At 36.8% G+C, this 60948-nt stretch overlaps 7 protein-coding genes across 7 annotated transcripts; 2 read left to right on the top strand and 5 right to left on the bottom strand.

Annotated features, from left to right (window-relative positions):
• Positions 1-1080: 1080 nt before the first annotated feature.
• Positions 1081-3033, bottom strand: LOC113763038 (pentatricopeptide repeat-containing protein At4g25270, chloroplastic). The gene has a single exon (XM_027306723.1). The coding sequence runs from the start codon at positions 2924-2926 to the stop codon at positions 1343-1345; it is 1584 nt and encodes a 527-aa protein (XP_027162524.1). The 5' UTR covers positions 2927-3033; the 3' UTR covers positions 1081-1342.
• A 2128-nt stretch (positions 3034-5161) lies between these two features.
• On the bottom strand, positions 5162-9674 carry LOC113762432 (probable UMP-CMP kinase 2). Its single transcript, XM_027305886.1, has 9 exons — positions 9245-9674; positions 9069-9128; positions 8413-8467; positions 8020-8137; positions 7774-7930; positions 7457-7537; positions 7222-7329; positions 6310-6374; positions 5162-5631 (listed from the first exon to the last, which is right to left on the bottom strand). The coding sequence occupies exons 1-8, from the start codon at positions 9308-9310 to the stop codon at positions 6312-6314; spliced, it is 708 nt and encodes a 235-aa protein (XP_027161687.1). The 5' UTR covers positions 9311-9674; the 3' UTR covers positions 5162-5631; positions 6310-6311.
• An 886-nt stretch (positions 9675-10560) lies between these two features.
• On the bottom strand, positions 10561-21808 carry LOC113754875 (probable serine/threonine protein kinase IRE). The gene is made up of 17 exons (XM_027299088.1): positions 21447-21808; positions 21089-21158; positions 20785-20961; positions 19306-20625; positions 17426-17598; positions 16912-17161; positions 15496-15588; positions 15253-15393; positions 15066-15158; positions 13787-13994; positions 13599-13684; positions 12878-12966; positions 11897-11948; positions 11752-11808; positions 11495-11665; positions 11193-11273; positions 10561-11013 (listed from the first exon to the last, which is right to left on the bottom strand). Exons 1-17 carry the CDS (start codon positions 21806-21808, stop codon positions 10933-10935), a joined length of 3504 nt encoding a protein of 1167 aa, XP_027154889.1. The 3' UTR covers positions 10561-10932.
• A 2526-nt stretch (positions 21809-24334) lies between these two features.
• Positions 24335-33680, top strand: LOC113764056 (mitochondrial intermediate peptidase, mitochondrial). The gene is made up of 17 exons (XM_027308091.1): positions 24335-24632; positions 24740-24821; positions 24979-25031; positions 25120-25174; positions 25722-25860; positions 25947-26001; positions 27070-27292; positions 27491-27582; positions 28432-28555; positions 28651-28776; positions 29838-29993; positions 30606-30722; positions 31563-31682; positions 31773-31840; positions 32164-32299; positions 32393-32558; positions 32824-33680. Exons 1-17 carry the CDS (start codon positions 24457-24459, stop codon positions 33066-33068), a joined length of 2133 nt encoding a protein of 710 aa, XP_027163892.1. The 5' UTR covers positions 24335-24456; the 3' UTR covers positions 33069-33680.
• A 301-nt stretch (positions 33681-33981) lies between these two features.
• On the bottom strand, positions 33982-38705 carry LOC113760999. Its single transcript, XM_027303786.1, has 14 exons — positions 38192-38705; positions 37816-37949; positions 37546-37701; positions 37348-37459; positions 36892-37219; positions 36195-36408; positions 35961-36050; positions 35583-35838; positions 35319-35431; positions 34985-35083; positions 34855-34902; positions 34600-34710; positions 34416-34506; positions 33982-34305 (listed from the first exon to the last, which is right to left on the bottom strand). The coding sequence occupies exons 1-14, from the start codon at positions 38493-38495 to the stop codon at positions 34202-34204; spliced, it is 2160 nt and encodes a 719-aa protein (XP_027159587.1). The 5' UTR covers positions 38496-38705; the 3' UTR covers positions 33982-34201.
• A 1102-nt stretch (positions 38706-39807) lies between these two features.
• Positions 39808-41570, top strand: LOC113761466 (protein LOW PSII ACCUMULATION 2, chloroplastic). The gene is made up of 2 exons (XM_027304466.1): positions 39808-40338; positions 41076-41570. The coding sequence occupies exons 1-2, from the start codon at positions 39825-39827 to the stop codon at positions 41219-41221; spliced, it is 660 nt and encodes a 219-aa protein (XP_027160267.1). The 5' UTR covers positions 39808-39824; the 3' UTR covers positions 41222-41570.
• Positions 41571-50419: 8849 nt separating this feature from the next.
• Positions 50420-52008, bottom strand: LOC113760900 (protein EXORDIUM-like 3). Its single transcript, XM_027303651.1, has one exon. The coding sequence runs from the start codon at positions 51730-51732 to the stop codon at positions 50692-50694; it is 1041 nt and encodes a 346-aa protein (XP_027159452.1). The 5' UTR covers positions 51733-52008; the 3' UTR covers positions 50420-50691.
• Positions 52009-60948: the final 8940 nt, after the last annotated feature.

Below are 60948 nucleotides of genomic sequence, written 5' to 3'. Positions count from 1 at the left end.
GCGCTTGTGTACCCCGCTCCTCAAGGATACACAAGATGATAGAAGGAGTCGAACCTGATCACACAGTATCAGGACCTGATTAGGCAACTCCAGCACCAGCCGAGCCAACCCCGAGGAGCACGATACGATAATGATCCATCGGGAGATATTTTTGTTTAGGTTTAGGTGTAGTTCAGTCGATGAGATGATGAATTATTGAGGAATGTCACGCCGACGATGGATGCGATGATTAAACTACTTAATAAAATAAAATGATAACGAAAGATTTTATGGGCCGACAAAGGTGTGTTATAGGCTTTGCCAGACCTCAGTGTGTGGTCTGGTCTGATCTGATCTCCGGGGAAGAGGAAGGGGAAGGCAACCACCCTTTGATATTTTTTTTGGGAATAATAATTGCATGCAATTGGAGAACCAGTAGTAGTTTAATTGTAGGGTCTCAGCCAGTTGGGAGTATTATTTATTTATTTATTCATTCCTTGACAAATGCCTTTCTAAGCATTGCGGATTTTAAATTTAATTTAGGTGGGTGAGTCATGAGTGAGAGTTTAGTCCCTTAAATATCCTCTAAATTTAACAGATGGAGGTCAGTAGTATACGTGTACCTGCTCCTGCTTGCACCTCAGTCTCTAATTTCTCTCCAAATCCAAATGTATGGGTGGCTCAGGCTGCTCGAAGCTCTGCCCCGTGCTTCATAAAGCAACAGCCCCATGCAATTGACCGCTTGAATTGATTTAGTTTGAATTTTGATGGAATAAAGATTAACTGTCAAAAACAAATATGAATTGAGTGACAAAATTAATTAATGTAATTTAATTTGCTTTTGCAAATTATTGTCTTGATATTCACATTCATTTCATTTGTGTTAGTCTTTACCGATAGTGTCTGCATTATTATAGAGCTTCGTGATTGAATGTCAAAGGCACGCATCCTTCTTGCTCCTAAGCAATCTGTCTGTCGGCGTATTGGCTACTTAAAAAAATATATAGACGCCGCGGACGACCAAGGCTTCAACAATCACGAAACCTACGGCCCACTAATGTATTCTTTTAGCTGCTAAATTTTGAAAGATGATGCCTGTCTTTTTTTTCCCCCATCCACACCAGTTCCCATTGTTCCCACGTGCTTCTTTTGCTGCGTCCTCCAGGAGACTATTCTAGCACGATATTGTATGTGTTGAGAGCCATACAAGATTTGTTGCTCCTGCTGACTTGAGAAGAAATGCATTCGTTGATCCAACTATAATGACCAGCACCATGCAAAGATATACTTTACTAGAAAGGAATTGAACCTCCCACTAATCTGTGGTGTTCCTAAAAATTTCAGAAGAACATATTCAGCTGGTCTACAAATTCAATCCTCTTTCTAACATCATTGCTTTAACTTTTTGAACATCATCAAACCGTCCTGCACTCACATAAATCTTCATCAAAAGCTCAAAATTATGCTCATTATCTGGCTCCAACTCAAACAATGCTGTCGCAGCAATCTCAGCCAAGTCAACGCTTCCATGAAGGTAGCAACCATAGAGCAATGCTCCCCAAACAGTTGGACCGGCCTCAGTATCCATTCTATTCACGATAAAGTCATAAGCTTCATCAATGAGTCCCGCCCTTCCATAAAGATTAACCATGCATGCATAGTGCTCCATAATTGGCCTGACTCCGTAGTCATTCCTCATCATCCTAAAAAGCCTCTGTCCGTCTTCTACCAAACCCATATGAGCACAAGCGGACAACAAAGACACAAATGTGATAGCGTCTGGTGAGGCATTAGCTTCTACCATTTGCTCAAAGTAAAATAAAGCTTCGGCATCTCTACTATGAGCAGAAATTATTGAGTTCCAAGAAATTAAATCCTTCTCAGGCATGTGTTCAAACAACCACCGCGCTTCCTCCAGCTTATTGCAATTGGAGTAAAAAGCAATCAAAGAGTTGGCTGTAGATAAATCCCATTCGATTCCATGACGAAGAACCCATCCGTGAATTTGAGTTCCAAGTCTCCAGGATGACACGCTTGAAATAAGTGCTGACAAAGTAACCGAGTCGAGTTCAAGCCCCTCGCGCACCATCGACACAAATATATCAAGTGCCTCCATTATAAGCTCATGTCGAACGTATCCACTTAGCATTGAATTCCAGGAAACTAAGTCCTTATCCACGATTCTGTCGAAGACTTTTCGAGCCTTAACAATGTCGCCACATTTAGCATACATATCGACTAGTGCATTAAGGGCAAAGCCATCATTCCCAAACCCATAACGGATTACATGGCGATGAACTTCCTCGCCAACTTGGATCAACCCAATGCCTCCGCAAGCTTTCAGCACGCGAGGAAACGTGTGCCGATCAGGCTCCAAGCCCTCTTCAACCATCTGAAAGTACAATGCCAGTGCATCTTCGTGCAAACCCTTTTCGGCATAGCCGGCTATCAGTGAATTCCATGGAAAAGCCGATTCATGACGCTTAGGCATTTGATCGAACAGGTGGTGAGCTTCGTCCAAGTGCCCGTTGAGAGCACATAATCTGATGAGCTTTGACGAAATGCCCGCATTTTTGCGCAGAAGTTTATCAGGTATAAGTCGGCGGATTCGAAGAGCATGATCAAAGGCATGTAAGTCAAAGCAAGTTTCCAAAAGCGAAGCGAAGATATGGGTATCATTAACTTCAATGCCCTTGTCTATTGAGGATTCTATTTCGTTAATGACAAACTCGAGGGCTTGGAGTTTCGTACGGGGGTAGTTCTTGGCTAAAAGTGGAGTGGGATTTGGTGCTGGGAATCGGAGTTTGGTTCTTGCTCGAGGAGGATAATTTTGTCTTAGCTTCTGTTTCTTACTGGTTTTCTTATTTGACGAGGAAGAGAGCGGGCGACATGCAGAGAGTTTGTAAAGAGACGGTTGTTGGAGGAGGATTATGCCGATTTCCAGCATAACGAGAACTAAGACGAGTCCAAATTCGGAGAGTGATCGCTAGAAATTGCTCCAGAGAGCTGACCACGTAATAATGAGTGGTATACGTTTTTCTGCTTAACAGTAGTATCTTTTCGGCACAAAGTTTTCATTTCAACGGAAGTCGTCTGCTAAATGATTCAATTCCGGGGAACCACCGGCTCTTAGCGGCATTGTGGCACCAATTGCACGGAAGCAAACTATTGCACGTGACTTTTCTTTGTCCATCTTTCTTTTCCAACAATTTTATTTGATCAACGTAACGTGTCCTGCTCTCCTCCTCCTTCCTAACCACGGCCCCTTTATCTTCCCCCCCCCCCCCCCCCCTCCTTTCCGTATAAATGCCTTGTACACCAATGTTCACGGGAGCAGGAAATCAAAGAAGACTGCTGCTACATCCTGATGGTAATAAAGGTATCAACTGTTCGATCGCATAATCAATCGCATAATCAAGTAGGACTGGTGGGGGATTCTCTCCAAGTGATGTCCCGAAGTTCTAGAGTTCTAGTGACTAATTGTAAGCAATAGTGGCATCAATTTGTAGTAGTATGGGTTGAATTCATTTGTTTCTAAGTAACATATGTGGAACCGGCGACTTATTGATTCAATTGTGCGATTGTGTTACACTAACGTTCAGTCATTAGTTAATGACTTTGTGCAGCAAGACGGATTTACAAGTATATAAATCCTTAATGAGGTGTATTTTTTTCAATACTTATAACGTTTTGGATTTAGGCAAACAAGAAGGCTTGACAGACTTGTGTTTGGATTACATTTTTCTAGATTTTTTGTAAAAAAATTACTGTGACTATTTGATATATATGAAATAAAAAGGTGATTGAAAAATGTATAAATTGTTGTCCAAACATGGCTAAATTTGCAGCCCACCTCACCTGTGAGCAATCAATAAACAACGCGTACCTTTGCTTGTATGGTTGAATACGAATTTCACTGAAATACTAATCCTGTCAGGTGATCCCAATTACTTCTATGAAATTTAACTAATTAACTATTAAGCTGTGATTAGAGGTGGCAAATCAACCCACTTAACTAGATTTACCCATACCCGCCCATGAATAGATAGGTATGGGTATCTTAAATTTTTGTATATGGGTATAAATGGGTTACCCAATAATACCCATTTATTAAATGGGTATTATTGGGTAACCCATCAAACCCAATTAACCCATTTAAAATTCTCTTCCCCCCAAGTCTCTTCTTTTCCCCTACCTTTTTTTTTTTTTTAAATTTTCATTTTGTCATGATGTTAACATTATTATTATTATTATTATTTGTTGGTTTTATCTTATTATTTTATTTTTTCTTAGTTTGTTAACTTGCTCATTTTTTAGCATTACCAATTTATGATAAATTTTAGCCTATTTTCTTATCTTTATAAAATGAAATTTTAAATTTATATATGAAAAAAATGTTAGGGGTTCAAAATTTTTGGATTAAGTTTTTATATTAATTTTTATAGTACTTAATTCAAATTTTTATATTCGTATTATTCAATTATTAAATAATAGGTAATTTTGTGACATAGAGTATAAATGAAAAAAATTGGTAATTAAGTTTATTGAACATTATAAGTAAATATTTAAAACTAATGATCGGTACAAAGAGTGGTATAAATTGATAACTTAGTTTGCAAAAATGAATTTAAATGAGTTTGCAAAAAGTTAAAATAAATGAGTTATAAATGGGTAATTGGGTTACCCAATTCATTTTTTGACTTACCCATTTATACCCATCTAATTAAATGGGTATAAATGAGTTGACTCACTTATACCCATTACCCATCTTACCCAACCCAAACCCGCCCAAGTCACCCATTTTGACACCTCTAGCTGTGATTTTAGGGGAGGGGAAGCGCAGGAAAGGAGGGGAGGGAACAGGGCATTGGTTGGGTTGTGCAATAGTGGTGGAGGAGGAGGTAGACGTTGTTGATGGTGCCCTTTTTTTTTTGTTAATTACATGTCTCTCCTATGAAATTTGGTCAAAATACAGATTTACCCCTGAAACCTGATTTTTCTTTAAATAAAAACTATGTCAATCAGAATACGGCATTGTTATCCTTGAAAACCTGCAATAGTGGGTCAAATTTGCTTTTTTCCTATTGGTTGGTTAAAATGATCTCAAATGCTCATTTTAGGGAGTTGAGTGATCCTTTTACCCCAAAAAAAAAAAATAGTTATCAACTCATGCCATTTTGAATAATTTAATAATCTTTTTGACCATTTATTCATGAAGATATTCACCAATCAAAAGGCATCCTCCTTCAGAAAACTACAATATACTACCCTTGAGACAATCTGCCAGATTTTGCATAGCACAACCGAAATCCCAGCACTCAGATACAGTCTTCAGAGAAGGTGATTGATCTGACATAGCGTTACAGTATCTCTCTCTCTCTCTACATTCACTGGGACGCCTCGTGATCAAGCGAGATCGAAGATGGGCAAAAGAATAATAAGGAATTTTCTTTTTAACTGGCATTAGGAGGTCAGTAAGTATCTTATCCGGATTCCCAGCTTGGGGAAAACAATTTTTTACCAGTCTGCAGGCCCCTTAACAGAGTAGTAAGTATCAACTGAGTGATATCTTCCTGCCAGGCTAATCTGTCCAGCTCGATCGACTTTTGTTCCTCTGGTGTTTCGTCAGAAAAGGTTTATTACCGTAATGACCTGTAAATGTGTTTCCTTAGATTTTGTTGAAAACCTAATAGAAAGTAAGTAAAACAATCAGACGGCACTTGTAAGTCATAAACTACAATTTTGGAAGCTCTTCCTTCTTATTTGCTTGTTTTCTTTAATTTTTTTCAAGGGACTAATGATTGGGGAACATTGGAGGGCATCATCTTCCCTCAAAATTCAACTGGATTGCAAAGTGATCATTTTTAAAACAAGGCAAGTTGTGCTGGATATTGGCAAGGCGTACTTAAGTTTCTATATTGCACTCCATCTGCATTTCAGCAGAGTTAAATATTCACATGATTTATCAAACTGGTTGTCATATAAAATCCCAGCAAATGGCTAGCATCTTCTGTTAAACAACAAGCTGGTAATCTCTCCATCCCCCTCCCCCCCTCTCTGGGCCAAGTCAAACATCTCTCTCTCTCTCTCTCACCCATGTGAAACATATTTATCTCACCAGGCCATTACATGATAAAATCATGGGAAGAACAATACAACGAGCCACACAAATGAGTACGTAGCAGAACACAAGCATAGGAATAGGCACAATATTGAAAGGTATAATATTTGGCAGAATATATCATATTCCCCAAGTTTTAAATATGAAAATTAGTGACTCACTTAGGAATATAAATGCTCAAATCACACAGTAAAACATTTAAAACATACCGTTAGGCAGCAAAAATTGGGCGGACTCGTTCAAATATCTCATCTTCTGTTCCAGTACCATCAATCTGCAAGTCAGTAGTATCAATGACACATCTTATTACTTTCACTACGCAAAATGGAATCTACAAAAAGAGACATAATCAGAACAAGATGAAGCCTACAAAATAAGTGTTTTACAACATTGCTACAATTACAGAATACCTAAACTCCAGGAATTAAAAGGCAGCATCCAGCAACTAAGAGATCAACCAGGGAGGATTGAACAGGCATAGCTGCCAACATGGACAGTTTTTTTTGCAGAAGTTTTGGAAGACAACCAAATGCAAAGCAGTATAGAGAAGTTCTGCCTAGGACCAGACCAGACCAACCCAAACATGGGATCCGTTTTCTCGGGCATACTCAAGGTCACTACTAAAGTGTCTGTAAACATCTTATATCTCCATCTTATTCATCCAAAATCTTTTCTTTCAGTATAACATAAAACAGAAGAAAAATAAGATTTAAAAGCATAAGCAGCATTAAGTAGTTTGACAATCGAAAAATCGAAAGGGAAATGTCATCCAAAGCTTTTCTTTCTTGTTCGGCTTCTTGAGGTGCATGGCACAACTCAAGTACCATTCGATAGGAAGCAATACTTCAAATAATTAAATAACATGCATAGTGTATTAAATGCATAATCAACATATAAAACTCAGACCAACAAAAGATCAGATACATTAAAAGATTTTGGTGCAGGACCACTTTGTGCCAGTAAAACAATGTATCATCCAGGACCTATCACAAAAAAGAAGGTATAACAGAGTATTAACCTATTAACTACTGAAAAACATGTCACATTTCAAGTTGCACTGTAAGCCAGATCCAAAAAGCAGCCCTACTTGCAAACAAATATACTCCCTCCAGTGGCAGTACCTTGTAAAGTTTTCCTTTCTTGGCATAATAGTTGACCACTGGAAGACTTAAAGCTCTAAAAATCTTTAACCGTTCCTTGACCGTGTTTGCATTATCATCGACTCGCCCCTAGATTAAAAGATGATAGTTTTGTTAATTATCTTTAAATAAGGAAGGAAAGTGTAAACAGTAGCATTCACCTGGAAGAAAAAAGAAAAGAAAAAATCCAAAAGAAATAGAAAAATGAAAAATGCACCTGCCTACGGTTCAGCACTCGTTTAACCATCTCTTCTGGGGGGCAATCAAAGAAAAGCACAATATTGGGTTCGGCACCAATCTGCATTTGTGGTTCACTCTTTAGTTGAATGAAAGACCAATCCCTACGAATATTCCCAATTCCAACAATTTTTCTCCAATGGATGTATGTCCAAATAAACCAACAGGAAGTTTAAATAGTCATCTCCATGGTCAGGAAAGAGCCAGCTAGAGCATTACTAGTCCAATTAATGGAATTTGAATAGTGGGAAATATAGCTTTATAAATCACTGTCACATATAAAGAAGATACACTCACAATTCTTTCGTATGTCAAACGGTTCTCTTCAGTTCGTGGGAAACCATCAATGAGAAATTTATGACTCTCACTTGATTCAATTGCCTTTTGTATTAGCTTGACAGTTACTTCAGAAGGAACAATCTTTCCATCCTTGATGGTGTTCAAAATCATAGCACTGAAACAAGACCGCATCATCAGAAGTACCTTCACATTTGTATGGTGTGCTTATTTGCAAATAATGTTGATGGAAATTGCTGCATTTACCCATTTTCACTATTAGAAGAAATTTCTTGCCTCAACAGATCTCCTGCACTCAGGTGGGTGAACCCAAAGTTTTCAACAATTCTTGCACATTGAGTTCCTTTTCCACTACCTGGGCCTCCTGTTAACATGAAATTTCAAGCCAATGTTGATCTCCATCTGGTATTTAATGCTTATCAGGCAATTTCAAACAGCATGTTCTGACCACAACTCACTGAATCCGTAACTGACAATATATGTGTTTATGATCGAAATAAAATATTTACATCTAGAAAGCAAAAGACAGACAAGTTTTATGCTTTGGCAACAAACATGAACAGTAAAGATGTTGCAACAAGTCACATGGCAGAACAACGAAGTAATAATTCAGTCACCCAAAATGACGGAGATGATTACCCAAGACAAAAGTTATAAACGGGGTTATTCCTCTTGGGAAGGTTCCATCTTCTTCCTACAACCACACAAGAAAACAACATGACATTATGAAAGTTTCACCAAATAATGAAAAAAACTAAAAAGTTCTATCTGCTGATCTTAATAGTCCCCAACATTGGGATAATGTGAACAAGGTTTTGCACCTTGAATGAACAAGATTCTTGCAAGTAAAAAACAATTTACTAACTAGAGTACTTGAGCCAACAGTACTCCCATAATTGGAGGATAAACTGACATATAACCTCTACAGCAATTCGCGCTTTCTTCACCATTCGATCTTGTCATTATTTCATTTACCGAATCATAATAACTCCCAAATGTAAAACATTTCCTGATTTTAAGATACTATTAGTTACAAAAAAACAGCTGTCGCATTCCAAAGGCAGTAGAATAGCTCCGCTAATCACTAAAAGAAAATTGGCAAAATGAATAAATCATGCTACAACTTCTTGTAGATGCGAAGGATTCAGCCAATACGCAGCCTATTCTAACAAAGCATTTGACTAGAGCATCAGCAACGGCAACAGACAAACCGCAATATCAGAAAATCAGTCAAAAGCAGCAGTCATCCTTAAATATTTTTAAATGCAAAGCAAACGAAGAATTGGAATCTATACCGGTTTCTGAATCTCAGAACTCATCGTTCTCCAAATCCTTAGTCCGTAAGCTCCCTGTATCTAGATGTAAAAAAGAAACGCTATCACCATAACCTCAGATGCATTATTCTAATGAATTCTCATATTTGAGCAGCGAATTTGAAAGCGGAAAATCAGATCAGATGAGTGGAGAATACCTGGCTGACGAGTGAGCGTTTGGAGGAAGAAAATAGAGGTGGTAACCAAGTCGTGCGCCTCCACATCTCTGAAATTATTCGCTCACGAACTATGCAGAGAAAGTAAGAAACAAATACTATTGCGAGGCTGCAATTCGGGGAATTCTAATATTCTTGGCGTCGGAGGGAACTTGGGTCGAACTGCGCTTATGGATGGACAAAAGCTAATAACAAATTCTTTTCGTGGAGAATCAGGCCAATGTGTACTTTTCGAGTTTACTATACTATTATTATTATGCTCCCCATTCAACGGAAGATCCATTATGCCTGCCTTTCTCGTTCAAGCCTAAAATTACAGGAATCTCCCTTAGACAATCACCTACGCGTGGGTGGACTGGAGAGACGAACAACGGAACCAGCCAAGGCAAGACAAGGTGGAGAGGTGCAAGGGTTCAAGTGTTCCTCCCCACTCACGTTTGCCCCGATTCCCCCTATTCATGAACCGTGGTCCTGGTTCAAGTGATCTTATTTACTAGTATATTTTTCTAGTCCAAATACAGTGTGTGATTAACCCAATACAAAAATGGATATTTATCTGATGAGTGCCCACGGCCCCGAGCATACATTAAAACTAGTGATTAAGGCACACTTCTTTTTTTTTTTTTTTTTTTTTTGTCGATACAGAGGTGTCCGGTCAATCCTTACGGGCCGACTAATCCCTAGTGATGAAGGCACACTTCATGTGTGTGCATTTTGAGAAACATATGATGCTTTACGAAATTTGTAAAACCATTTTGCCCTTAATTCAAGTAAAACCATTTTGCCTAAGGGTAAAATTGATAATTCAAAAAATGACATATTTCGTTAACACCAAAATCTGCTCAGGCTTTATATGTAGAAAGATACTTAAATTTTACTGACAAAACTATATAAATAGGCACTTATATTTATTGTTTTGAATTAGTTTCACCAAAATCTGCCCTTAAGATTCAACTAGTATTTGGCATCAGAGCTGTTCTAAAGTTTCATTAGCTATATTTGCGTAATCAATTGCTTACTCCATTTCAAAGATGTTATAGGTTTGAAGCGAATACCATTTCCTCCATTTCTCCGTAAGCAACACTAAATTACAAAAATAGTAGTGAAAGAAGGGTGAGAGAGCAATTTTTCTTGCATCAATTTATCGGTAGAGGTGAATAATTTTCCTGTATCTCTACCAAGGATTTATTGTTTTAAGGGAACAAAAAAAAAAAGAAAAGAAAACGCAGAAGCTGATGGAAAGAGGTAGATAAAAGCATCTTTACACCAAAAAAAAGCTACAGAAAAGAAGCGGAGACTAAACAAAACTTCGCTGCCACAGAGAAAAGGGAATACAAACAGCGAGAAAGAGAGAAAGAAAAGGGATTGATGCTCTTTGGTTAGGGCGAACCATCTTTAGAGCATTCGGCGTCCTTCTTTTGGTGTTGAATGTCCAGGAGTACGGAATTAAAGACCAAAACTGCCAAGTACTCTCCTGCTTCAGTACCTGTGGGACGTGGAATTTTTGCCAAAAGATGAACTGATTTTTGTTACCTGGGGGTCCTTGTGGTGGCCAGCAGTTCAGAGATCTTCAAATCAGGATCAACCTGGTTGTCATCCAATCTGATACTGGCAGCAAGAAGGGAATTCAGAGCAAAAATTCGATCTGCCACCGTCTTTTGTCACGGAGTCTATGTTTTGTCAGCTTCAATTGATTCTTTGGCACTCTTTATAAGCAAATCATAATTGATAGAAGCCAACTGAGACAAGTTCTGGCGTCGACATAATAAAAAACGTGTGAATTGCTTCTCAAAGTTCAGACAGGAATGTTTTACCTCCATAAAATGAGATCATTACACATTCATCATTCAATAGTCAATTGCCATCCTTCCATTAGCGCTAGCTCCTTTTTTTCTCAAATTTATGAAGCATATAGGCTTGTTCGACTCACCTTGAATGAGAAATTACTGAATGAATACTTCACATCAGCGGATGGAGCACTAAAATCAGCCAAGTTGCCACATTCATCACCCTGCTTCAAAGAAACAGAAACTAAGATGTCAGAAACAATGACATTAATAGTCGCATTAAACAAGTCGCTAGTAAACAAAAATTTTTCTTTCGTTTTACAAAACTTTTGCTTTTCATTTTTTATTACCCAAAAAACACAATGTACTTGACAAAAAAAACTGGGACCGGCATTTCCTAGTTTGTGGATATATCCTGAAGACAAATCAGAAATCAAACTCATACATCTTCATCTTGTAAGTTGCTGTTTGAACTGCTGCTGCAGGAAGTGCTGCCAGTATCGAACATGTCATCAAAATCACTACCACCATGCACACTTTCATCCTCGGGATTCCAAATATAACGGCTCATAAAATAACTAGTGTCATGGGGTTCAGCTGACGGTACAAATGCAGCCTATATTGACAGTTGGAAGTTCCTGTGAGTGTTCAAGTTTGTCGGTATAGAAATTATTCCTGCTGGAGAGAGAGAGAGAGAGAGACCTTCTGCCTAGCCAGTGTGTCCCAGTTGATATCCTTAAAAAACGGATGTGCTTTTACCTGGAAAACAGAAAAAGATCACAGTCAAGTCCATGTTTAGTCATCAAACACTGGCATATTGACAACAAAAGTTTACGAGAGCAGCTACCTCTTTAGAACCTGTTGCACCTAATCTCTGAACCGGGCTTTCAATTAGCAATCTGGAAGAAAATTTAATGTTATAATTTACAAATATACATGGAAGCGTCTACTTTGCCTAGAATTTGAGTTAGAGAACTTATGGTTCACCAGACTGCCATAAGTGAATTCATCAAAGAATTGTGATTGATTGTGCTATTGTAATATGCATTAGAGAGCAAGCAGGAGAGAGAGAGAGAGCATGGGGAAGATGGGAGGGGGAGGAGGGAGAGAACAAGCAAACTAGCTACCTCGTTAGAAGTTTTGTAGCACAGAAATGCCAGTTTTAATTAAGATACATGGTAGAGCAAACATAAACACTTTGAAAATCTTTCTTTACTCGCTTAAGAACTGTTTAGATGTACATCTTGAGAACTTGGTATTACAATCTGAATAATTGCCATGACATGTACAAAAGAGTAATCATATTTTGTGCAAGTACATAAGATAGAAATAAATAGTGACTTTCCATGATCAATATGCCAAACAAATAGGCTGTGCCTCTTAATTGATCAAGCATTAAGCATCTTTCCATGTTATGACAGTTAACAGGGAAAGTTTAAATTAGTTGCGAGCAAGTTGTCCATGTGCAAAACAAGGGCAATTGTTGTATATTGCCCTGCTTTTCCTTGAACAATGGATAAGACATGCTAATAAGCATCTCTTTTATCAGGATATGAGTTCCTGTGGTACGGTGAGCAATAAACAGTTCCACTACAATAAAATCTGAATTACAATCAACCAAAATTCAGAATCCACATTCTCTGAAGGCAGATTTTGGCTGATCAAAAGTTCACAGGTTCTATATCTACTGGGCATCATCAAACCACAGGCCATGATTCGTGTTCTATGGACTTTCTAAGTAATGATAACAGTCATTTCATTATCAGACGGACGGAGGATTCCTGATACTGAATAACCCAAAAAAGTAAATGTGTAATAAAATACTTACTTGTCAATCAAGTCATGTGCTTCATAACTCATTTCCTCTGGTACCTTGGGCCAGGGAATGTCTCTGTTCATGATATTGTTGAAAATTTGCTGCAACAGGGCAAGAGACGCGTATTACCCCTAAAATCAGTTGTCGCAATTGCATAATTGGTGAAATTTCAGAAGACTTTATCTACAATCAAATAAACAAGCAGCTGCTTTTCCTTAGCTGACTAAGCAGCATGAAAGTTCATCTCAAATCTTTTGCCTTTAGATATTTGATGTGAAAACTGACTTCAAGGACTTTGGAGATACAAACCAATAAAAACACACTGATAAAAAGCGCCCCAATATAGCTCGTGAAAAGGAACCTGCTAGTGCTCGTCACCAGCTAGTTTCTTTAACCTTTTGCATATGTAAGGTCAAATGACTTGACACGTAACCAAAGTTTGTTGAGGTTGTCAAAAATTTTAACACCTGCCTACACTGCTTACAATGTGAAAAATAAATTTCACAGAAGATCAAAGCTAATAAAAGCTCAAAGGAAAGAATTTCATCCTTCATCCTCGAAAAATTAACCAAAAACACAGTATTCAACTTTAAAGGTGAAATAAAAAACTTTGTTAAAGGTTGGATAACATATACCAAAATGTAACATGATTTTAGATTCAAGGGCATTGTTACATTGTAGTGAAAGTTATTTCCTTAATTATAGTCCTGAAAGTTAAGGACTGATAGCATACCTGTGGATGTTCTGCATTAAAAGGTGGAATACCTACAAGAAGCTCATAAAGAATAACACCAACAGACCACCAATCAGCTGTTGCACCTAGAGGAAAAGCAATGCAAAACATCAACTTTAGTAGCTGAACCATGAGAAAAATATTACACGAAATAATTCATTGATCCTGAAAGTCAATTGAATTTAGACCATGTCCCATCCCCAGGAGTATCTCTGGTGCCAAATAGTCAGGGGTGCCTACTACTGAATGCTTTTGCCGTTCTTCTCTTTTGGCAGACGATATTGCTGTGGCTTTTGGCTTATCCTCAGCAATAAAAGCCGTATTGCTTGCTAATGGACCTGATAAGTCATCAGTGCTGTCGATGAGACCAACTTTTGAAAGCCCAAAATCTGTCAACTGCCAAGAAAAAAAATTAGCAAGTGAGAATCAACAGCGATGACAACTATTATGACAACCACATTAACAGGTCATGGAATAGAAGTTTCTTTATGCTACATGTAGTACAAATTCATCCATTGCACTCATGTATGTACAAAGCCATTGCAGATACAAGAGTCCTTTGCAACAATGGATCTAAGATGCAGTGACCAGACCCGATCAATCATCATTGTGATTTTGCTTAAACTAGTTTTAGACATGATAAACTGAGGTTGGCTAGAGCTTCGCTTGTTTCAGCATTAGCTTTCAAGTACTGTCTACGCAAAATTTTCAGATAAATTCCAGCATGTGCTTAGCATTCCACCAAACTGGTAAAGCACAATCCCACTAGAAGCCTAAGTCATCAACAGAAGGTTCATCAAACTAAAAAGTCGAGGTTTGCAACATGCCAAAGTTTACTAGGCTTCCCAAAAAAGCCCAGACAATCTGTACTAAAGAATATTCATAAGCCCAAATATTCAACAGAAATAAGACAAAATAAAACTCATTCCCAAACTGCACTTGGCATGACTAATCAAGAAACTACACAAGTTATACAAAAGCTAAAGGATGGGAAGAAATGACAGCTCCACATACACTTTTATTCTTGGACAAAAAATGCCTTCAATTTTCCTTATAACTCATGGTCCAGTTACTCATCTCTCCTCAATTCCCAGTTGTCAAGTCCTTGAAAAAGCAAAGCTAATTATACCAAGTTCTGACAAGGATGTAGACTATTTGCCAGCATCCACAGAAGTACAAAACCAATTTTATGGCCCTTTTAGAAGCAAGGGTGAAGGCAAACTGAATAGCTAGTATCCCTATCCATCAGATCCTGATTAGATTGAGGTTGCTTCTTAAGGCATTTATCATCTATCACTAATTAATTCACTTAGAAAGGATAAGCAAAAAATAAAATAAAATAAAATAAATTCTTGAGCGTCCTTAAATAATGCTTGTGAATGATGGAAAAAATTGATCTTCTCAGAGAATATCATACAAGTGACTGCAAAACGTAAAAACCGTAGAACTAGTCCATTATTTTTTGACCTTGATGTGGCCATCTGGACCTATCAACAAGTTGTCTGGCTTCAAGTCTCTATGAATGACATTTAAGGAATGCATGTACTCCAAAGCAAGCACCTGAGCAGAACATATCAACACATATTACTATTCTGCAGAAGAGCTTGAAACAGTTGTAGGCATCTCTAGACACAAAAGTACCAACTGTCCTTACAAGCTCTGCTATATATATTCGTGCCATGTCTTCATCCAAGCAGCCTAAACTCTTAAGCAATGAAAAAAGATCCCCTCCATTTAAGTACTCCATCACCAGATAAAGATTTTCCCTACAGGTGAAAGAGTAGAAAAAGCGGACCTGTTCATCATGAGATTGTAAATTAGTGGAGCATTTTCACAAGCTTCTTTTGCCTAAACAGTAATATGTATCATCAAGAAAATAAACACCCCATCTACTCACCACGAAGGGATTGCGAACAGATATTAAGATGTCACGTTCAGCTAAGATACTTTCTACAGCATTCTTACGAATCATGTCAGCCTTTTTTAAAACCTGCAAACAAATTTCATTTACATTAATAATTCTTGAATTAATATTACATCAGACAAAATCGCACATCTACAAAATGGAGAACCAAGTGAACCTCCATTTTTTTCTTTAATTCTTCAATTGAATGCATCAACAGCATTTGAATCCAAGAGCTTATTGAATATATTAATTACCAATAAATAAGAAAAACAAAGTTATTCCCACCATATCAGTACCACTTAATTCATCAAATTCATGATATGATTGTGACCTCTAAAGGTATGATATAAATAGGCCAAGTAAGAGGAGATTGGTTCTGGTTCACAAGTTCAGAAAACAAGAAGTTTGAACATGATCTCTAGTATATCAAGAAACAGCAATATCAAGTCAAGAACAACCTCAAAAAAAGGAGAACAAGTGTGCAAGAAGCTCAATTATTTGCAGCATTGAAAATTTGATTGTCAAAAGAAGTGCTTGTAAAAAGTGAATACAATGCCCATTTAAACCTTATGCATTCAGGTTAGCAGACCATTCGGAATTTTTTCCACAAAAAGACCAGTATTTGTTGTAGTCTGCGATATTTCAGTGTTTCTAAGAATGATCTTACTCAGAAACTACAGTCGAAGTCAGAGCAAATGCCTGGACAGTTTTCTTTGACTCAGCAGATGACCACTTTGAATAAACACCTTTAGCATTGATCCACTAGAAGAAAAGATATCCACTTCATGACCAGAAAATATGTCCTTAAATGACTATATCTCAGTATACTACTACTCCATTTTAAATTGAATGTTGTACTTTCCTTTTTAGTGCTTCCTGCAATAATATCCACTTCCTAAAGTAAGAATCTAGTTTGTTTTAAGATTGCCCATCCTGAAAACCACACTTGGTTTGCATTAGCGACAAGTATTTCCTTTCATTAATATGCACCATAGCTGTGTCCTGCAGTGCACAGACATGACAGGTGTAATCAGAAGAACTGATAAGATAAAATTCAGATCTACAAGGAGAAAATATTTATATGGTAAATTGGTAGAGCCATATAAAAGTCTCATGCTTCCAATTCTCTTCCGAGAACTTGTATCCATCCAAACTAAGATAGACAATTGGAGTATGTGAGACGCTATTAGAGAATTTGTTCACTGATATATGCCAACTATGCATCTGATCAAGTATCAGTATATGCTCTTGGGAAGATACTAAGAAGTATGTGGGCCATTTTAACCTTCTTGACTCTAACCTCTTCGTCTATTCTTCCAACATATTCATAATTTTATAAGAGCAAAAAGATTTTGTAAATTTTTCCATACAATACTTGGAAAATCCATTAAGACTCAAAGACTTTACCTTTATGGCAAATAAGTCACCAGTTGCCCTTTTCCTAGCCAGGAAGACTCGTCCAAAAGCCCCTCTACTGATAGGTTTAATTATTTCAAAATCTTCAATTGAGGTTCGATCCTTGGAGCATTGATTAATAGGGCTTGTACGCAAACTCCGTATTGTATCATCATCAATCGAACTATCATCATCAGCAATCATGTTTGATAATTCTGCCTTTCCATCCTCAATCTGCCCACATAGAGATACATATTTCTCCCTGTAAAGGTCAAAAGCATTCATACGAAAGTTACACATAAGAAACTTAATTAGCCAGTTTGTAAGGGATTTTACTGGATCAGCAAATAATATTCTGCAAGGGACAATCAAATACGACTGAGTAGCAAATACAATCATTTAAACTAATGTTCTCCAAATTTAGGATTAAACAGACAACATAATTTTGCAAAGACGCAGAAAATTTTTCTTTATGCAAATTATGAAAAACATTACTCAAAAAATCAGCAATCAAAATTGAACTCACTGCAGCAATTTTTCAATACGTCTCCCGAATGTCTCAACAATAAGAGCATCCACCTTTCTGTCTTGAATGACATATTTTAGGTCTTCCAGACGGTCAAGCATATATTCCAAGGTGCTATAATCAGTATTGTTTACATTGGCTACACATCGAGCAATTTCCAAGAGCTTGTTTATCTGCATGTCATCATGCATGGTATTAGCATTAGTCAGCAGAGGACAATCCCTTCCTTCATATCTATCACAATGAAACAACAGACTACAGTGAGCCTAATCCACTTATGATCATAAAGCGTCAGCTCAGCAAAATACTTGACCGAAATTTACAGAGATCATTTTGGTACAGTCTGAGCCATTGGACTTAAAAATACTTGTAAAGGATTAAAACCCATATGTACTTCTGTCAAAGTGCGTAAGATAAGCTCAGAAACCAAATGTTCCCCAACCATGGTTATTACTGCACTTGGCCATGATGTTTATTGCTGAAGCAAGTGTTATGAGCTCCAAATAACAGTTATATGTTATGGAGGGTTATAATAGATGGAGTAGAAGAAATTATCATTTTAGTAACTGAACTCCCTGTGCAAAGACCAAAAGAGATGGGAACATTTAGCCAAAAGCAGTCAGAAATACTCCTATTAAGGGCCTAAGGCCTTAGCCCAAGCAACATCCTACCAACATAGTTCAGCATTGTACAGTTAATTGGGTAACTAAAGTTAACGCTCACGATTCTGTATGTCAACATTTCATGATGTTGTGTTGCTTCTTCTTCTTCAGTTTGCTGAAAGAGACAACAATAGTCACTCTTAACACCTCTTAGCCCTAGTGCCATGATTCTAAGCCTCAGCGCATGACACCTTAAACAGAGAACCTTACCTCAAAATATTTCATCATTGACCTTCCAGTTGTCAACAGAGTATCCTTCTATTGAGTATTGATCATGTCATTCTACATACTCCTAAAATCATGATAGGAGAATAATATTATGCAGAAGTATTTGCTTTACAAAAGAATTACAAAATTATCTTGAAATGTTATAAATAGTTAGAAAAGGATTTTAGATTGCTAATAAACCTGGGATCCATGGATGTGGGAGTTAGGACATTCATGAGTCAAGGGACCTTGGGAATGTGTATCACTGCAATAATTACCCTGTCTTACTTTGTTTTTGGTAGCTTTATGGTCAATGGCTTCCAAATTTAGGAGCCTGCACTGTAATTCTTGCAAACTAATTTTAAGTTAAAACCTCTTTTAAGTTTTACTACCAATATGTTTTGCAACAAAATGTCCCAAGTGCATCTCTATCATGTTTAAATCAGTCCATGTATCTGATTTCAGAAAGAAATACAAAATCTATCTTTGCAATGTCTGTATATGTCCAAGCATGTTAGTACATGTAGGTCCAAGAAGCATCCCCACTTCCTAAATTAGAGTGCAGCATATATCAAGTATAACATACCAATATGTGATGACTAATAGGACAAGTCACTTGAAAATGGGTACTTCTAACACTGCCAAGACCAATAAGACTATTACTGTAAGGACAATTCCTTCTTTAAAGACCTATTGATGAAAAAAAATGGTAATGCGACTTAAACCTTAAAACAAAGGTCTGAGTAGTTCTAAGTAAACAAGTAGCAGACGTGCTTGGAAAAGGAATTAACTGCAAATGGCAGATCTCCCTATGTCCCACACAAACATTGACAAATGAAGTAAACCTTTATAAGTACACTCTATATAACCAATATTCACCAGTCATATAGGTAATAAGTTAACATGCAAATCTGGACAACATTGACCAGGAATCGGGAGCGGTGTATTAGAAGGATGTCTAGACTCAGAATTTAAGATGATGGTACAGATATATGGTATCATATGACCTACTTGCTTATAACTCTCATGCTCAGATATGGTTTTGTGTCCACTGAGCAGCAGCTCAATTTGGCTTCTCCGTGGAGTTACCAGAGGTGATCGAGGTGTCAAACTCCCAATTGATGAGGCCTTCTTACCAAAAGGTATTATGGAGTTCATTTCGCATGAAATGTCTGGAAAATTATTGTAGCTATCCCCGATATCAGACTCAGATGCACAATCTGGCATGTCTACTGAACATCTGCAAGTTAAGTGGTTCTGCTTTGGAGACAAGGGGTCCAACTCTTCTGGCATACTCGAAGTAGAAACTTCTAGAACATCAGGGCTTCCCACCCCAGCTTCTGTGCTTTTCGGTGTCCATGATTCCAGTATTCTTTCAAGAGTTTCAGCAACTCTTACAAGTCTTTCATTCGCTGTTAAACCTTTTAAATCACATCTATCAGCAATAGTGCATATTCTTGAGTGCTGTTCTACATGAACAGTTGGTATTTCCACCTCACATATGCGGCAGATGAATGAATCTTCATAGGTTAGGTTTTGTTGATCCCAGTCTACACAAGTCACTTTTTGTCCTTTCAGGGATTCGTCTGATTGTTCAGGATGAATGACTGGAATGCCAGGATTTTCCAAACTATCTGTTTCTTCTCTATGTTGTAGGTGATCAGACTTCTCCTTGGGAGTGGAGTCAACAGAACCCTGGACTTTGCGGTTTTTTTCTGCTGCAGATGGAAGCTTCTTCCATGATGACATTCTATAGCTTCCAGTAGAAGAAGCAACACTTTTGGCTGTACTAACCTCCAGATTTTCTATTTTACTGCCACAAAATTCATCTACCTGATCATGCTCAGTGCTCAGTTCTTCCTTGTCATGTACAATTGCTTTGTCAGATTGCCTGTTTATGCTACTTATCTCTTGGTTGACACCCCCAAAAAGTCGTTCTGGATAGACCCCAAGGTCACTAAGCTGGTGAGCAGCAAAAATGTGGTCTTCTTCATAGCCACTTTCTTTTTGAAACTGCACAAGCCGAGTACAACGAGTGAGTATGAACAAAAGGCGGGTATGGAATTGTTTCAACTTTCCCATCAGAAGCTCTTGCCGGCGATCATCTAATTTCTGAACAATGCCTTCACAGTTCAGCCAAAATTCATTGGGTGACATCTTTGCACATTGCCTGGCAACTACCAATAAATCTTCCAAACCTTCTTTCCATTCAGGTTGAGAGTCTGACGTATTCTCAAGTATGCCAACCAAATCTCCAGCAAAAATACCCAAATCAGAGTTAACTTCTTCCTTTAACTTATCAAATTTTGCTCGAATCAGTACCATGATTTCCTGCAAAAGAAACATCGAGTTTTGATAATCTTTGGAGTTAAACATGAAAATTCGAGAGCAAGTAATGCTGGGGAAGAGGAAAAAAGGACAAAAACACAAAGAAGTGGAAGATTGAAATGAGAAAACACGACCAGCTACTAATAAGACAGGTAAACATACTTCCATGCGCCCAAATGCGCGTGATTTCCAAAATGGCAATGCTCGGACTCCTTTCGAATTCAATTCATGGGAGAAGCTCTTGATATCTGGCACTCTTTTCCTACGACCACTTGTAAGACGCAATATAGCCTGGAATCGTGGGGATTGCATTTCTTTGGCAAAGGCTGCATGATGACTCTGCAAAGAGCATAATCCCATGAGCTGAACTACCTAATTTTACTCAACGTCCTAGACTCAAACCATGAAAATAACAAAATCAAAGAAAATTAAGGCAGGAAAAAGGAGCTGCATAGACTGTCATCACCTCTACCCCTGACCTGCGAGGTGATGGAGCCCTAAGAGATTTCGATTGACTCCAGTGAACTCTTTTGCCTACAAATAACACACAAGAATCAGAAACACGGTATTGCAAATGACAGTCCGATTTAGTATTCAAGATAGGGCATGTAGTTAACAAACCAAATAAATAAGTTAATTGGACCATTTAAGCTCAATATAAATGACGAAACAAATTAAGTGACTGGAACTGATTCAGTGCGAGCGTATTAAAAGAAATAAAATAATAAAGCAGACCCTGCTCTGGCTCTGTGGATGTAGATGTAGACTGTTGAGGAACTGGTGAAATTTTAGGTCTGGGATCAACTTCGTTGTGTGATCCCTCATTGTTGCTCTTGTTGTTTTGGGGATGACGGCCTGAACTGGAAGGTGTCTCAATCGAATTCAAGGACTTAAGAGGCAGCGGAGCGGAGCGGGTTCGTATGTGATTGAGGCCCAAAATCGAAGCGTCAATAACTGGTGAATCGTCGTCGTCTTCACTTGTAGACTCGTCAATTTCACGGTGGTCATCATCACCATCATCATCATCTGCAGTTTCAACTCTATGGCGGAGGGGGATGGGAGGAATCTTTCTTAGCTTGGAGATCGAGGGTGTCAGCGGGGAGTCATTCCGGTCAGATGTCGAATAATTGGCGGTGGTCTTGGAGTTGGAAGGTTTTCTGGGGTCCGGATTATCTGCAGTCGACATTTTTTGAATTGGTAACTGTAATGTGTGAGTCGGTGATCGTATAAAATGATCACCAATTCAGCATACTGGAGAACTGGAGGTGAGTATAGCTTTAAGAGAAGAGAGCAATCGAGCAACAAAATCTTGGGATAGAGATGGTTTTAAAGAGATTGAGATATGAATTATGGAAAGGAAGGGGAGATTCGGAATTGGGAGCAGAGAAAAGAGGGAGAGAGGTTTTCGCGGGAACCGGGGGGCTTATGAGGACGACTCGGAGGATGTGTTCAAAATTGGACAGACGGTTAATTTAGCAACCAACGTGCTTCCCACTACAACAACTATTTATATACTTGATCAATTTAACAAGTAATAATTAGGGATAATTTCAGAAACCTCCCCTAAGGTTTCTAACAGTCTCACTACCCTCCCTTGAGGTTTTCCAAATATCAAAAACCTCCCCTAAAACTAATTAGCTAGTAACAAATCAGTCCAATTCAAATACAAAAATAATATAAAATTAGTATTAGGAGAGAAAATATAATTTTATTCCATAACTACCCTCGAATTTTGCATTAGGTAATTAATTTACTATGAACAAAATCTATATATATATTTATTTATTTATTTATTTATTTTATCTAATGTAAGGGGGTGAAAGTGAAATTGCTTACAAAACTAAGGCTTCAACTTCAAAATTGTGTAACTATTATTGCATTCATAGAATGTAAATAAAAGTTCAACTTTCTAACTCTACAACAAGTTTAACAACTCAAAATCTCATCTACATATTTCATATGTAATATCATACTATTACATCTATTATAACATATTAGTTGCATAATTTGCTTCGAACTCTATCAATAATTATCTTAACATCTGCAATCAAATAATAAAAATTTTCAAAATTTAAGAGCTAAAAAATTTTAAAGGCTAATCTTGAGATTTTCACAATCACCAAAATTTTGAGAGCAAATTTCCTCTTCAAACCTTCTAAATCCTTAGATATGCTTAAAGAAGCTCTATTTCTCTTATTCCACAAAAATCACTAAAGTTTGAATCATTACTTCTATTCATGCTCATCAATTATCAATCACAAAAATGTGCTATATTTGCCCCCCTCCTTTGTAATGGCATATTAGAAATTTTTTTAAAAAACTTATAAATTGTCATTATTTATATTAAACCTAGTTAATAACAATTTAACTAATCATGTGAATATAATTGAGGAATATTTCTTAAATTATGTGGGTAATTAAGTCATTTCTTTATGATTGATGTAACAATTGGACCCCAATGACCTGATAAGGGAGGTTTCTAATATTTTAAAAATCTCAGAGGAGGGCAGTGAGATTGTTAAAAACCTCAGGGGAGGTTTATGAAATTATCCCTAATAATTATCAAGTTGGCTTTATTTGAAAAGCCATTGTCCACCAAAAAAATTTCTATATTTTTCATATTCCAATCATTTTTTATCTCACGTATATCAAATTACACAATATATTTTCTAAAAAAATTCAGAAAAATTGCAATCCAAACATGATTATTTTCTTCAACCCAAATTAATATGTCAGGGGTGTTTTTCATTGGTGTTGGGGTATATCTAAATTTTCCAATCGTAACCTTACTCAATCACAAATTCAAAACCCGATAGCATCCATAATTCTTAATTATGCTCTTAGAACTAAAAGATAGAACCAATCTAATTAATATTCAATTTTATATTTATTTATTCGAACTTGGTTCGAAAAAATTAAATGACAAGAAATAAAAAAAATGAAGGGTAAATTACACATAACTCCTTTATAGTTTCATCTATTATCATATGACCTTTTTAACGTTTCAAAATGTCCAATTTATTCCCATATATTTTTTATTGCAACGGTAGAATTCCTATAACCTAATCTAGTTTAATCTAGGAGGAGGGGAGGAGGACTCGATGTGAGTAGAGACTCCATCAAAGAAAACCAATTAAGACTGCCACATGTTGTCCAATTCATCCCCATGTGATATTATGTAAAATAGAGTTTAACTACATTGTATAAAAGTATAGAGAAAATATGTGAATAAATACAAAAATTACATTAGGTAAATTAGATATTTATACAAAATATAAGGAGGTTACATAAATATTAAAATTTTATCAAACATGCTTTTAGAAATAATTTGATATGACCGCAGTAACTGATCATGCATTTCATTCATTTTTCAATTTACATAAAATTATAGGAGGGTTATGTAACTATTTTAAAACTTTAGGGGTGTCATATGATATTATATAAAATTACAAGGGACAATAAATAATTTACCCAAAAATCAACATAATGGCAAAAAACTACAAATAAGGACACTTTGTGGTGGATTTTAAAATCCAATGAATTGTAGGTTTTTACTTTTCATACTCCCAGAAATTTGAACCAGGAACACCACTGAAATGTTTTGGATTTAGGAATACCGTAACCTTTAATCCACTACTACTCTGTCACACACGCACAATATAAGACCCGCAGCTTACATACTTGATGCTTGATCCCATTAATTCTGGCGGCAAATAGCGTGTTATTAAGGTTTCAGTTCACACACAAAACAGAGCGTGGAAACGGAGGAGATCGGAGGGCTAGCGGCCCGCAGGCCCAGCAGCAACTCCTATCACCATTTTCTGTCGTGGGAGCATGTCTACCCTCTTCCGCCGCCGCTCACTGGCGGCTTACGTCTACGGCCATGTGCTGAACTCCCATAAGGTCCACACTTCAACAGCTCCACTGCTGCAGGAAACCGGTCTCTACGGTTTCAACCACTTGAAAACTCCCAAAGGCTTCCGACGCTTTGTTGAGGACGCCATAGAAAGGTTATAAATAACCTCCAACTTAAAACTGGCATAAGAAAGAACTGAAAATTCTTGATTTCTTTTATATTTTTTTTGGTAAATAAATGATTGCTAAAGAATATTATCAGGTCAAATGAGCTCGTCACCTTTATTTCTGGAATGCCATCTGCTCCGGAAATTATCGGAGCCATGGATGAGATATCCGATACAGTAAGTGTATTTCAATGTTTATGGCGTCTTCTCTCATTATTTTCTAGGTTTTTGTACTAAAGACCATAATTGAAGCATGTATGTTTAACAATTGCTGGTGTTAGTCTACACTACTTTTGAGTTTCAGGAGCTAACTGGAGTAGTTGATATTTCCTAGGTATGTTCAGTTATTGACTCTGCAGAACTGTGTAGAGCTACACATCCGGACAGGTCAGTATTGATTTTGGATTGATGTTTTGTGATTGTTATTGTTATTTTGATTAGTCTGTAAAAATTTTCTGTTCACTTTGCAATTAAGGGAATTTGTTGAGGAGGCAAGCGAGGCGTCCCTGAGGATTAATGAATATATTCATGTGAGGCGGCAAGTGGTTTATTCGCTCTCTTACTATCTTTACAAGTTCTAGTGTTTGTAATTAGGATAAGCAATCTGATTATATGTCAATCAGATGAATAAACCAGAATACAGCGGATCTTAATTATGAAACCAACTAAGTTAATTGAGCCAGCAGATAATGTTGGTTAAGTATTCCTTTGCTTCTTTACCTACTATCAGTCACAAAAGGAAAAACTCAACGCAGAGGATGTACACTTGTCTTTTATATTGATTCTCAGGAAGCAGGTTTAAGCTAATTTTGTAAGATTTGAATGATTGAATTCATTGGATAGGTTCAACAAAAGTATAAGGTATTGAAGGCCAGAACAAGTACGTCTTACTTGATGATATTCTTCACAAAGGCTATAAAGCAGAATTTTGGTTTTGTGACATAGTTACAAATTATACGTATTTTGTTTGACTGCTGGTAATTATGATATGTAAAATTCTTTAATTTGTGGAGATTTTATGGTTTCTTTTGGTTCAGTTCTTTTATCAGTCAAAGTGAATTTTTCTCTCTCATGTAGCATCTTAATACAAATCATTGCCTGTACATGGCGGTGGTAAAAGCTGAGCAGGATTCCCATTTGCTAAATGAAGAAGCTCAAAGAGTAGCCCATCATTTACGTCTTGACTTGGAAAAGGCTGGCATTCATCTGCCTAGTGGTGCTTATCTTTTCTGAAATAGTTGCTTCCTGCATTTGATCTTTTGCCCCAGCTAACTAACTAACTCTATTTCGTTGGTCCTGCAGAACAGTTGGATCGAGCTAATCAGCTTAATATGGAGATTGTTCAGCTGTGCAGAGAGTAAGTACCCCCCACATAAATGAACACGCATAACATGTTTTGTTTCTTTAAGTCTTCACATAAGGTCTGAGATTGTTGGTGGTTTATATAATGCCTGGGCAAAGGTTGGTTTGTTGTTTGTTCTGTGCAGCGGGAGCATAAATATGTTGCACTACTATTTTCTTGCCATTATTAGGATTTTTCAGTATGCTGCTATTTGAGTTTGACTTTTCACAAAGCAATGGTTTTACTTTACCATGCACTATTCCCTTTAAGTAGATTACGGTATCACTTTCCTCCAGGAAAATTCATGAATTATTTACTCATTTTCCTATAATCAATTCACGTTTTCTTTGCCATCTTCTCTTCAGTGAGAAACACAATGTTTGGTAAATCACAATGCTGGGTTTATGGCTGTGCTGAGTGTCAAAAAATGTTGCCTTTCATTGTAGATTTCTGATACCACAGCAATCTGGAAAACTACTATTTTTTTAGGGAGGTACCCATGGTTTGAATAGCTACTAATGTTGGAAAAGTGAAACTTTTTTCTTTCTGTAGAGGGTAGCAATAAGAGTTGACTAAAAACAATGAGATCTGTTGCACCTTCTCCTTCTTATGCAGATCTTACTTACTTTTGCTTTAACCTTCTAATTTCTGCTCTATATGAAGATTGAAGCACTAAATCTCTTGCCTTACGTGTCATTGTGGAAGCTATTTGATTTATTCTGTTTAACTTTGGTCATTTCCTAAAAATGGTTCTGGATTATTTGACAATGACAATGAGATCCTATTTTGAAGAGTTCAGAAGCTGAATGTGCGGAGATGTTACTCTTACAAGGTAGGATATTTTGATTAGGCTGAGTTCTACTTGGCCAGAAATTGGAAAAACTGTAGGACTGAATCCTGATGTTTAGTTGTTTTCTATTATCACTTTGAATCAAAGATATCACAATCTGAGTCTATGCACTGAGTACTTGATTGCGCTTCCATTCCTTCTTTGCATCTTGCAATTAGTTTTCAGCATCAGTGACGCATGGTGCCCTTTATTTGATTGTGAGACATTATCTATGTATTTCTTGTTTCTATCAGGTTCAATGAAAATATTATCAATGATCCAGGTCACATGGATATCTTTCCAGCATCACACATCCCAAAAAAGTTACACCATCTTGCTAGGCCTATCTATCGGACTACATCAGGTGCATTTGGGGGATCAGCATGGTCTATGACAAACATGAAAGAGAAGGGCTTTCGATTACCAACCGATCCAAATACTCTCTCCTCTATTCTGCAATGGGTATCAGATGCTGAGGTAGGAACAAATTACATATCAATGAACTTAGATGATAAAGCTTGTATTAAACTATATATTGTACAGCCCTGGTTTCCAAAACTTTTGTCTGTGTCCTGTTTCCTTCTTTCAAAGATCATCTTCCTTCTTGAATGAAGTGCTAAATTTTCTCAAAAACTTTCAATCTGACATTCAGACTCATAATTTCTTCTTGTTCAGATTAGGAAAACCGCTTATATACAAGGAAACTCTGCCCCACTTGGAAATCTTGGTGTCCTCGATAAGCTTATTGCAGCTCGTCATGAGTTTGCTCAGAAATCTTGGTGTCCTCGATAAGCTTATTGCAGCTCGTCATGAGTTTGCTCAGGTTAATCTTATTCACTTCACTTCCTTTCCATTGGACGAATCTACTTTAATCTGTCGGTCTAATTGCCCATCTAAAAGTTGGTCTGCGTGATTTTATTTCTGAGTTTCTCCATGTGAAGTCTGATGTTTAACTTTAATGAGGTTCTGTATATTGTGAGTCGAATGAACTGTCGCATTATGTGAACAGCTTGTATTGTGAGTCGAATGAACTGTCACACTATGTGAGCAGCTTTTCTTGTTGATAGCTGCCATATTTCTATATCAAACCTGAGCAAAAAGTCCTCCAGATGCCACAGGAAGTAGAGGTGTATATTTCATTGCAAATGTCTTTTGCAATACCCATCTCCAGTGAACTAACACACTTTTCTTTGTATGCCATTTTTCTTGCCTAAAATGACTACTTTCTCTTTTCTTGGTGCTTTCCTTCTTTCAGTGCATTTTTTCAATTCAAGAACCTGAAGGGAATTTTATGGCGTGTATTCCATCGTACTTCCTAGTTTTGCATCTTTACCCAAATGTCTGATAATAAATGTTAGATCTGTATGCCATTAACACTACTTTCTCTGATCTGATTTCAGTCAGATAACGTGATCAAACTCGACTTTGAGAAATTGAATATTGATTTTATGTCCTTTCTTTCTTTTCTTTTCTTTTTTTTTAAAGGATACTATTAGAAGGTTAACTTGTATGTTAAAGTAAGAATTGGTCTTCTACACCTTTAATTCTTGTCTTTCCTGGAAGAAGTCTCTGCAGAAATTTGACATCGTAAGCAATGCCTTATTTTGGATGCACATGCAGATTATGGGCCATAGTTCCTATGCAGATCTTGCTGTTCACTCAAGTATGGCTTCATCACCTGATATCGTATTATCGTTTTTGCTTGAAATGAGCGAAATAGTTAGACCTAGGGCTGATGAGGTACACTACTTAGTAAAACTCGACAATCACAACAAATTCCATTTTCCTTGAGGCAAGTTTAATTTTGTCGATAACTGAGTATATTTTCATTGCAGGAGTTTAAGACAATTTGGAATTTCAAGAGAGAGAAAAGTGGCCAGCTCTATGGAGACTTGGAGCCATGGGATGAAACATACTTTACCGCTATAATGAAGTCTGCAGTTTATGATTTAGATTCCTCGGTATATTCTGCAAAACCTGCATGCATTGTAGTTTGTCATTTATATTCCGTTCCTACTATAGGCTAGCTTCTTATTGTCCATGTAGTTTGATACTGTTTATACTGTTAAACCATGAATGAGCAATTGTTAATACTGGTGCACATGTTTAGCTTTTGCCTTTATACTTAAACAGTGGGATAGCTTTCATGGAAACTCAACATACAAAGCCTACCTGCCCCAAGCAAGTTGTTATTCTGTTTTATTTTGCTTGATCATGACTCAGTAGATTGGTTTTGGAACCACGACTTTTCAGCACTGGTTACTTTAGTTTAAAAACTTGCAAAACTTAATGGGGACTTAAATGCAATTAAGTCAATAGGTGAGAAGGTAAGAAATCGATTTGCCTTAATGTAGATTTGGAACAAATAAGGGAGGCTTAGAACAACTATTTAGATGATTGGTTGAGACTGCTCGCATCCAGATTTTTATTAGTAGCAAAGGACTGGGTTTCTGTTTGTACCTTATCCTGATACTGAGAAGGGAAATTTGACTTATTCCTTTAGCTGCTAATAGTAGATTAAGGACTTCCACTTTTAGTCATTCAGAAACTTTAGTCAACATTAAGAAAACCTAATTAATAAATGAGGGTCTAATATTCAAGAACTATTCTCTGCGCATATTTAAGTCTTCCAATCCTTGTAAGGATGTACAGGTGGGTGCATTGGCACCAACTAATATCTTTATTGTAAATTGTTGGTAACTTTTTCCCAGTAGCTGGAATGCTGCTCATTATTTGTTGTTCACATTGCCTACATTTTTAGCAATTGCATAATATAAGAAAAAAATTGAGCAAAAGTCATCGTCAAATGCCTTTGTGCATGTAAGATGGTTGACAATAGGATGGCTTTAATTGCTAAAGCTATTCCACTTGTTGCTATGTGTGATTTCTGCAGTCCCATATGTTGCTGTATAGACACTTTGTTGTGTTTGCTTAAATATTTGTTCAATTACCTTATTCTCTTCAAATTGCAAATAGTAGGCTCTTTATTTAAATTATATGATTGGCTCTATCCATTAAGCAGGTTGTTGCATCATTTTTTCCTTTATCCCAATGTCTTGAGGGCTTGAAAGTTCTTGCTGAGTCGTTGTTTGGTGTGACATTTCACCATATTCCTCTTGCCCCTGGTGAATCATGGCACCCAGACGTCATTAAAGTAGCCCTACACCACCCGGATGAGGTCAAATATGGGTATCTTTTACACTGTCCAATTTAAATCTCTTTTCTTATATGCTTCCATGCTGAGCATCTAATGAATATGCATTTTGCCTACATGTCTTTATTTTGTTTTGGTAAATTACATGATTATCATGAGCAAAGATGAAAATCTGATTTCAGTGATATGTCATGCCTAAAGTTAGTGTTTTCCCTTATTGACAACTTTTGTGCCCTCCACGAAGACCTCTTGCAATTAATTGAGAAATGGAGATCATGGTGTCAGGGAGGTTTAATTTTACCAAATGCAAATTCTGGAAAATTTTTGTGCAGTCTCGCATTATAATCATCATCCAATTGCTACTTGGAAAACTGGAGTATGTAGTAATCAGCAACTAATGTAGTCTCTCATAGTCATCTGAGCTGATCTAGTTGAGCATCAACGAATATGTTGGTTTTCTAGAAACCAGTGGTCATGCTCAGGTGCCATATGATAGCGAATAATAGGTTATTGAATTGACCTTTACAAAGCACATATCCCAATCAGTTTCTACAGCTTTTTCAATTGATCATGAATGCTTCTGTGAGTTCTTAATGCCTACATCCTTTAAACGAGTCGTAGTCTTTTAAACTGCAGGGTGACTTAGGGTACTTGTACCTTGATTTGAAATCGAGAAAGAATAAGCATCCTGTTTGTGCTCATTTTGCTATCAAAGGGGGACGTCGATTATCTGAAACAGATTATCAACTTCCTGTATGTGAGGTTCTTTCTTCTTTATTCTCATTCAATTTCCATCTGGAAATTGTGATGGCACACGTTTATAATCTGTGGTATCTTATGACCACTGGATGTGAAATGTTGATCATTCTACATCTTCTCCTGGAATATATGATATTATGCTTTAGAATTGTGGTATTGAGTTCTGTGCTTGAAATGCTGATCACCTTTAGCAAATTTCATTCTGATACAAGGAAATGAGGTCCTTGACCACTGAATGAAATCAAATTTTCAAACTCATATCTTGAATTCAATGGTGGGCGTTGCCATTCTTGGGTATAGATTGTTTATTAGCATGAAGGTCTCAAAGGCAGGAAACTTTGTGTTTGCTTAAATGCTGAGTAGAAGTTTCCCCCATGGGAAGTTTAACAGTTCTAGATGTTATTCCATAGTTTGTAAAACTTGGTTTTTGACTATTTATGCCAATCAGACTTTACTCAGCTTTTTCCTGGTCAGAATCCAGGACTTATGCAACATGAGTCATGTCAATCGATGTACAGGCAGTGTCAGGATAGTCATGCAGAGGTTAAGTTGAGGTCCTGGTGATGCATGACATTCATGAGAATTTTTGGTAATTTTTTAGCTGTACCATGCTACATACAACCTTCTTTAGTTGCTCTGGATATTTTTATGTGTGAACTCGAGTATACAGATGATGCAAGCAAATATAGTAATGTGATCAGAATGATGCTTGGCATTCTTTGTATGTGCCTGGGAAACACATATTAACAAATATCTTATGATTGCAGTAAGAAATAGATCTGTGCATATGATGTTTATACTGGATATAACAGACTTCTTCTTGATAACCTGCAGATTGTAGCCCTAGTCTGCAACTTCTTGGGCTCTAAACCAGCATCTTTACTCAACCACTGGGAAGTAGAAACACTTTTCCATGAGTTTGGACATGCACTTCATTCATTGCTTTCCAGAACGGTATCTGATGAATGGGATGGTAGTTGACTAGTTTTTACTTTGTTTTTCTTATTTGAAGTGATTGTTTGCCCTTGATGATCTGGTATGCAGGATTACCAGCATTTTTCAGGGACCAGAGTTGTTATCGATTTTGCTGAGACACCTTCCAATCTCTTTCAGTAAGTGAAATTCTCATTTATTCTTGCGTAACTGCTAGACTTGGGGATTATCTGCTAAATACTTATGGGCAATTCTCACTTAATGCATTACATTCTATCATCCTTTTTTTTGGTGCTTTCTACATTAATGCTGCCATTTTTTGGTTTGTTGGATTATGATGGCACTGATAATGAAAACCTTGAGGATAATTACTTGTTGTTTATGTTGTCCACCAATACCATCACGGACATTGCTGTTAAATTATAGGTAAAAAACTTTAGGTGATGTAGGTCAAAGTCATCTCATAAAAGTCAGTCATCCTTTTAGTTGGTTTTCAAATTAGGTACTATGCTTGGGATTTTCGGATCCTGAAGACATTTGCTAGGCATTATTCTACCGGTGACGTAATACCTGAAGATTTGGTGAAATCCATAAGGGGAGCCAAAGATATGTTTTCTGGTACTGAGTTGCAGCGACAGGTTTGTAGTTTAATGGTTGAAACAAATTGAATTTTACTTCCCCGGGTAGTGGGTGATGCATAAAGATTGACTGATGTATTCGTCTTTCGTCAGATATTTTACGCTTTAATTGACCAAAAGTTGTTTGGGGAAGAGGCATCCTCCATAAGGGATACTGCTTCAATTGTAGCGGAATTAAAAAGACAACATACCAGTTGGAAGCATGTTGATGGCACACATTGGCACACCCGATTTGGTCATCTTGCATCATATGGGGCAGGTATCGAACATAATGAAGAGTTGCTAGATTATTTGCCTATCTATCTTATACTTAATCTTCAAAAACTAATGCCATCTTGAAATGAGTAGGATGTGTCTTTTGCAATTTGCTTGTTTTGTATTTGATTGTTTTACGTGACAGTTCTTTCATCTTTTGGTACCAATGATAACCAAATAATACGCATTCACATTTCTTCTGATGCTGTTTCCACCACTATTCCGTTTCTGTGATGGTAATGAGATGTTTGCTTCCCAACTCTGTGAAGGATATTACAGCTACTTGTATGCCAAATGCTTTGCTGCAACAATATGGCAAAAGATTTGTGAAGAGGATCCGCTCTCATTAGCCGCAGGATCTGCTATTAGGCACAAGTTCTTGCAGCACGGAGGAGCCAAGGATCCTGGTGATATATTAAATGATCTCGTGGGAAAAGGTATCTTAAATTCTCGTTATGGCGGTATAGTTCCTGACATTACAAGCCTGAGTCATGAAATGGAGCTAAAGAATTAGCAACCTGAAGTGGTGACTGTACAAGAATCGGAGAAGTTGAGTTAGACGGCAAGAAAACACATTTGTAGGTGTATTATGTACAAAACCATCTACGGCTCAAGTGAACAAGTGGCTGCTGCTGTTCTGTCATCTTGACGCTCCAAGTCACAAAGAAAGTTGACGCATCAAGATTACCACCACAACCACTGGGCCATTGGCTCAGTGGCCACTGGCCACCACCTAGTTGGTGATCCCTTGCCTCCCATAAAAAATGTCACATTTAAGTGGCTTGTTTTAAAAAAAAATTCAGGCGGGTGTGCTGTGTATCTGTCTAGTCCGGTGGTAGTTCAGTCCCCTCCGGATTATTTCTGGGCCTCCTTAGGTCCGCCCCTTCCCCCTTAGTGTAAGATAGATTAGGTTTATCGTCTTTGAAAAAAAAAAAATCAAGATTACCACCACTTGTAGGTGTATTCTGCAAGCGTCAAACACTAAATAGGGCCCCGGTTGGCATAGAGCTGTCTTGTATCGTCTTGACGCCTTTCGATTGTCTTGGCGACTGTAGACATGTACTCTTATCAATCGCTTATTTAGACATAAAAATAAGAAAAACCGGCATTGGCAGCATTTTGGTCCTGTCCGCATTGAAAAAGTACAGAAATAGAATAGCTATTTTGCTGTTGCTTGTTTGTATTGTGATTTTTTGTAAAAAAAAATTTACATTTTTTGTGAACATATTTTTTACTTTTTCTTTTATTTTACATACATCAAATTATTATAGTATATTTTTTTTTACAAAAAATTCTAAAAATGCCTATCTAAACAAAGTTGCTGGCCTAATTTGCTATTTTCTTTCACGTGACATCTTATAAGCCAACCATCCAATTCTTTAAACATAGCATTTATACCCACAGGTCCACTGACAACACTTTCGCGATGAAAAATCCAATAGTTGGGGTAATTTTAAAGCTAATCATTCAAGTCAATTCGCAGATTCCAGCGCGAATTCGTAGTACACAATGCACTCGGTATACAGGATTCCAACTGCAGTTCGTTATATAAAGATGGGTAAAGAACAGTTAAACGAGGTTGTAAAATCTCATGAAGCGGTGATTATCAGCCTCCAAAACTGGGTTCTTTCCATCTAGTAAAATTTTCTACCTTGTTAGCCCAACAGGGGTATACTCACGTTCAACTGTCATTACCCACTCCTGGATAACGGGATTGACTACTGCTGGAAGTTCATCATGGGGGCAATGACCTGGGCATTAATAGCAGCAAGGAAATTGTTTTCAGTTAATATGCGATGCTTTATAACATCAATGTAAGAGAAGATCAAACCATAGGAACACAAGGTTGCCTCAAAATTACCGCCATCCAGTTCTTTAGTAACAATCCCTTTGCAATGCTCTCTAAGGCAAGCTAGCTTAGCCCTGGAATCACAAAGTGGATCTCTCATGCCCTAAAGAACATAATCATGAATTATAAACATTAGCACTAGACAAAGGAAACATGACAAAGTAAAAACCCTTTATCCAAGCTATAGCACATAAACCTGTATCGCAAGAACCTTCCTTTCAAATCGTTCCAATAGATAATTGAGAGGAACTGAAAGATCAAAGCTGAAAACGCATTCCAAAACCACCGATACTCCAGGGTCATGCGACTACAATTTTTTTATTAAGGTCATAGCAGTTATATAGTTAAGCATGTTTTCTGAAAGGAAAAAGCATAACACATAAATTTATTGATACTTGAGGCTTAAACAAAAAGCAAGGAAAAGATGTTTGAACTGCCTCATAAAGGATACAGCTCTCAACATCTCATCAATAAGCCAGTCATCTGCTTGATCCATTTTCTGCACCACATAATTTATGAAGCAAATATTAGACGATAATAGCAATTGAAAATGTAGGAAACAAAGGTAAAGCGAGTCATACAGATGGGTAAAAGCTCTTCACTATGTTCCTAATGTTGAACCTCAAGTAGAGCAAAAGGAGTCTAGCACCCAACCATGCTGCACCAGGAGTTTGCCTATCCTGAAATGTTGATTGAAGTGGGTGTGCATCAAGAAATTGATAGCTGATGGCAAGCTTAGACAACCATTGCTAATCTAAACATTAAAAAGGTGCTAGAAATTTTCTTCTTTCCTTTCCCTTTTCCCCTCTTCTGCTGCATTGAAATGAAGGTGCGGGGCAGTGTGCAAGCGAGAAAAGTAGTGTTGCCAAAAAAGTATTAAACGGAAACCACCAAATACTTATAAAATTATCTTACTTCAGACAAACGGATTGCAGAATATTCAGGAATAACATTGCCAGCACTGTTTATGAGGATCACAGACTTGACTAAAGCAGGCCAAAGCCCAGCAACAATAGCAACAAAGTAGCCTGGCAGTAGAAAAAAGGGAATCAGTACGGGGAATTAAAATAGATAAGATACATATGCTTTTTTCAGCATAGATCTAAGTTAGGTAGATCAGTTTTTCTTTCATATTTCCAAACCTTTTTCCTACTTTTTTTGTAGGGTTTAGGAACATACCACCAATTGAATTCCCAACAAGGTGCACTGGTTCCCCAACAACTTGAATCATGAAATCTCTAACCAGTTTGGCCCACATGACTTCAGTGTAAACAATATTTGGTTTTTCTGATTTGCCAAACCCTAGAAGTGTGACTGCCCAAACTCGATTCCCACTGTCAGCTATATGACTTATATTGTAACGGAAATGTTCGAAAAAAGCACCAAAACCATGTACTAGGAGAACAGCAGGACCTTCATTGCCGGAAACAGTATACTGAGGACAGGAAATCATCATAGCAGCCAAGATTAAGATTAAATTTAGAATTACACAACCAAAATAAATCCCTTCTACATGTCAAAAATTGCCAGGTAGTTAAAGGAGTTGAAAACACTCACATGGATTAAATAGCCATTCCATCTCCATATCCTAACTGAGTAAGTTCCTCGCTCAATTATTTGACTTCTTAAAGCCAAAAGCCAATACCACTGACACAAGAATCAGGGAAATCTTAAAATAAGTTCAAAGGAAACCAATAACTAGGATAAGCCTTTCAAAAGTAGTTATACAAAAGTCAAGCTAGTTTGCCACAGAGAATCATGTTAAAAAATAGCTGGAAGTGTAGAAACTACCTCCATTGAGCAGACAGTATCGACTGCTGCAGCTACAGTGATTGCTGAATATCCAAAAGGAGATAAAAACCCACCACTTCGTTCTTTCTCGTACTTAATTGCCTCATGATACACTCTTCTTCTGGAAATGATTCCAAGTAGAAGAGCAGATCCAAAAAGGGCACCAAATGAGGCTCCTCCTCTACTTTCTGCCTGACGCAGTCTTTCATGTACCCTGCAACGAGAATAGAAAAAAATCTAAGATGTAAGCCACACATTACCTGAATAGAAAAGTAAGCCACATATTAACTGAACAAAAAAGTACAAAAGGGTCTAATCCTGAAATCAGGATTTTCGAGTTTGTATTTTTTCACCGAATGAGATGAGCTGCATAATACAAGTTTTACTTCTGAAAGTTCCTGCTCAATAGACAACGCTGAAAGATTCAGTTGTTGCCCAGAAAATGGCAACAGAGAGACACACAGAAGTGACTGTGGTGTACAGCTACATGTTACTATCAATGAGGGAACTAAGCCATAAGCAGTCAACAGAATATAGCTGGTTTTACTGTCCTACCATTCAAGGACCTCAAAGAAATGGCTCACTTTCAGTAGCCGACCAACAAATTTATAAAGACAAAGACTAACAGTCTAAAATAGAATTAGATAGTGAAAAAATTTTGTCCAAACATCCTCACACCAAGGTTGCCAATACGTACTCCTGCCATTCGCCACGGGCAGTACCCTCCAGATACCGCAAATATGCAGCTAGAGCATTAAGCACGTTACCCGTCCCACCTCCAACTGAGTTCTTTTGTTGAGTCACAAATGCTGATCTTTCTGATCTTTTCCTTTCAGTTAAGTTGCTACTTCCCATATCTCGATTGCTTTCCATCAAAGCTGCTCCATTGACACCTCCAATTTTTCCTTGCGTCACAACCTGGTCTATCTCAAGCTCACTCGTACTCATAATTGATGTCAACTTATTCCTTGATGTCCCAACCTCAATCACAAATTTCTTCAAATCATACAACGTTGGTAGATCGCCTGGTTCACAAAGGCACCATGATTTTCGATAGTAGAGTCAAGACAATAATGGCATTGCAGAGTTCTTGAATTTCTGGCAACAGGAAAAGAGAATAAAAAATTAAAAGTTCTGGTTTGTAAAGACATACCCCAACTTAAATCCATCTCCAGACTGGGCAATTTAGTTGGCAAAACAGGAGAAACAACAGGCAGCTTCAACTTTTTAAAGCCGTCGTACGATTCTGGCATATCCTCCAAGTTCTACAGTTAATTAACACAAAAGACCAAGCACTGAGGACTCATATCTGGAAAACGAAACGTTCAAAACCAAGAAAAGCATGTTTTACCTTCATACCATAAAATGGTGTTCTCCACATAGTCATCCTAGGGTACGCTTCAGCAGAAGATACAGTAGCTAAAGCCAGTGCCTCCTTAACTGCATCCAGCATTCTACGCAACTCATACTCTACCTCTTCTTCTGCATATATGCTCGTGGCCTTGACCTGTTCCAGTCCGCATGATGAATGAAGGAAACAAAATGAGTTGGAAGAGTAGCGTGAGGTTGTCCTGGCCCAATAAATGTCAGATACAATAAAGCGAATTCAAAGTGGAGAAACCTCTCTGGCAAGATGTTGAATGACAGTCTCAGCATTCCCAAACCTGATCATCAAGTTAGACCCTTGACCCTTGAGAGATTTCCTTAAATCCTCCAAAGCGAAAAGGAGGAGTTGGAGCATTTCATCAGAAAAACCTGACCAATCATGCCGACAATCAAGATCAAGTAGCATTTAACATTCACAAAAAAGTTCCATTCCACGAGTAAAGGCATTCGTCAAATTAAGTAGAAAATGCAGAACTTAATTCTTCAACATATCCGATTAATAGGAAAAATCTCGGCAACAAATACACAGTACTTCATACTAGAAAAAAAGTTATAGTTGTGATATTTTGTGTGTGTGTGTGTGTGTTGAGCGAATGGAGAGAATAGCATACGCGAGAGAATGCGATGATCAAAAATGTACAGAGGGAGAAGCATGGGATGGTGGTGGGAGGCGGCGACAAGGGCAGGGTGATCGTCAATTCGAAGATCATGCTTGTACCAGATGATGGCAGCACCTTTGCTGCTGGTCTCCGCCGCACCTAATTCTGGCCCCAAGTTTGCTCGAACTAGACGCGACATTTCAAATTTCAGGGCAGGCGAAGGCAGAGTAAAAGGGGAGGATGAGGAATAATGCTTGCGTCTGGGGGGGAATGGCGGGTAAGAAGAAAAAAGCGGGCAAGAGAAGAGCGCCGCCATAGATGAGCATTATAAAACGACTAGTAATTAGAAGAAGCAGAGAGCAGCAAGAGGGAAAGGAGGAGAAACGGCAATCCATCAACGATGAGAATAATGCTTGAAGGTTTTTCTTTTAATTGGAGTCTAGTGTGTGTTTCTGCGTGAAATCCAGAAAGGAGAGAACAAGCGGCCCTCGTTTTCACATGGTGAGTGGTGAGTGAGAGACACTGAGGTTCGAAGAAGAGTAGAATTTGTGGCGCACAGATTTTGAGTTGCGACAAGAAAACTCCGCCGCCACAGGACAGGAGCCCAGAGGCTGAGAGTTAAAGACTAGAGGCCGACAATCACCCACGCCAGTTGAGAGTTGCTGCATTCTTGTGTAATTTCTTCTCTCATCCCTCACTGTTTCCTCCGTTTACATTTTCATCCCCCACGTCCCTAGTTCAATCATAGCATGTAGCAATTTATACCCGGCCCACGAATTTTTACCTAGTGATCAAAGTTGAATTCGAAAGTGCTACAGGTTCTCTTCCACTCAGTGTCACAACAAAATATATATATAAAGTATGTGTTTGATAATTCAATTCAACATTTAAATTTAATAGATTTAAATATAATTTTGATAACAAAAAAAAAATTGAATTAATTATTTAATTAAGTGTCACTAAATTTTTTAAATAAAACTTGTTCCACAAATTAAATGATAAACTCGATTCACTTATCATTTGATGTGATATATATTCAAATGCATTAGATTTAATAATTAATAATTTAATGAATTTAAATTTCAAGCTTCATCTTTATTAAACACACAGTATCACAGAAGTCATAAAAATGATGATTGTAAGTTTGTTGCATTGATCTCACGATTATAATGTCGTAAAAAAGAAAAGTTGATTAAATCAAATTCGCAATTCTACCGTGGATTTACTATTCATTCGAAAAAGGTAATGAATGTTTTATGTACTCCTGCAAAATTGAGTTTCAAACGCAATATGAAATGCAAAAAAAAGGCTTAAGTTGAGGAAAATTACCCACAAAGGATGGAATTTCAAAATTATTAGCTAAATGCTAATATTACCTTATCAATTATTTTCCCATATTTACACAATAAAAAAATTGAGAGTAAAAGAAATTTTTTTCAAAACGAATCAACCAAATTTAGCATCTTCTTCCTTTGACCAAAGATAATTTAAAAAAATCTTTTTAAGTGACGATTTCATCACGAAAATCTAGGTTGATTTTTATTTTTTTTTATTACAAATCATATTCAGAAGTAGGATAAGTCTGGAAAAAAAAAAAACCGTTAAAAAGCAAGAGGAAAGAAGCTCAAACTAACTAAATTGGGAAATGGCGCTACTGCTTCAATCGTCAGCTTCCTCTTTTCCCTCCAGCGGGAAATCCCATCTTCCTCTCCATATATCGCCCCACCGTCGTCTTTATTCTAATCCGAAGTCCAAAAGACGAATCATCATCAAGCTCCAAAATTCTTCTTCCGGTTCAAATCCCTCGGAGCCCCAAAAGCCCAGCGATTCCTCCACCAACACAACCATCTCATCCTCATCCACAGTGGCCCCACCTCCCTCTCCCAAGAAACAGCCAAACTCAGCTGCTTCTGGCTTGGGTTTTGGCCCCTCAACTCCGGTGGGAACAAAATCGGCATCATCATCCAAGAAGAAACAGAAAGGCAAGAAAGAGAGGGCTTCCATAATTCGGAGAGCACCTGTGGAAAAACCTAGCTTTGCTACGCAAACAAACGACATCCAATCTAAGGAACAGTCCCAAAATGAGAGTGCTTTTCTTCTCGCTTGGTTAGGCCTCGGCGCTATTATTCTTGTCGAGGGCATTATTCTTGCTGCCTCTGGTAAAATTCCACCTCTAACCCCTTCCGAATACGTTCGTCCTTTTTTTTAATCTGATTTTATTTATGCAATACGATTAGAAATTAGAACCTGTTTTGGAATTTTTTTACTGATCTTATTTGTTTTTTCTTAAATTAATTGAGTCAACATTGCCGAGCGTCGTCTCTGCAAAAAGTCCCATAGACAATGTGACAGTGTGCACACGGTTGTGATAAATTTGGCTCCTCGAACAATAATAGGTTGATAAGTACAAATAGTTCGGTGTTTATTTTAGACCATTCTCTTTTTCGAGACGGTTGTTCTTGGCCCCAGATGAACGGTAGAATTTGGACCTTCTGGATTGACCTCCAACATAGCCAACACCATTTCACCTGCACCTTCGGGCACAAGTGATCCTCAATCACCCCTCCTAAAATTTTAACTTGATTGCAAATGGGCATGTATAACACCCACGATCTTCTGTTATGATATTTCCAGGTCAAATGAAGGACACAGATTTCAGCCACTTGTCCAGTTGATTGAAACTGTTAAGATATTCTGGATCTGCTGGCAAGTGGCAATACTATTCTGCAACCTTTAATAAATGTATACTTAACGTGATTTTGACATTTAAAATGCATATCCATTAATGCTAAAACTGAAAAGAAAAAAAAACTTTTACTTTCAGCTTTTATAGTGCATTTAGGATATACACATTCGTGCAGATATTGTAACTGGCAATCTACTTTTGTTATTTCAGGTTTCCTACCTGAAGAATGGGATAATTTCTTTGTTAAGTATCTCTACCCATCTTTTACTCCTACAGTGTTCTTGTTCGTGGCCGGCACTGTTGCCTATGGAGTGCTGAAATACCTGCAAAATGAGCAATTTAATAGGGAAAAATAGTTTATCATGTATTAGGATCTGGTTTGGCTGATTATAGGAGGTGACTCTGATATATAGTGGTTCGTTGTAAAAACCTGTCTGCTTCAAGCTTTTCCTGTACAATAGCATTCACCATGGAGATTCCAGTGATAAATGGAAGATAGTCTTTCTCCTTATTTTCTACCCCACTTTGTGGCCCCAGGGTGCCACTATTACCTTTTCTTTTCAATTCTTATGAGCATAGCTATCTGGTGAAAAGATCTTTTATGTGTGGTGAAACTATATGCCAATACAACAGTATACTGCGTCAGCTGTATGTTTTTCTGTATTTTCTGCAACCCTAATGAGATTACAGCTTCCTTTATTGACATGTTTGAGCTTTGGCTTTTGGCATAAGTTGTGAACTCAAACTCAAGTTACTGGTATTTTGGTATCTGATATATATGATGTCTTGTGTTGGTTCTGGTACTGAAAATACTGTTAACAGTGCCTGCTGGTTTTCCACATTTCATTCCTTTCATCAAGAAATGAGTGTGGATTTTCGTCTGGACCTTCTATGTAATATGAACCTAAATTCTTTCTGCTTCAACAATTTGGAGTTGACAGTTTATTCTGCTTAGCTGGCGTAATATAATATTCTAGAGTGCATACTTCTGTGTGAGATGCTTTCCTCAAAGTTGAACATCCTTTGATATGACATGAACCACAATTGTTTAGCGATAAAGCCAAAACTTGCAGAAAAGATAAATTTTGTCTGTTATAACCACTGCAAAAGTAGCTGACGTGTCTTTGGTTGTTGCTGCTGCTACCATCATCCAGGGATAAACTCTTGACACTGAAATTTGTGTTTTTAATGATCCGTTCATTTTGTGTAAGACATGGTTAAGTTCCTTCTCAGCTGTTGGTCTGCTTATTGAGCAATTGGAAACAACACTTCTACACTTGCTGGATGTAAATATTCCTAAGTTAACTTCTGACAGACTTCATTTTTCAAGCTCAAGTTGCTTCTGCAACATCTTCGGGAATTCTAATTGTCTTTTAGAAAATCATTTTGGCGTTTGGAGGCTCGAACTATTGACACCAGGTACACCTAACTCCACCAAAGGACTTGCTTGTGTGTTGCTTGAATAATTTATTGAAGATACATAACTTTACCAAGAAAAGACTCTTCGTTTATAGTTTTTGCTGATATTGAAGGACTAAGGTTAGTGTATGTTTAGACTTTGGTTCATTGATACACCTGCTGTATTGTAATTGCATCCTTCGTTCTTTTTGCACCTTATTTAGATAGGCACTGTGGAATGCCCTATTGTTAAGGTTTCAATTAAAGAAAAAACTGATCTTGTATGGTTTCCTGGTCTCTTAGATTGATTTCTCATAAATTTAGTATCCACTTAACAAAGTATTTTGTTTCAGTAAGTTGTGTACCACAAATATAACTGCTGTTTATCCATCACAAACACGTAAACAAATAATTAAGAATTTGAATCTCAGGAGTTAGCATCTAGACCAGACAAATGGTGTGTAATGTATTTGAGTATTTGCTGTCAACCTTGTACTTTTCATCTCCGCTGGATGAAATACATCTTTTATTGTGCAAATAGGTTACATTTTATGGGTAATTCTTAAAGGGTGTTCCCTTTCATGACATAGTTGTTCCCTTTCATGACAGTCTTTTAAAGTAACTTCACAATCTAGAAAAATTGGTTGTCTTGCCATGAATTTCTTTTGAACTAATTGCTAGGCCAAGTTGTTAGTTCAGTTATTACGTCCGGGTGTCACCCAGACACCACTTATGTATATATATGCATCCAAGGGGAAAGTTCATGAATAGATGGCAAGAATGGTGCAAATTCTTCCGGATAGTTGTGTAACACTTCTTGGTTCACGTCTGTTGATTCAGTTGTACAGGTGTTGGAAAGATTAAGTTCACCATCTTCAAAACTTTGAGTTCATGGAAAAATATGTTGTGAACCAGGTCTATGTATGTATACTGTTAATTACTGATGCTAGGTGCATTAGAGACAGATACATACTCATAGGCCCAGATTTTTAATGTGGTAATGCCTGATTGGTGCAGAGCCAGCTTTATGTTCTCTCAAATTCTCTTCTTTATATTTGTTTAAATGTTGCACTTTATTTCTGTTGGTCAGAGATAGATGTTAGCTCCATATAAATTGCCTGCACTTTTTGTTTAAATGATTGATTTTGCATTTTCAACAAGGTTGTTTGCAACTGGAATTAGGACAGAGAGATCTTTCTCTTCAACTCCTTTTGCCGGCCTTAACCAATTATGGAACTTATATTGAGACCACATTAACAGAATGGCTTACAAATTAATCAAGTTACAGTTGCTGTTGAACTGCTGTTCATTTGATTCTTCTTGTGGCATATATTTTTGGAATGCACAGCTGTAGTAAGTGTACAGATGTTAACATACTCCAAGCTGCCAACTTAAGTAGTTGTGGTATTTTTCAACAATGACATCAATCTGTAATTATCTGATACTCCTTTTTTCGAAGCCCATTTAATTCGGGACCCCTGAAAGTTGTGTAATACCTAGAATAAGTTGTATATTTTCACTTCAGTCTTCTACAATCTACAGGAGGCATTTTCAACTATTTTATGGAGACATATGCTGGATTGAAGAGGTTTCTTGTAACTGCTTCATGGACGATTGTTGTATTTGACCTTATCCTGAAAGCTAGTTCTAAATATCGTAAGAAGTGCCTGCACACATCCTTGCAACGGTAAGTGTACGAGGTTTTGGTGTTCGGAATGCAAGGATTTCGCAAAGTTCAGAACTGAGCAATGCAGGTTTACATGTTATATTTTGAAACTCCAGCGCTCATATAATAGACGAAATACAGGCGGAGTTCTTGATCTTCACGTGGGGCGATGGCTAGTCACATTCGCATTGGCTATCAATTATTATGTCTGGACTTGCGGCTTCAATGCTCAGCTGCTAAATTCCTTCTATCTAGTAGAAAGTACCTCGGTTCTTTTCTTCTTCTTCAATAAAACGAGTGGATGCCGGAGAAAGTACTCTCTCTTTCTTTTCTTTTCTTCTGTTAATGGTCATAAATTTCCAGCTTGCCTCCGGTATTAGGTCTCTATTCCATATTTTCTGGGGCATTATCAGTAGTAGCCGACCTTGTTAACCATTTATTGCCGTATTAAGCCGGTTGGGTCTATTTTATCTTTTTCAGACAAAGCTGGTTATGAGTTATGCTGCCTGCTCTTTACGTCAGTTTTTCACTTAAAACGACACCAAATGTGCTCTCTCTCTCTCTCTTTTTCTTTTTTTTTTTTTTTTTTTGGTGGAGTTGCGTCAAATGAAAAACAGCAGGATCCTGCGGGCATCCTCTACTCTTTTTTTTTTTTTTTTTTTGAGATTTATACTTGTTGTGGGTTAAACTACTGATTTTCAGCAATTTAACCAGAAATTGCCTGTGAAGGTCACGGATCATCGGTAGTACAACGACTTGAATGCTTTAGTTGCTAAATAAGCCAATGAAAGCCGTTTAGCTGTCACTCTTAACAAGAATAGAAAGAGCGTGGCCGACTGAGTTTGGTGGGAGTAGCCCGTCAATCATTTAAAGGCTATAACCTAAGGGTGTGTGTTTGGATCGTAAGTTTTCAAAGAAAAATTGTTACGTTTTCTATAGATATATTTTTCAATCATCTTTTTATCTTACATATATATTAAATCGTTACAGTAATTTTTCTACAAAAAGTCCAAAAAAATGAAATCCAAACAAGGCCTTAGGCCTTTGGTTATGAAGTGCTAATTGAGTGTGTTTGGACAATCAATTATTTGGCCAAATATATTTGCTGACATCACCATTACAATTTTCAATACACCTTTTTATCTTCCCAATTACTTTTTTATCTCACATACATCACATCACAAAAAATGTTACAGTAAAAATATTTCAAATAACTTACAATCCAAACACACTCCATGATCTCTGCCTCTGTTTACGCGAGGCATTACCCGAACCTTCGATGAACAGGGATAAAGTAGATTTTTTGACTGCAAAAATCAACATGTGAGAACATTTATAGATTAGTCTTTCTTACATCGCACGGTGAATATAACAACAGGAGCATATGCATTTCATATGTATAATACTTGAAGTTTCAATTAAAATTAAAATTAATAATCATGCACAATTCAAATTCTTCGATGGATGCGGTATCAGCATATGAAAGATTAACAATCTAATATTTATTGTGAATGAAGAACAAATAACAAAGTTCCAAGCGTTACAAGCTAAAGATTAAAAACGAAATTATGCAAGTGGGGATGGGGACATTCCACAAAGCAAAATGCTAATTAACCCAAAAAAAAAAAAAAGGCGCACACAAACAGATGCATTGCTTCGGGGTCAAAGAACATCCACTTTAGGCGCCGCTTCCACCTTTATCCCCAGCTAGTGACTGTTTGGTTTGATTATTGCTTCTCATTGCGTGGTATATTATATATATAGTAGTATATACATCTTGAGAATATTAAGCTACGAACAGAATATTGAGGGCATTGCTTTAACAAAACTGGGACAGTGGCAATTAATCTTTCATAGATCCATTTTCCTGTGGGATTTGGATTAGCTTTCTTACACTTTTGTGACGGGGGGCATGGATTCTGTATCGTGTATTGATTTGTTGTGTGTCTTGGGCGCAAAAACAATTCTTCTTTCCGTGCTCAACAATCATTCTTCCTTTCCGTGCCCACATTTGGGTTGGTGCCAAAATGACAAGGGTGCTTTATGCAATCTAGTACTCGTCTCGGTCTTTTCCTTGTTTTTTTTCCCTCGCAGGACCTTTCGGCCTAAAAATGCGGTGGCCTCTCCTATTTTGCTTGTCTGCCTGTTTCTCCTTCTTGTTCCCTGTTTTCCCTTTGAGAAACTCTTTCAAAATGTCTTTCATATTTCTCCTAATAAACTTTTTCATCATTTAAATTTAAAATAATAATTTTATGTCCTTTACAAAATATCAAGATAGTAAAATTTAGCCTCGATCTAAATTTTTGATCATTTTTTTATTCTAAATTCATCACGTGACCATACATGGTCATTTTGTTAGGGGTGAAAAGGTTAGATCCATTGATAGTTAAATAAATGACCTGATCCGTATTTATTTTTATCCTTAAAAAAATAGAATTTTGCCTAAATCATATTAATCCAATTTATTTTTATTTTTATCACTGAAAAATATGGGATATGATCTTTTTACACATAGAAAATGATTACATGTAAGTTATATGGTAATTTCAAACTAAAAATGGTCGCGGAGTCAAAATTTGTTAACTTGAATTTATAAAGGACATAAATATAAAAATAATGAAACAGTTGTACGTGCCGCCGATTCAATTGGAGAGGCAATTTGTGATTAAGTCTATATAAAATTGGCGGACTCAATTGCTCGACTTTTGACGCTTCAATTGAACAATAGTGAGCGGTTCAGGTCTTGTTTGGGATGTGATTTTTCGATAAAAATTTTTTACGTTTCTTGTAAATATATCTAATAATAATTTTTTAATTTCACATACATTAAATATTATAGTATATTTTTGTACAAAAATTTATAAAATAGCAATTCAAATTTGGATTGTTTCATATTTCTCCAATTTTATTTGCTTACATCATCTTTACAATTTCCAATATACCTTTTTATCTTCCCAATATATTTTTATCTCACATACATCACATCACAAAAAGGCAGCATGACTTTTTTAGGCAGCATGACTTACGGTTACAGGAACATGCAATGACGTTTGATAGCGAGTAAAACTTAACCCATCCAAACTTTTCTTTAAAAAAAAAGAAAAAGAAAAAAGAAGGCACAATTTTTAAAGCGGTTGATCCTATCATCATTTGCTACGCTCAATAAATTCTAGTCTAGTGCTCCACAAATGATTGACAGGTACTATGCCATACCCCCTTTCCCCCCAACATACCAAAAAAAAAACACACCAACAAAATTAAAAAAAGGAGTGAAACTGATAGGCAGTGAACACTTGATAACCAATTTATGTACTGCGAAACTGAAACACGTCCATCAATCATCATCGAGTGCATATTTTGGAGAGCCACTTTATAAAAGTCACGCTGGGAAAGTATTTGCAAATTGCGACTATGCGGGATTCTCTCTTTTCGATATTCGCCCATGCTTTTTATGGGGAATAATGAAGAGAAAAATAGTAATAGTAGTAAAATGAAGTATGAGCATCGCGATAAACTGATGAAAAAATTAGAACCACAACCCAATGCCGTTTGATTCTTGGAAAGGAAGCATCAATCGAAATTTTGCTTGCCAATCAGGTCAGGTACTCTCAATCCCTCGAGCAGGTCCGTCAACTTGTTCGCGCACCTGAGATGCGGCGTACTGAGTTCAATTATGCACGCTGCACACCTCAGACGGTCCGACGTATGTACCAGTACTACCAGTGAACAAAGCTTTTGCTGGCCCGGGTTAAAATGGGACCCTTCTATTCCCAGTCCCCAATGAACCTTTCATGGCGTGCCAAATTTGTATAAAAGGGCAAAAAACTTTAAATCGAACTTGTATTTTTGACAAATGAACCTTTTTTTTTTGTTTTGAACAGTTATTTAAAATAAACCGACAGTCATTTGGGCCGTCAGCCAGTACCAAGAATTTTCAAATCATGGTGGGATGGAAAATCAAGATGATGTAAGTTGGAAGGTCAAGTGATTCAATTTCCGTCAACTCCCCTGTAGCAGCCTCAGTCGCACCTTTTTCAAAATTAAGTTAGAGTAGGAATAAAAGTATAATAAATAAGTAACGAATAATAAAAAAAAAAGAATAATTACTTAAAGTATATGAGTAATATACTAGCGGTATTTTTGAGGAAAAATTGGGAAAGCAATAGCGGTAAAATGAAAAAGGAAAAGGAAAACACAATTAACAGAAAAAGAAAAAAGAAACAGGAGCTTTTGTTTTTTTTTAAAAAAAAAGAAGCTACTTCTGCAATTTAAGTGACTGATTTAAAATAAAACACAGTAATTGAGTGATCAAGGATGCATATGTTTTGAATAGTTTAATGCCTAGTTTTAATCTGTATAAAAAGTGTGCTTTATTTATGTGAAAAAAAATAATTGTACGTAACAAGTACAGTATAACAATTAGTAAAAAGCAAAGAGTGGCAGGATGGACATCAGATTAGCTCTATCAATAATAATTTTTAAACCACCAAAATTGTGTCAGTCGCATCAACAATTAAAGGTTTTTGGATGTACCGGTACGTTGTCAAAATTCTGTGAATGTAACCATCAAGTATCAAATGTGTCCGGCGAATTGATTGTGCCGAACCAACTCCGGCACATCACGTATTATGAAAATGGTTGTCCAAATAAGACCCAACACTCTTTTAAAACCACTAATCTTTATTTCGTCAAGTCGCTCTTATAAGCTACTAGTAGTCCAGTGCAAATACATTATTGTCACTTGTCCCGCGGGTTTAATTTGCTGACGCATCCACCTTAAAGATTAACCAGCTGATTATGAAGAGTAAAAAACATATACTCCCTCCGTCCCATATATTTAGTGATGTTTGAGGATATATGCTTTTTATGTACGGTACATTTCATAAAAAAAAAATTAACTTTTGTTTCACTTTTACACTTAATCATGTGCTAGTCAAAGTAAAATGTAAAAAGCAATCTCATCTCATTTATCTTTATGTATCATTAATGAAGGGTATAAAGGAAATTTCAAAGTATAAAATAATTAGAAATATCAAATATGATAAACATTTTGAGACAGCAAAAAAAAAAATGACACTTTTAATGGGACGGAGAGAATATAATTTATTTCTCAAATACATATTGATGATGTAAATTACGTTATGTAAACATTTTGATGTTACTTTTTTTTTTTTTGTCAATTATCATCTCTATTCCTACTCAGAATCACCACCGGACCAGACGGGTGCGTAATGCACCCGTCTGGATTTGAAACAGAGTCACAAGAGTGGCATTTTGACTAAAGCCTTAAGGGCTTGGTGGTGGCCACCAGCCCAAGAGCTGGTGGTTAACATTTTGATGTTACTTGGAATAGCAATTTTCCAATTATCGTGCTGTGTTGCCTTCGATGATGGTAATTGTCATAAGAATCGATCAATCAAATCTCCAACGTACCTCCAAAAAATTAGCCTGGCTAAACTCCAAATTAAAGAGACATTTCATTCATCCAAAGGAAAAGGCAGTGGCAATGGTCCACGGAGTGAGTGAGCTCAGAAAATCTCTTCTCTGTTTGGACTGCTATTTTTAAAGTTTTTTTAATAAAAAAATATATTATAACGATTTAATATGTGAGATAAAGAGATGATTAAAAGATGTGTTACAATCCAAACGATGCAATGGCCCGAACCCCATTACCTCCTTTTTTTGGATTATAATCTCAAAACTAAATTTAAAGCCTAAATTAGACAAGAAAGATTTGCCAACTCTATCCGGAATGTTTTCCGAGAGAAAAGGTGACGCATCATGAAGAATGGCGTGATATAACTCAAATTTTATCCCAAGAGCTAAACTACGGCCTTCTATACTTCCCTTTTTTTTTTTTATTTCACTTATTGCGAGTGTCTAACATCATTCTGGCAAATAGAGAAGGGTTACGGCCAATAGTGCCTAAGAAAAATCTCTAACTAAAGCAATTACACGCAGCTTTGGGAAGGGAGACCGTTTCACGACGGAATCAGAACAGAAATTGCCCTCCAAGAAGGTCGATGAATTCGGGATTATTTTAAACGTAATAATATTCAAATATATTTAAATAGCATACAATAGATACAAACTAAAGACGTGATAATATTAGAAATAATTACATACTAAATGACATGCAACCTAACCTAGGCGAGAGATACAAACTAAAAACGATCCATCTCTCTTTGACTAGAGACATTCTTTTGTTTGTGTGTTTATTATTGTTTTGTGATTTTCGATCGATTTGTACAAGTGCAACTCTAACATGTGCACGTGTGTTACGTAACCAACATTCACGTGTATGTATAACAAAGAACTTCTTGAGTACCAACACAGGATTGTTCAAAACACACAACAACCGTATTAACTCTAACCACAAACCCGACGAATTCAAACTTCAAACCTAAAACCAAAAGTACCAAAGAACTTCTTGGGAAAAGGGGTGCAAGCCAAGCACAATACCCCACTCTACCTTATCTCATCTTACGAGTGTACAAAAATAATACAGGCATATACTTATTACAGCAATTTGGTAGTATTAGACAAAAATTAATAATAATAATAATAACTACAGAGTAGTACTACTAGTATTTATGGAATTAACATCGGAGGAGCAAAAATTAAAAAAAAAAAATCAAAATAGAAGGATAAAGTGGGAAAGAAAGAAAGAAAGAAACTAGAGAAAAATCAACCACCAAAACGACCAACATCATCCCCATCCCCATACACAGAGCTTAAAAAAAAAGGCCCAACAATTTGAATTTACTGATCAAGAGCATTAGGGCCAGTGCAGTAATTCAACAAGGGGTTCCAAACCCATTGCAATAGAAACCTCCGTCTGATCCCATTCATGTTATACGTGGCACCATCTTCTCCGTTTGACATCTGCCCCGTGTACGACCCGCCTCCCCCAGTCCCATAAATGCCCTCACAAAGATCCGCAATCTCCACCGGGAACACGGGGTCCTGACCCGCATACCACGCGTTCACCAACGGGTTCGTCGACAGCTCTGCAATCTCGTGACCGATTACGCTTATCATTCCATCCACCCCAACGTCGCCGTTCGGCGCCTTTACAGCCTTCAACCCCGGGATGTAATCAGGGACTGAAAATGGGTAGGCACATACCCCCGGGCACAGCTTGGCGGAGTTGCCCACCCAGGCGTAGGGCAGGGTGTACCCCAGAATTGAGGGGAAGGTGAAATAGTGGAACCCACAAACGTTGTTGCAGAAATCCTGCACGTACACGTCCTCAGAGGTAAGCAGCAAGTAGACCCCGCTCTTGGGGTTAATGGGCAAAGGCTTGGTCCTGGCCGTGACGGAGCTTTTTATCACGGACTGTACAGATAGGCGGGTCAAAGATTTACCGTGGGAGTAAAAGCGGTCGTTCTTCTCTTCCCCCAGGTGGACGTGGCTAGAAATATTAGCCCCCGTTTGATCGGTGTAGAGCTGCACTGTTTTCCACCACCCGGAAACGGAAGGCGGTTTAGAATTAAAGGCGGAGAAAGAGGTGATGAACTCCCGGATGATGCGCTTCTGGGAATTTTGCCACACCCCGTACCAGATGGGATAGACGGTGATATTAGCAGTCAGGACTGGACCCATGTGGTACTTGAGGTGAACAAAGTCGGAGGAGCCCTCGTATTTTTTGGAGGCGCCATAGATAAAATCAGTAGCGTTAGGCTTGTCCTGATTGGGCCAGGGACGCCACCCAAGGGCCAATGGTGCTCCGGCCAGAAAGGATACAAAGAGGGGGAGAAGAATGGTAAAGAGCAGTGTAACCGGCGCCGGCGGTGACCCCATGGCTGGTGATTGGGGTGGGGTTGGGGATAGTGGAGGTGGTGGGGAGAGGATGAGGGACAGTATGAGGAATTCAGGAATTAGCTAGCTACTATATATAGGCATGCACAATAGAAGGTCACATGAAGAATTAGTACAACTACCACTAGTAGTAGACATGGGTTAGAGAAGTGAGAGAGGGAGAGAGCACTAGTGTGCTAGTACAAAAATAAAGCTTGAATGGAGAGGACAAAGTTGGGGAGGGAGGGAGAGAGAAAAGAGGGGGCGGGGGGGTCTTCACTCGCTCATCACTCACTCTGGGGTGGTACTGCGGGTAATGGAGGACAGATGGATTCTTAAAAGTGTTGTTGGGGAAGTGGGTCCTACATCCAAGGGAGGAGACAAAGGCCCCCCTCCCCCATGGGAGCAGGGCAGATGAATAGATGATGACCATGCGATGTCGAACGTCGTCGTCGTCGTCCCCTCTCATGTTTGAGTTTGTTTTATGATGGTAATAATACGAGCATATTCATCCTAACCCTCCCCCCTCATCCGCTTTAGCATTGGTTTGAGTTTGTTTTACCATTCCATTTTTCTTTTTCCTAATTTGAAGCGCGGGAAGTGGAATCGGTAGCACGTCTTTTGATTTTCGTAATCTGGGACCGCCGCGTACTTTTCTTTTGCTTTGGGAAAAACAGCATATCACTACTCCGTTCCTGAATCCTGACTCCGCTCCTGAATCCTGACTCCGCTCTATTGCTTCCAAGTTTCTTCGGCATTTAAAAGTTTCGAACGCTCAGCCCTTCGGCTCTTTACACACTCCTCCTGAACTTGGAGTCCATCACTTATACCAAAAAATATCTATAATAATAATTATTCTAAATAATCTCATGCCCAAACACTTATAGTTGATCATCCCAACTGTGTCAAAATATCCCCTCTCGCCCCATACCATGGGCGCTCCAAATCATGTGTTTCAAATTTTGTTTCTGTCCCGTATCTTTTTAACTATTTTATGCGTTGTAAATTTTGTCTTTGTATCATCTCTGTTTAACTGTCACGTATATTGTGTTGCTGGACCTATTTTTCAATAGAATCCTATGAATTATTAATTATTAGACTTATTACAATAAAATTATTAATCAATGTACATGGTCATTAAATAGGGACAGAACAAATGAAACAAAAACAAAATTCAGGATGGACGGTTTCAAGAGTACGACAGGGCCATGGCTACCAAAAATTATATTCCTACTTAACCATACAGACCTTACCACTGCAAAAATACTACTACTACTTTTTTCAATTTCTAATGCTCACTTACAGGCCCGTTTGGATTGCATTTTTCTGAATTTTTTGTAGAAAAATTACTGTAACGATTTGATATATATGAGATTAAAAGGTGATAGGGAAATATGTTCACGGAAAACGTAGCAATTTTTCTGAGGAAAATCGCAATCCAAACGGGGCCCGATGAGCGAATACTTTAAATTCAAAAGTTATTCATTCAATTCCACATCATCATTTGAAAAGAATACTTACATGATGATATCCTGTTTGGATTGCAAATTTTTCAAAAAAAAAAAAGAGTACAAAATATTTTTCTTGATACATTTCTTGATTATATATTTACTTCACATATATCACATTTCACATTGTCACAAAAATAATAATAATACAAAAGGTTTGCATGCTCGCCTTATTAGAAATTCACTGGGGCATTTGGTTTCTCATGTTTACTCCCCAAAATTGATTGAAAGACAAATTCAATCGACGGTTGTGATTTCCTTATTTTATGTGGGGAATAAATGTCAACTGACATGCAGTTCTGCTACAGATCGATCCTTAAACTCTGCTTCCATGAATGTAATACGTAAAATAAATGAATAAATAAATAAGGGGAAAGGCTTTGTCTCGTAACTCCGAGCAGCACTGGCAACTAGTAGTATTGATGTCGATATAGGGCTTTCATTTTATTTAGTATCAGATTTAATTAGTATAAGTCTTCTTCAAAACACTCTGTAAAGATTGCTTAGGAATATGTCTTGAGCAACTAATTTTATATGACCAAAATTAAAAACAGTTATCGTCCTCTCACCATATATATGTTCAGTGATTGATCTTCTTCTGGTAAATGGCAGTGCACACAGACACAAACTTCAATTTCCTTTACTAAATAAATAAATAAATAACTAATATATATATATATATATATATTCCCAAATACTCCTACATGTTAAAGCCAAACCGCGTAACAACAAATGAACTGGTAGCGCATGGCATGACAAATACTAGTGAGTATGTTTGAATGGAATATTATTTAAAATAATTATCGTAACACTTTTGTGATATAATATATATAAAATAAAAATATATTTATAACACAAACAAAATATTATATAAAATAATCCAGCAATTCAAACACACTCAAATCAGGCTTGATGATGGCCTCCCCCCCTCCCCCAGCGCCATGATTAAATCCAATAGAATCCAAAAAATTCAGTGAGTGTGGGGTTGATTCCAACTGTGGTTGCACTCATTATGATCATCCCAAGTGACATGGTAAAGAGGAGGATAGGCACACCGCAAATTTCGTTAAATAAACTTTTGTGTCAAATTGTAATTACATTTTTATCGATTTGATTTTGTAAATGACATAAAACTATGATTTTATAAGTGAATGGTGAAAAAATTAATTTAACGAAATGTGATAGTAATATTTTGAACAATTTTTCCTATTAAAATGATTTGCGTGCGATATTTGTCTGGAGTCCCAAAACAAAGGACAAAGAGGAAGGCACGCAAAGGAGAAGGATGGTGTTAATCGCGGAGTGAATGGCGCGGCCCCTTAATTATATCTATCAGTGTGAGCAGAGTCCAGTGGGATTGAAAGTGAAGACTTTGAGCCATCATCCATTGTACAGCTTAGCGGGAGGGCGACGTGTGGGTCCTTTGTAGGACCCATATGTGGATTGCAATGGCATCTCAGGTAAATTTTTTTTTTTAATTTTTTTTTGAGAAAAAAGGAAAATCTATATTGTGTTTTCCAAGGAAGAAAAATGGAACAATAATCTTTTGTTTTCTACTGAAAGAAGAGTTTGATTGAATTCGACCTTAATCATTACAAGTTAAAACATACCCTTACATCCATAATGTCTTTACGTGTTACTTATAAATTATCTATTAATACAACTGTGAGTGTGTTTGGACCTTGAACAGGAGATTATTTGTCAAAATATATCTGTTTACATCACTATTATAACTTTCAATACACCTTTTTATCTTTTCAATTACTTTTTTATCTCACATACGTCACATTGATGGTATAATGCAAACACGTATTTTTTCAAGAAAGAAATGATCTATTCTTATTAATTAAATTAATTTGTATTAATTAAAAAAGAATAATGTTTTGATTTTTCAATGGGACCTAAGACCTGCCTTTCTTTTTTTTTTTTTTTTTAAATTTGGGTGGTCACTTGCAGTGAGTGAGTGAGTCACTGTGGCACAGCTCAGGGCCTTGAGGGCGACTTTTGTATTCTTCTCCGGACAAGGATTCCAGAGCGCTGATACAAGGAAGGATACGAGCGTGCGCTGACGACGGTCTTTTGGCCACATTTCTCACGCGCTGATATTCCTCTGTGTTCTTTGACGAGACAAGGGAGCGAAAGCCTCGGGGATCATTCGCCAAAGCGGGACACATCCTCCGATTCAACAAGGACACATCACATCCCCACCGGCGTCTTTCATTCACGCGCGGCCAGAGGTTGACCTCTTCTTTCCTTCCACTGATGACTGACCACTCATGAATAAAATGGCAGCTGGTTGCGACTTAGGTGGGCCTTATTTCGGGACAGAAGTTTGGGCCATCTCTCGATTGATCAAAATTCAGCCTTATTTTATAGTATCATTTTGCTTTCACTTATGTTAAAAAAATGTGAAATGAATAATTGAATCAGAGGGAAGAATGAATGATGACATGCACCTAGAGATGTAGATTTGATGTATATAAAACAAAAATATATTCATGAATAACATAAATATTTTTAGAAAAAAATGACAATAACTAGAACGTCTTTGAATAGTCATTATTTGGTTTTAAATTATTTGATTTTATCGCAAACATAATTTTTTAATTATTTTTTTATTTCACATACATCACATCATAAAATGTACAATAGTAATTATTCCAAATAATCTCTTGTTCAAAAACACACTCAAATGTTCTGTGTGATTGCCATGGAAATTTCTGAAGATTGTAAATACCTTCTTATCCTTTCACATAAAATCTTTTTTATTTTTGGTTTTTGTTCTAGAATAGATCGTGAAGGAGGGGATGTTATTCAAGTGCACATACTGCTTCCTTTGGTATCGTACTTAGTTGCTGTGGATTAATGATAATTAATTTCTTGTTAATATGGAAGGGCCGGAAATTGATGATTTAATTTATTGCGTGTCTCTTGTAAGTAAACGTCGTATGTGACCTCTCGATGCTTAGAAAAAGCTAGAATTCTTTTGAAGGACTTCACGTGGCATGTTGTTTGGCTTGCAAGATTTGTGGAGAACCCTCAGGTGTGGACTGCGGATATCAATTTCAATGTCTTATGATATGTTGATATTATTATATATTGGACTTTTGAACCTTTGAGGCCTTGATTTAGGTATTTATTTGCGGGTCTATTCTTAATTTTAACACCAAAATTTCTCTTCTAATTTTATATAATGATGTTTATCAGACATCTAAAAATGTTTTTAACACTCAAAAATATTATTGTTTTTATCAAAATCATCGCAACCTCTCAAACGAGTAATGGAAGGGTCTGCAGGGTGCGGTACAAACGCACATCGGGTGGCTTTAATAAGTGCAACTTTGATCTTCCCAGTTGAGGAATTGTAATAACTAACCACAAAAATCAATAATGTTCGGCTAATTAATAAAATCAAAGCTCCTATGAATCCATGGCAGGACTCGAACAACTTGTATTTTAAGTGGATTCATCATCTTAAATCGTTTGTTTAGATAGTGTATTATTTGAAATATTATTTGGAATAATTACTGTAACACTTTTTATGATGTGATGTATGTGAAATAAAAAGTAGTTGGAAATATAAAAGAATAGATTAAAAATTGTGTTTATGATGCAAGCAAAATATTATTTGAGATAATTTTGGTATCAAAACAGTGGGCAGCATATGGGAAAGTTAAACAAGCTTTTGGCCAAAATGAAAAAGTTTTGCTCAGAACCAAGCAATTGAAGCTACGTCACATAGTAAAAAAAAAAATAATAAATAAATAAAGCCTATGTCACATCACGTTTCAATGGGCTCATCCTCTGAACCCTGGTCATTCTTTTCTTTTCATTTCATTTACCGTCTTTTGTCCTTTCCGATCCAGAGAGCATAAAAAGGGGACGGCCTCATTCCCATTAACATACGATAAATAAGGTGATGTGACGTGAATTTACTTGGAATACTCACTCCTCTTTTTTTTCCAAAGCCTAGAACAGACTTTTGATAATTTACGGCCCTTAATTCACATCAAACCACAAAAGCCACAACTCTTATGGTTCCTGAGGAGACTTATAAACTACCCCAAACCCCCCCCCAAACCCTGATGTGGGATACCAACCTATGCAGGGAAACCTGCTGCTAAGACTTAAGGAGACCCCAATTACCCCGGAAAGGGTTGAAACTTAAATGATTAAAGGGAGCCAGCCCCCTTTGATTGGTCCTTAAACCAACAGCCGAACGAATTCCAAATTATGCATCGGGATTAACAACACGCAACACAACACTCCATTGCGTTGCGTCCTGCTTTCGGGCAAAAATCCTATCCACCCGCGGGATTAAGCAAAGGTAACAACAAAAATGAAACTCAAAGATATTTTCAGAACGATGTTGAATTTTTCGACTAATAATGGAACTAAGGTGTCGATTTCTGATGGGCCTTCTTTCTTAGTCTCATTTCTGAGAGTCTTTGACCAATCTGTTTCAATTTTGAAACCTTTGAAAAATTCGAGCTTCGGTGCGCAACGGGGTTGCGGGCATCCTAAGAAGCGTGTTTTTGTTTCGTTGTGTTAAAATGTTATCCTGAGTTACCAAGAGAAACAGGACGAAGGCGTGAGAATCAAAACTACGATCACAACCTGACAACTAATAATAAGGGATGAGGTTCTGAAAAACTGGAAATTCTCCATTTGTTGATCCTAGAACAAAAATACAACAAAAGCTAGCAAAGTCGGGAGTTTTTTGAGAAGTTTTTCTGAATCCTATACATATATAAAAAGCACTTTGCAGCTGACGGTTGGAAAATTTTCATCTGTCATGTAGAGGGGTATATTTGGATGCAGAAAAGTACAATGCAAATGATGAAACGCAAAGTCCAATATTATTATGCTTGCTTCCGCAGTTGTTGGCTGTAGTACCCTTCCAAGTGGGATTGTGGCAAACTGTTGGGGAATTTGTGTGCTGTGTCTAGGGGTAATTTGGGGCCAGGAAACTACGATGGAAATGATTTAGCTACGAGTACAATGGTGTGATGCTTCCTCCATCAGTGTTTCCCTATATTACCCTTGGCAGCGTTTCCCTATCCATTAAGTTTGTCATTAATTGATTTATCTTAAAGAGACTTTTAGTGCGGACTAGGTGAAGAATCATTTCTATTCAGTTACTATAATAATTGCAATGCCTTTGAGCTTCCCGGCAATAATGGAGGTGTTTGTATTCCGTATCTTTTTAGAGGTGTTTGCATAGGATTTTTTATTCTCTGTGTCTTTTTTTTAAAAAAAACTTCTTTGTATTCAACTGGTTCATTGGATACCGTGAATTTTCTACTGCAATTTCTCTCTTTAGCTATTGTATGAATTTGAGAATTTCATTATGAAATAGATAATGCCTGTGAACATTGAAGAAAATCTGAATTTTCTTCTAACTGTGCTTGGAAAATCTGATTTTCATAGGTGTAGGTGGTCGAATTGTGAGGAAAAGTTATGTGTATACTAGAGCTTTTACTTGAAGGTACGATTTAAATCTTCACTCACAATTGGTATGTGTGAGTTGTTGATTCTTATTTCGATATATTAATTCTCATCGTGGTGTAGGTTTGAATCTATATATACTTTGCTTTAAATATCACTTGCACAAAAAGCTTTAGTGGATGAGTTCAGCAGACACCATTTCACTATTTGTTAATACTAGACAAAAAGGAAAAAATTCATGAGAAATAACGTCAAGCTTAGCAAAAAAAGGCGAAAAAAACCACTATAATCTGCTTTTCAAACCGGCATGAAAAATAATGGTAAGTATATCTCATTCCAAAGGTTTAGTTTAGAAAAATAAGTTGATATCTATAAAATACCACCATCATATAATAGCACTTTGCACTGTTTATAAAAGTATGGTGCCCTTTTCTCATAATTTTATTCTTTTGTAAGTTTACTCATTTCACCACGCAGGTTATCACTCCCGCGCAGTGACGGAGCCAGGATTTTTTCCTTGGGGGGGCCAAAATTTTTTCGAACAAAATTACCTTAATATGTTATGTTTAAAATAATTTTCATTTATTTAAATATATGACATCTTAAAATATTAAAAATTAACTTTAATTATAAAGGTATGTCTATTTCATAAATATATAACATAGTCATAACTAAAATTAAGACAAGAAATAACCTTTGATTAAATATCTTATAATATCACAAACCACCTAAGTTGCACATTATGAGAAGATGCTCCAATATGTCACTTGTACAAAAACAAATATATAACTATTTTCAATTAAAAAAAGATAAAAGTTATGTTAGCATACCTTGAAATTTCATCATCTTTTATTAAAAATAAATTGAGATTTACGTTCTTTTATAGAATTAAATTCATGTATAATTAAATCAATGCTAAATTTTCGAACAACTTCCTTTTTTTATGTACATTGTTAGGCAATCATTCAAGAAATTATCTATTATCTTGTTTTGGAGTTTTGTTTTGATTATCTTCATAATTGAAAATGTCCATTCTATAGACTATAGAATGGAGCCAGGATTTTTTCCTTTGGGGGGGGGGGAATTTTTCTGAACAAAATCATCTTAATATGTTATATTCAAAATAATTTTCATCTATTTAAATATATGACATCTTAAAATATCAAATATTAATTTTAATTATAAAGGTATGTCTATTTCATAAATATGCAGCATAGTCATAACAAAAATTAGGATAAGAAATAACCTTTAATTAAATACTATCTTATAAGATCACAAATTACCCAAATTGTACATTATGAGAAAATGCTCCAATATGTCACTTGTGCAAAAACAAAAATATAACTATTTTCAATTAATAAAAGATAAAAGTTATGTTAGCATACCTTGAATTTCAAACCTCTTTTTTTAAAAGTAAACTGAGCTTTACGTTCTTTCATAGAACTAAATTCATCTATAATTGAATCAATACTAAATTTTTGAACAACTTCCCTTTTTTTATGTACATTGTTAGATAATCATTCAAGAAATTATTTTTTATCTTGTTTTGGATATTTGTTTTGATTATATTCATAATTGAAAATGTCTGTTCTATAGTTGCAGTTGATATAGGAAGAGTGAGAACAAATGTAATCAATCTGTCAACAACAGAATAGACACTCAATTTCTTGTTTTCACAAAGCCTTCAAGTAATTATTTGTACATTTGTATATGAGTCAACAAGAGTATAGATCACTAATTTTAAATTTTTTATCAATTAGGTTAAGTTGTATATTTGTATATGGACCAATAAAGTAATTATTTTTGTTTTAGCCCATTGATAATTATGAATTGAGTCCTTTATTATAATATATAAAATTGGGTCAATTTACTATGGATTATCAAATTATATGTTTAATTTTTTGAATGTTAAATAATTAGCACAATAAAAAAATAAATAACTTTTTTTTGAAGAAAAAATTAAATCAAAGTTGGCTAATTCATATACACACACAGAGAGATATATATATCTATATATATAAACTCTCATAATATAAACTAAAATTGTAAAAAATTTGGGGGTGGCCAACTTTGTCTTATACATATATTTACATATTATGAATTAAAATTTTCAAAACTTAGGGGGGGCCATGGCCCCCCTCTGCCCCCCCTTGGCTCCATCATTGCTCCCGCGCTCTGCGCGGGCTTATCCCCTAGTTTTGATATGAAAAGGGTTTAATTCCCAAGCAAATATTGTAATTGGGCCTTGGGCCTGCAAAAAAAA

The sequence above is a fragment of the Coffea eugenioides genome, chromosome 2 (assembly GCF_003713205.1).
Source record: "Coffea eugenioides isolate CCC68of chromosome 2, Ceug_1.0, whole genome shotgun sequence".
NCBI lineage: Eukaryota > Viridiplantae > Streptophyta > Magnoliopsida > Gentianales > Rubiaceae > Coffea > Coffea eugenioides.
This window is presented reverse-complemented; position numbering and strand designations above follow the sequence as displayed.

Excerpts from the sequence above, each read along its gene's own strand:
- LOC113762432 (XM_027305886.1), bottom strand. The coding sequence starts at position 9,310 with ATGTGGAGGCGCACGACTTGGTTACCACCTCTATTTTCTTCCTCCAAA. Across the intron at positions 7,931-8,019 it reads TCTTCTAATAGTGAAAATGG|TGCTATGATTTTGAACACCA; the intron begins GTAAATGCAGCA and ends GTCTTGTTTCAG. Across the intron at positions 7,538-7,773 it reads GTTTGACATACGAAAGAATT|ATTGGTGCCGAACCCAATAT; the intron begins GTGAGTGTATCT and ends CCACAAATGCAG.
- LOC113754875 (XM_027299088.1), bottom strand. The coding sequence starts at position 21,808 with ATGTCGACTGCAGATAATCCGGACCCCAGAAAACCTTCCAACTCCAAG. Across the intron at positions 20,626-20,784 it reads GCGCATTTGGGCGCATGGAA|GAAATCATGGTACTGATTCG; the intron begins GTATGTTTACCT and ends TTTCTTTTGCAG. Across the intron at positions 15,589-16,911 it reads GTGACTTATTTGCCATAAAG|GTTTTAAAAAAGGCTGACAT; the intron begins GTAAAGTCTTTG and ends ATTTGTTTGCAG.
- LOC113760900 (XM_027303651.1), bottom strand. The coding sequence starts at position 51,732 with ATGGGGTCACCGCCGGCGCCGGTTACACTGCTCTTTACCATTCTTCTC.
- LOC113763038 (XM_027306723.1), bottom strand. The coding sequence starts at position 2,926 with ATGCTGGAAATCGGCATAATCCTCCTCCAACAACCGTCTCTTTACAAA.
- LOC113760999 (XM_027303786.1), bottom strand. The coding sequence starts at position 38,495 with ATGGCGGCGCTCTTCTCTTGCCCGCTTTTTTCTTCTTACCCGCCATTC. Across the intron at positions 37,460-37,545 it reads CACCATTTTATGGTATGAAG|AACTTGGAGGATATGCCAGA; the intron begins GTAAAACATGCT and ends AATTAACTGTAG. Across the intron at positions 36,409-36,891 it reads GCCCGTGGCGAATGGCAGGA|GGTACATGAAAGACTGCGTC; the intron begins GTACGTATTGGC and ends TTCTCGTTGCAG.
- LOC113761466 (XM_027304466.1), top strand. The coding sequence starts at position 39,825 with ATGGCGCTACTGCTTCAATCGTCAGCTTCCTCTTTTCCCTCCAGCGGG. Across the intron at positions 40,339-41,075 it reads CATTATTCTTGCTGCCTCTG|GTTTCCTACCTGAAGAATGG; the intron begins GTAAAATTCCAC and ends TTGTTATTTCAG.
- LOC113764056 (XM_027308091.1), top strand. The coding sequence starts at position 24,457 with ATGTCTACCCTCTTCCGCCGCCGCTCACTGGCGGCTTACGTCTACGGC. Across the intron at positions 24,822-24,978 it reads TGGATGAGATATCCGATACA|GTATGTTCAGTTATTGACTC; the intron begins GTAAGTGTATTT and ends GATATTTCCTAG. Across the intron at positions 25,175-25,721 it reads GGATTAATGAATATATTCAT|CATCTTAATACAAATCATTG; the intron begins GTGAGGCGGCAA and ends TCTCTCATGTAG.